This window comes from Arachis hypogaea, chromosome 10 (assembly GCF_003086295.3).
Source record: "Arachis hypogaea cultivar Tifrunner chromosome 10, arahy.Tifrunner.gnm2.J5K5, whole genome shotgun sequence".
In the NCBI taxonomy this organism is placed as follows: Eukaryota; Viridiplantae; Streptophyta; class Magnoliopsida; order Fabales; family Fabaceae; genus Arachis; species Arachis hypogaea.
Window position 1 is genome coordinate 12,314,001 of NC_092045.1, and position 70,410 is coordinate 12,384,410.

Here is a 70,410-nt window from a genome sequence, read left to right on the forward strand (position 1 = left end):
AAAATTAGGGGGTCATTGCCCCCTTTTGCTACAATGTAGCTCCACCCCTGGAGGTAATGGTAGTGATACTTAGAGTCAAAATTCAAGAAGATCCACAAATTTTGCTTCAATTCTAAACTTTACAAAATATTGAAAATTTGTTGGTTAATTATTATTATTATAAATGAATTGCTTCTTAAGCGTAATACGTGCAAACATCATAATAAATTTTTGTGTGTTTCATATGTTTGAGATAGATTATATAATTTTTCTTTTAATTTCACAAATCAATGAGATAAAATGAAATAGGAAACATTATACCTATGCATAACACAGGCTACTCCACTAGTACATTATATAAATAGATATACTTCGTATTAAAATAAAATTCCTTTTGTTTTAAATGAAATATTTAAAAAATTATATTAGAATATTAAGATTTAAAAAGTGATTCCATAAATCAGTTTTTCAATTATTGAGTTTTACTATATAAATTAAATAATAATAAAAATTATAATTTTAAAAAATTTAAAAGATTTAAAATTAAAATAATTACTATATTATTTGATAAAATTATTTAAATAAAAAAAATTCACATAAAATATTACAATTTAAAAATGTAAAATTTTAAAATACAAATGACAAAATAACTTTATAAAAATTTAATTATTTTTATTATTTTATGTAAAGGGAATTTTGTTTATTAAGGTTTAAAAAATAATATAAAAAGTAGTAGTATAAAAAAAATTATAAATTTAATATTATAAAAAAATTATATAAGGACTAGTTTGACTAATTTTTAAGATTTGAGGGATGAAAATGACTTATGTCTGGACTTTCAAGGACTATTTTGACTAATAGAAAACTTTTTTATATGTCAAGTAACACGTGACATGCCACGTGGCACTTAACGCGACAAGTCATCATCCAATTGACGGAAGGACTAATTTAACTAACAGTTTATCTTTCAGGGACTAATTTAATTAAAAAAAATTATTCGGGGACGAAAATGAAAATTGCATGATCTTTCAAGGACGAATTTGAACATTAACCCATATATATATATATATATATATATATATATATATATATATATATATATATAATAAAATTGATATTTACTAATATTCTGATAAAAAAAATTTATATTATGTAGTAATATTTTTAATAAAATGGTACTAACTTAGATTAGTTGCTCATTTGCTTAAACAAATATGGAGAATTTGAACTCCACTTTATGTATGTAATAATCCATTTTTTTTCCATAAAGATAGTGCATGTAATGCACACGAAATTATTTGAGCCTAATTTTTTTTTAAACGCACTACAATTTCACTTTTGGATCCATCTTTTTTGAATTTGGATTTTCTAAATTTTGAATTTCACTTTAAAAAGTAAAGTGTTATCTCTTACCATTTATTTCATAGGTAAGACCAAGAAAAAATATACGAGAGAAATTATTCAAAAATAAAATATCACACTTTACTCTCTAAAATTAAAATTCAAAATTTAGATAATCCAAATTCATTTTTTTTTACTTTGTATAACGCGTTTAGGTAGGCGGGATAAGTAAAAATGGAAAATGGTCCATAGGGAATGAGGACCAATTCCATGATTCATCAATGATGAAAATTAAAACTACGATTTGTCTCACATCCATACTTAATAGTTGGAAAGTCCTCTGAAACCTACTAACAAACAACAATGCTTCATGATCAAAACACACTGACCCTTCTAACAGAAAAACCTGAGTTAAGATACAGAAATATTTCTACAACACCTACATCAAATTAATATCTTCTAAAAATTTTAGATCAAGGCAATGCTGCTCTCTCCACCAGGAGGTTTGCGTGCACCACGAACAGGGTCTTTGATTTCTGCTTTTCCAGCAGCAAATATGTCACTGCCAGTGATTTCTCTGAGTTTAGCTCTGCTCAGATGCTTTTCTGCTGATCCTGGAGGAATATCTCCTTGGAAGATGTTATTGCCTGAGAGCTCCGCAAACTTCTGATCATGTATCTTCTTTGCTGTCTTCTTAACCGGCGCTTCGCCAAATAAGATGTTACTTTGGCCACCCGCAGGCTACAGAAAAAGAGCAATGAAAAAGGATGTTAAAAAGATGCAGTCATGCTCATAACTATGGTCCATAGAGCAATATGAGTTGATGAAAAGCACATTAAGTAAGCTCAAATCACTCCCACAAAAAGAAAGGAACGTGTAAAACTGACTACAAGTTATGTCAGAATACATATTCTAGAAACAGTAATTGAATTATGGAAACTTGCACGACAATAAGACAAACTGATTGAAGTCCGAATGTTTAATGCATGTTCAATCTGACTCCAACCCAATTTAATAGTTCAATAAGTTGTATTTCTAATGAGCTACAACTGCATTATGATTATCAATCACAATCCTTGAGTAAAATCTAAACTGAAATTCTTGCCAAAATTAGATTATAGAAGTGATCATCAATTGAATTTTGCATTTCTGGAAAGCAAAAAGCAAAAAGTTGGTGCACCTTGAAAGGCTAAAATTAATCTCTGCATGAGAAGCCTAGTCCATTCCACATTGATGACCATTTTGTAATAAGGGATTAAACTTTTTATCACGATTCTTTAGATTTCAATTTTACCCAATATAAAATCATGCATTACTATTCTTTTCATTTTCATAAGCAAAAAACACTTACATTGGAAACTTTAACTGATGTTCGGACATTTCTTGGAAGAGGCTCTCCCATGTCTTTACTTTCTTTTGATTCTAAAGTACGTGCAGCCACCACTTTGCGAGGCACAATTTCAGGAGGAGGGCCAAATATGTCATTTCCACTGAGCTCCTTGGTCTTGGCATTTGATATTTGCTTCTTAATCTTAGAGTCCGATTCACTTTGCAATGTCCCACTCAGCTCCCGTTGCTTTGCAACCTCATGTATAGCGGTAGGCTTCTTGGGTGAAATGCTTTCTTCGGTGCTGAATGATATCTGACTAACTCCATTAAGTGCTTGCTTAATAACATAAGAACACTCTTGTCACTATGGAATTCGATGCGAAAAAAATTGTGGCACAGGCCAAGGAAATTATATAAGCATACCTGATATATGCGAATGCTTGTTTTGTTATTCAAATTTGCAGAACTGGCTTCTGAAGCCGAATCTCTGGCATTTCCCGAAAAAATACCACTTCCAGTCATCTCTTTCATTTTATACCCTGAGCATGGTTTGCTGAGAGATGAACAATGTGATGTCAGTTTTGAGTTTTGACAACAGGGTTTAGATTTAGTCATAATCTGAATAGCTAAGGGGACCCTTTATTTTCTCTTTCCTTTTCATTCTAAATTAAGGAAAATTGCTACTTTGTTTTCCCTTTTTTAAAGTTAAATGGTAAAAACATGGGAGGGAAAAAAGTTGTTTAAAGTAATTTCCTTTCATAAAGCTTTCAAACTAGTAAATAAAATGAAAAAAGAAAACGTAAATCCAGCAAAACAGTTTGCAGTTCCTGAATTACATACTGCAGTACACATGCACAAGGAATTAAAAAACCTTTCGGTGTTCTATCATGGCTAAACCCTGAAAACACCAACGTATATAGAGAAAAAAAAAAGAAGATAAGTTTAATTTATTAAAAATATTAAGGTTCCCTTAACCAAAGCTTTAAGATAATAAACAAACAATTTTGCAAGGCATTAATTTATCTCTTCATCGTCTTCGTCACACAAAAATTCAGGCTAAAAAGCAACGCATTTTTTTGTTTTAAAAAAAAATCCTGGCTTAGCTCCAATGAGTTTTCACTTTTCATTTAATTTTTTTCTGTTTCCAAAAACAGATCGGTGCAGCAAAACCAACATATACAGAATCAGATCAGAGAACGAAGAAATCAAAAACAGAGAACAAAACAAAACTGAAAACAGATCTGATTTGAGAGAAAGAGCGTTTTTATTTACCTCTTTGAAAGAGCCTGAGCTTCTTCCTCCGTGAGCTGGCCTCCATGGAGCACCTTGCTTATTCTATCCGAAGGCTGCAAACAAATAAATAAAGAACAATGCAAACGACGAAAAGCCATAATTAGAAAAAGAATTCGAAAAGTCAAAGAGAGAGAGAGAGAGAGAGAGAGAATAGTGGATGAATGTGTGAACCTGGCCGGAGCGGGTGGAGGAGGCGGGAGGTGAGGCGGCGGTTTCCGTGGGAGGAGTTTCGGACCATGTTAGGAGATCGGAGGTGGAAGAGTGTGGTTTTCTCACCGGCGTGTTTCTCTGCATTCTCTTGTTTCTGTGTGACTCTCAGTGAATGTGAATGTTAATGTTAAGAGGTGGGAGATTGATATTACTTACTCATAAATATTTGAATTTAAAATCTAATCATGTTCGATCCGTTCTCCTCTACCTATAAATTACTAATCAAAATGTTATTACTGCTTTACTCCTCTGTTCGGATAATATTTAATTAATTAATTAGTATTAGATTAAATTTTATTTTAAATAGAACTAATAATTTTTTACTTTTCATTTTTGAAAATTATGTTAAGAGATAGATTATTAAAATTTATTATTTTTTAACTATCACTTAATCATTAATTTAATTTTTTTTAGTTTAGTTTCTTTAATTTAGTAATCTAATAAATAATAACATACTTTATTCTATACCTTTAAACATTAATAATTAATTAAAAGTTAAAAATAATAAATTCTAATGACTTTTTAACATTTCTCATATGATAAAATAATAATAAGATGTTAATTATTTATTTTGATTTTTTATATTAAAAAAATATATTTTTTTTAGTAATTTTATATTTTAAGTTATTTTAAATAATATTATTTAAATAATATTTATTTTTTTAAAAAAACTTACATTTGACAAAAAAAGTATTCAAATATAAATTGCATTATCAATAATTTAATTTTAATCAAAATTAATTTTATAAAAATATATTTATATTAACATCTATTTGTAAAAGTTAATCCAAATACAGTACTGGTCCTTCTCCATATCCAATTCATTTTGGATGTTGCATGGACACTTTAAATTTTTTACCCCTTATATGCCTGACACGTGTACATAAATTGCCTGTAAAGACCTTGTTATAAAAAAATTGAGAAATGTTCATAAGCTAACAACTAGCAAGCTAGCTATGAATTTTTGTTTTTTCCTATTGGATTCTTAAGAGTGAATTCTTCAAAAATATTTAAACTAAATGTTAAACACTATTCTAGGTCTTTACAAAAATGTCATTGTCTTTTCACAATTAAAATAATATCTTTTTTACAAAAAAAAAAACAATGATATTTTGTTGTTTTATTATTAAAAAAATATTTTTATTACAAAACGTCAATAATATTTTATACTATCATTATAATAATATAAAATATTAAAATAATTAAATATTTTCGTAGTTTATATTAAAATTATCTATATGCAAAAATTTTAGCCAACAAACTATCGATCAATATATATAAGTGATTAATAAATTTAAAATTTTAAAAATATAACTATTTTAATTTAATTAAGTTGATTTTATTATGTTGTAAAACATATTTATTACAATTCTTTTTTTGTCTCTAACAAATTAGACCTCAAAATATTAATCCTTTATAAAAAAAAAATTCACAGATGAATAGTCAAAAAAATTAATTAACATACAAAAATGTTAACAAAACCAGAAAATTATTCATGCAGTCAAGCACATCTAAAAACTAAGTCCTAGAAAAAAAAACGAATGAGAGAAAAGAATGGGGAGTGTAGCACATTCAAAATGATTAATATGAAATCAGAAAATTCACGTACATCTCAAAGTCATGAACGAAATTAAGGGGGCAAAAAAATTAAAAACAGTGAAGAAAAAGAAGAGTGTGAATTCTTTATTTTGTTTTGAAAGTGAGTTGAATACTTAAATGTGATGAGAATTTTGAGTATTATTAAAAAAATTAATTGAAAATTTTAAAAATAATAAGTGAAAGGAGTATCTAATAAATTTAAATGTTTATGATTTTAAATAGATGAGATCTTAAATTTAAATGCATATATTTATTTTACTGTAATTATTCCAATAATTATTAACGGAACAATACTTGAATAGTATTTGTTATCTAGTAGCACCTTAAAAAATTTATAATACTGATAGCATTTAATTGCTCTTGTTTGAGTCTATTGATTTACTTTTTTGCTATCGGCAATAAAAAAATATTTAGAAGATAATATAAAATGAGTTTAAATAGACTAAATTTATTTTATTTTTTAATTGTATCTTTTTTATTTTGTATTTTTTAATTATCATCAAAATAATTGAATAATATCAAATGTAATAAATATATAATAATAAATGTTTATATACATATAATTATAGATATTATATTAAATAAAATAACTTTAGATTATTATCTCCCTATTATTATTAGAGTATAAAATTCATATTATGCGTGAGTTTTTCGTTAATGTTTTAATAATTAATAAGTTAAAATAAGTGAAAATTAAAGTTAATTATTTAATATTCGGTTCAAAATTCACCAATAAAAGTTGGCGTGAATGAATGTATTCGGATCATCACCAATAAAAGTTGAATTTTTGGTAGAGATCTTTGCTTCTAAAATTGTTATCAGTTATCACAATAATTTGCTATAAACTAAGAGTTATTTGCTGCGTGTTTGGAATTTCCAAGGGTTTTTTTTTTCTCTCTATATATGGTAAGTCAAAGTGTGGAGTTTGGTGAAGTGATCGAATAATGATCGAAAATTTTCCTATATTGAAGATGAAGATTAAGCTCCTTATTATAGTAAAGTTTCAAGATTAGATGCATGCATACATGGAGAGGTTGATAAATGAATTCATATTGCTTGTCAACAGCGACATTTTACCTTACAACAACATTTAAATGATAGGTAATATAAGTAACAAATATAAGACAGATGAGGTAGTTTAGAAGTGCATTTCATATTATATTTCGATCCTGCCACATATATCCCTTTTCTCCATATTTAGTTCCTCCCATCCCAGGCATTGATCTCGCAACGGCCCTCCAGCATGTCCTCATACCGCGTCCGTCACCACAGCTGCACATCACACGCCTTTTTTTGTCCTCTCTGAGAAGTAATATAAATGGTTAGATATTAGGACATTATAAAAAAATTTTTCTTAGACATTATATACGAATTTTCATTTAAAATGGACCCTACTACTTCATTTCTTCTTTTCTGAAGTCTAAATTGATAGATAGTTTCGACCTCGCATCTAAATTATCAGTACAACGAACAATGTCATTGTTGTCGCTCATATGAAAACTAAAGTAATTACTGAATATTGGTTTGGAGAAAAAGCTGAAGAAAGCGATCGGGATAGTGGACAATGTGGTCATAGAGATAATAGGACAGAGGAGGAGGGAGATGGCGATAACGACGACGAGTCTTAACAAATCAGATTTGCTGTCTAGATTCATGGGATCCATCGAAGACGAAAAGTACTTGGGAGACATGGTTATTAATTTTCTGAGTATGAATTAGTTAAAAACAAGTTGAAAATTTTTCTTCTTGTGAATATTAAAGTTATAGAGTGTGCATTGCATAGCTTGAAGTTACAGTGTTAGATTGTTAGTGTTATGCGAGATATAATAGAAATTGGGAGAGAACAGTATTGTTTCTGAACAGAAGAGGTCAGGGACTATTTTATCCCATGTTAAAGTTGTCAGGGACTATTTTGTCTTTTATTAGAGTTGACGGAACAAATGACCTAAGTGACTGACGGAATTAATTGTTAGGGACCAATCAAGTAATTAATTTTAGTTAGAAACTAAAGTGTTTGGTCCGAAATTTTTTGAAAACCAAAATAAATAAATATTCTAATAATAATTATTGAATCCAAGAACAGCGAAAAAATAACCGGAATGAATTCAATCATCTGTGTGTGTGTGTGTGAGACTAACATCCCTCCTCAAGTTGGAGCATACAAATTGTATGTTCCTAACTTGGACATAAGAAAGTGAAATTGAGGCAAATGGAGAGCTTTAGTTAGAATATCAGCTAGTTGATGTTTAGTAAGTACATGAATCAATCTGATGGTGCCAGCTTCAATCTTCTCACGGATGAAGTGGCAGTCAATTTCAACATGTTTGGATCTCTCATGAAAGGTGGGGTTCGATGCCAATTGAAGAGCAGAGATGTTTTCACAAAATAACTTGGCCGAATCGACTTGGACTCGAAAATACTAAAGTAAGCCAATTAACCAAATAACCTCACAGCTAGCATGAGCCATGGACCTATATTTAGCTTCGGCGGAGCTTCTGGAAACTACTGTCTGCTTCTTGTTCTTCCAAGTAATGAGAGAGTCACCTAGAAAGGCACAGTAGCTTGTAGTTGATCGCCTTGTGTCGAGGTAACTACCCCAATCAGCATCAGAATATATGGACAGGGTGAGTTGGGAAGCAGCTGAAAACAGAATCCCTTAACCTGGTGCATTCTTAAGGTACCTTAATACTTGGTGAGCATCTTGTAAATAAGGCATCCGCAGATCAAACATGAATTAGGCCAGTTTAGTGACAACAAAGGTGATGTCTAGCCGGGAGATAGTGAGGTACATTAGGCGACCAATGAGCCTCCTATACGCAGAAGCATCAGGGATCAGGTCACCTTCTTTAACTCTTAATTTGAGATTGGCATCCATAAGAACTGTTGCCGGCTTGCAGTCTAAGAGGTTGGTGTCGTCAAGCAAAGAGAGTGTATACTTGCGCTGTGTGAGTGAAATTTCTTAAGAAGATTTGGTGAGTTCCAGGCCTAAAAAGAATTTCAAGTCCCCTAATATTTTGAGTTTAAAAATGGATTGCAACTTTAATTGAACTTTGGTCACCATATCAAGATTAGATCCCGCAATTATGATGTTGTCTACGTATACTAATAGAAAAGTTTCAGAATCACCAGAACCTGTTGAGAACAAGGAATAGTCACTCTTGCATTGAGTGAAACCATTTTGCTTAAAAGTTGAGCAGAATTTGTGGAACCATTGTCTCGAAGCCTGTCGGAGCCCATAAAGTGACTTTGTAAGCGTACATACAAGGCCTTTCTTGCGTTTGGGATGCCCCATTAGAACTTCCATATATACCTCTTCATCCAAATCCCCATTGAGAAACGCATTGTTAATGTCCAATTGGATTAAATGCCATTTACGCACTGCTGCAATGCCTAACAGAACTCGTACAGTGGTGACTTTAGCCACAGGGCTAAAGGTATCTTTAAAATCGATTCCTGCTTGCTGTGTGTATCCCTTGACTACTAACCTTGCTTTGTACCTTTCTAAACTGCCATCAGCTTTTAGTTTGGCCTTGTAAACCCATCTACATCCTATGGCAATTTTGGTGTGTAGTAAAGGAACCAATTTTCAAATGTTGTTAGCTTCCAAAGCTTCAAGTTCTTCTTTCATTGTAGTCCTTCATTTCTCATGTTTAACTGCTTGATAGTAAAATCATGGTTCAGATATAAGATTGGCTTGGTAAATGAAATTATGATAAGTGTGGCTCAATCTATGGTTGCTGATGAAGTTTTGAAATTGGGTAAGGAGATTTAATATGACAAATGTAGTCATGAAGGTAGGAAGGAGTACATTTAGTCCTGGTCGATCTTCTAGGTTGGATGGAAGTAAAAGGTGTGATTGTTTTCTATAAGAGGGAGAATTTAGGATTGATTATTGGTTGTGGTTGATGGTTGAGGTATCTCATGTACGGTTGGAATCATTAGAACATTAGGCAACGGTTCAGAATCTAATGTTGGATTGGGGAGGACAAAGTCAAAGAAGATGTCATTGTTGAGTTGAGTATGAGGGCTTTGAGCAAAAGGCATGGTGTCCCCATGAAATATCACATCCCTTGATATGAAGAATTATTTGGTTCGTAGATTGTAAAGTTTATAACCTTTGTAGCCAAGTGGATAACCCAAGAACACGGCTGGATCTGATCTAGGGTCAAACTTTGATCTAGAACTGGTAATGGTATTGGTGGCAGCATAGGCAGGTCATCCAAAAATCTTCATTGCCTTGTAGTTTGGGGACTTTTCAAATAACAACTCAAATGGAGATTTCATCTTGAGGAGTGGACTCGATGTTTTGTTGATTAGAAAGGCTGTAGTGGACCCACATTCTCCCCAAAAGGTAATTGAAACTTGTGATTGGAAATATAAAGCTCGGGCAACGTTGAGTAGGTGTTGGTGTTTTTTTTCTACCACCGCATTTTGTTGTGGTCGGTATGGATAGAAGAATTGATGTAACACTCTTTTTCTGCAGAAAATCAGTTACTGCCAACTCCTTTGCATTATCGGACCTGAAGCATTTGATCTTCTTGCTAAATTGAGTTTCTATCATTGCAGAAAATGCTTTTATACAACCTGCAGTTTCAGATTTATGTTGTAACAAGTATAACCAGCAAAATCTTGTAGCATCATCAACTAAGCTTAAGAAATATCTCTTTCCATTATATGTAGAAACATGATATGGTCCCCAAACACAATGTACAAGGTCAAAAGAATTTGGTGACAAATTATTATTTGATTCAAAAGAAAGCTTTCTAAACTTTGCAAGAGGACATATGTGACAACCTACAGAGTTAGACTCTTCTAGAAAATTTATTTGTGACAAATTGAAAGAAGAAGTTACATGTTTGGTGATTTTATTTGAAGCGTGACCCAGTCGTGCATGCCAAAGCTTGGAATTACACAAATTGATAGAGTGCGATTCGAATTTCAATTGATTAGAGGGAGTTGTTGCTCTGAGGATGTAGAGTCCCTCATGCAGCTCACCCTTCCCAATCTTCTTTAACATCTTGGTGTCCTGGATTGTAAAATTAGATGAGCTAATAGTGATGTCAAGAGTAGTGTTTGAAAGGAAGGCCGAGACAGACAAAAGGTTGACACAAAAATCAGGTACATATAATACATTTTTCAATGTGATATTTGAACTAACAACTACTATTCCTATGAAATTAGCTTGAAACTGTTCATTGTTTGGAAGAGAAATTGAATAGTTTTGGGAGGTGTGAATAGTTTGAAAGAGAGACAAATCATATGCAATATGGATTGTGGCACCACTATCTAGAATCCAATCTTGTTTTGATAATGTTGAACTTGTAAGTAAGGCATTGAGAACGATACCTGCTAGTGTGACTACCTGTGTAGTTGCATTTGAAGTGATTTCTTGAAGCTTTTGACTATTAAGTAACTGCATCAGTTGCTGCACCTGAGATGCATTTAAGGTCAAATTTGAAGATGAATCTTGAGGTAATTGAGACTCTCCTCCAATGACATTGTGGGCTGCTTGCTTCAGACCATGCATGGATGGACTTCTGCCTCTATTATAGTTAGATGGAAAACCATGAAGCTTGAAGTGCTTATCAATTGTGTGACTGAGAATACCACAATGAGAACAGAGAGGCATGTCCTTTTTCGCATTTCCTCTTCCTCTTCCAGACTGTGGAGGCACATGTTGATTTCTTGCAAAGAAAGCGAGTTGAGTTGGGGGTGAGGGAGCGCCAATCGGCTTGTGCTTTTCTTCTTGGACCACTAGGGATAGGACCTTGTTGATTGATGGTAGAGGCTCAATCAATAGAATCTGTCCTCGAATTTGAGCATAGGAATCATCTAAGTCCATTAGGAAACAGTGTACGTACTCGTTTTGGAGAAAAGCTTGCATCGGCCGCGAATCAGCACAATTGCAAGGGATTGGACGATATGAGTTGAGTTCTTCCCAAAGAACTTTTATTTTTGTGAAGTATTGTGAAACCGTCATCGAACCTTGACACAAGTTCACTAAGTCTTGCTTGAGTTCGAAAATTCTTGGACTATTGCCATGTTGAAACCTTTCTTTGAGATTATTCCACAACTCTTCAGCAGAATCAGTATAAACCAGGGATGTTGCAATTTCTTTGGACACTGAATTAAGAATCCAAGTGCTAACTATGTCATTCACACATTGCCAAGTCTCGAATTGCTCGGCATCAAGTTCAGGATCTGGACGCGATACCGAACCATTGATGAATCCAAGCTTACGCTTAGTGTTGAGGGCCTTTTTCATGGTTCTGCTCCATGAGTTATAATTCTCTTCGGTGAGTTGTTGAGTAACCAGAGTGAGTCCTGGTTGGTCCGTAGAGGACAAGAAAAATAGATCTGCCATGGATAAACTTATTCTTGAGTAAAGAATGGTCTCTCACACTCGATCTCGTGATCGGAACCTTAACTTCTTCAAATAATGAAGTTTGATATGGAAAAATTAGGCTTTCATCTGATCTATTGGGAGAGTTTTGAGTGTGAGAAAGAAAAGAAATGGAAGAAGAAGAGAAAGAATTAGAGAAAATGAAGAAAAATGAAAGAAAATTGAAGGAGGAAAAAAGCGGAAGGTGAGAGAAAAATGATAGCGTCTGATACCATATTGAATCCAAGAACAGCGAAAATAATTGGAATGAATTCAATCTTCTATTATTATACTGTATATGTAATATATATATATATATATATAAGGGTGTGATTGCTGGTGTATTTGCTAGTCTAGACAATACTATAATACAAGAGATTTTATTCACTTGTGAACTATATAAATAACAATTTGACACTAACAATAATGATGGAAAAAAAAGAAAAAAATTTAAATAGAAAAATAAAAAAAAAGAAAAAGATGCATATCCTATCATAATTTTATTGGACTTTATTCCGTACAAAATTTGGTTGCTTAGTATTTTTAATTATCTTTATAGATTTTGACACAAATCATAATAACCTGTTAAAAAAAGTTTTGTTTTATCTACAGCTGTCCTAGCAATTACATTGTTCTTTTTTAGCTGTCTTTTGTGTGCTTTTAGGTTTGATTTAAGTTTTAATTAGATAGAATTATTTTTTTGGAGAATTAAATTAAAAATATTACAATTATTCATAAATTTTGAAAAGATTGGTAGGTAAAAGCCAAATTTCTGTACCAAATGAATTGAAGGTGGGGATGATATGCAAAAGGTTATTATCGTATGAGCAATTGAATATTCATGTTTTGGTTTTGGTCTTTGAATAACACTTGGCCTCTTGTATCTTTCTTCTCTAGCAATGATATATAATGGATAACCTTTTTTCTTTTAGAACCCTTCCTTTCTTGATGATAGCGGTATTTAACAATAAAAATCAATCAATAATTATTTAATATAGATTTTAGATATGTAACTGTTGAATTTTTTTAACAAAAATATTATATATATAAAAAAAATCATCTATCAAATTAATTATTATATATTTGTGTACAAATAATACATATATTATTTAACTTATTTTTAATATATATTTTATATTTTAATATATATTCAATTCAAATGACTATTTAGTAGTTAATTTTTATTATATACGTAGCATAATTAATTTTTAATATACGAATATTTTTTATTAGCTGATAATTTATGTTGTTTTAAGAGCAAAACTAATATAGTAATATTAATTATTAAACTTTCCATAGACAGGGAAATTTAACATTTGTGACAGAATTCTATTAGTATTATTTTATACAAATAAAACAACAAATTCATGACTTCCAAAGAAAAAAGGCATCTGCCTCCGCAATAATATAAATTAAATAAAAACAAATACAGAAAAAAAAAAAAACTAGTGCACTATGCACCAATTGAATTTGAGTCCAAAATCAAAAAGCCTCCAAAGCCAACCCTAGTGCAAATACATCATAATCATCTGCACTAAACCATGCATTATGATCATGATCATGGCCATTTTTGCATCCACACTCATCCCAATTGAAATTGAAGCTCTTGTTATTATTCTCCTTCTCCTCTTCCCTCTTAGCCACTTGTATTTTAATCTCAACTTCAACTTCTGGTGCTTCTTCTTTGCATGGAACCATCTTCACCCACTCTTTGTACACCATGTTTGGTGATGATTCAAGAACTTCCTTCCATGGAATCTCACCTTTTCCCACAAGATTTGACCCCAAAATCTTCTTGCTTTGCCTCAACTCCAAAACAAGGCTTTCATGCTTGAGTCTGTCCAAGAATTCTTGGGGGCAAGAACAATCAAGAGTGAAGGACTCATTCCAAAAGGGAAAGGATTTGGAATGAACCTTCTTAGTGTTAAGTTGGATCCTTTTGTTGTTGTTCCCTGAAGGAAGATAGAATCTTGCAAATAAATTCCCCTTGGACTTTATGGAATCAACATTTTGGACTTGTATTATTCTTATTTCACATTTAAATAAGGAACAAAAATTTTTGGACATACCCATGTTAAGAAATTTAATGTGTGTGTGTTTTAAACTAGAAAATAGCCAGAGAATGAGGTTTACTTTGTTTGGATTGGATTTCAATTGTTGTGTGGATTTGGACATAGATGGGTATGACATGATACATATATATAGTGATTACATCAAATAATTAAAAACTTAAAGTAATTAGACAAAATAACTAAAAAGATGTTGGGGATGCCATTATTATGCCACCGATCTTATCTAAACACTTTAATTAGAGTAGTTATATAATTAATGACTGGCCAATATCTCAGTTGTGAATATAGTAACCAAGGACTAGGATCTTGAATCATGCATGTGATTTTGCCAAAGATTTTATTGTATTAAATAAAAGGCCCTTGAGAATCTCCAAAAGCTAGATTTGCCTCAACCCTCGAGTGACTCTTGCAAGTTGCGAGTTGGGACAATGGGACGGTACGGTAATATTATTATTGGGTTAGAATTTATTAGCACTCATATTACCATATCTTAATAATATATTCCACTTGTGTTTCAAAAGGTGCAACTGTGCAAGAGATCTATATAAAACAATGTTAATAAGTGTTCTAAAGAGATGAATAATAATGCTGGATTCCACTGCCGTCTAAAAAGGATGCTTCTAGGAAAGATACGATTATCCAGTAAGTTTAGTTATACATAGGTAGTAGTACAGATAGATAGCTTATATTGACCAAAAGAAACCAAAGAATTTAAAATAAAAGATATTATATGTACATAAAAATATTTTTTTTTCCCCAATGGTTGGTAAAATTCTCGACCCGAACCAGAAGAAAAAGTTAGCATTCCGTGCTAATAAAACCATAAATAAAAGTTCACAACAACTCAAAATCAAAAAATGACAAACAATAAAAAACACAAATTACCCTAAACACAAATTATTAAAGATTCCTATATTCTTATTAGCCACTATACCTAAGCAAAATACCACAAAAACATCAACGAAGTAATTTAATATCACTTATAAAAAAATTTTACTATGCAAGATCTCTTCTTTTAATGTGAGAAAAAAGCTCTTGAAAGATGCCACATTTACTACCTACAGTTCGCCGTTTTTCTCTTTTTTACTCTTGTTATGATAAAATCTCATTTGTCTTCTTGGTTTCAGCTAGTTTCTTTCTGAGATATGATAATGCTGCTTCATCATTGCTGCAGGTCAACTTCAATTGAGTTTCCGCTCTCCAAGTTTTGAAAACTTCATCTTCAGACTCTACCTCCTCATCTTCACTATTAAGGTCTTGCACTAAACTAACCTCTTTTTTCTTTCTGGTGAACACTCTTCTAGCTTCTCTTTTTGCTGATTTTTCTTTTACGGGTCTCTTCTTGTTTCTAGAGCCATTCACCATCGTTTTCTTATCTTTAACACGTTTATTAGCCACAATATATGCTCTCAATCTTCTTCTAGATCTCGCTAGATCTCGCTGATATGCATTTTCTTTTCTCTCTGTTTATAGTTTTAGAATATATATCCACCCTACTCTTTTTGACTTTGTTGTCATTACTTTATCTATTAGGGATGCTTCTAGGGTTAAGTACGATTTTGGTCCTTAAAGTATATGTCAAAAATTTTATTTGTTTCCAACCTTTTTTTGCATACAAAATCATCCTTAAGGTTCAGCTTAGTTTTAAAATCGTCATTTCTCTAATTTTTGGACAAAAATTACCCTTCCGCAATTTTACACACATTGACTCCCACTCTCTCAGATCCACCATTGTTGAAGGATAATCAAGTTCTCATACTCAGCAACCCCAATTTTCACAATTTCTCACATATACTCCAAAAATTCAAGAATCAGCAACACCAATTTTTCACACAAATGTCACAATTTTTTAAAGACCGAACTAGAAAAAAGAGAAGGATGAACAAAGAGAATCAACAAAAACAAGAACAAAACACTAACAGAGACTGAAGAAGAAAAAACAACAACAAATAACAACAAAAATCATCACCAAATACTCAAAAAATTATGTGATGAAAGGCTGAAGAATAGAACTTGAGTGAGTACGAATGGGGCTGACCATCGCAATGAGAAGAAGACGACTCAGACCACCGCGAGCATATGTGCCTGCCCACGTCATTACCGCGAGAGTCTGTGCCCACCCAAGTCGCTACTGCTTGCATCCGTGCCCGCCCGCATTGTTGCTGCCTGCATCTTTTCCCACCCGCGTCACTGCCGTTTGCGTGGCTGTTGCATGCTTCTCTTCCCGTCTGGTTCGCTGCCGCCAGCGTGTCTTTCCGCCCGCGTTGCTACCACCTGCGTCTTTATCCACCTGCATCTCTGCTCACCTACGTTGCTACTGCTAGTATCTTTATCTCTCTACCCTCCTTTCGTTGCAGTGAAGGAAGAAGATGATGGATTGGGATAAATTGGGAAAGAAGGGTATTTTTTGCCAAAAGGACGATTTTAAAATCAAGCTGAACCTTAGGGACGATTTTGTATGAAAAAAAAGTTAGGGACAAATAAAATTTTTGGCCTATACCTTAGGGACCAAAATCGTACTTAACCCATGCTTCTATTTATAATAGCTTCTTCAAAATTCGTTGGATATAGAGGGAAAATATAGACTCCTCATCATCCACTATATGAGCTGTAATATCCTGTTTCACTTTATTTTGGACCACTTTTTGACTTGGGCCACCAATCAAGTCCAATTCGGTTTCTTGTATCACTTCATCTGTATATTTGCCCTTCTCAAAGTATTTAGTTGAGATAGAACTATCAATACTATTTCTGAGTTCTAAATCTTGCATATCTAGAAGATTACCCCTATCATTCTCCATGATTTCACTCCAAGACAAAATTACTAACATATCATCAACTGCACCCACCTCATAAATAATGTTGTCCCCCTTTTTTCTCGCCACATCCTCATCTTTATTTCTTCCACATTTGTTGGTCTGACTATTCTTTATCTCCGCTTTGTTATTCACAGGTTTTCATAATCAAAACTATTTGCCCTTCTTCTAAACCTAACTCTCCTACTATTGTCATCATCAATCAAGGAATCGTCACATCTCTCTTTGACAAAAAATCTGGTATTTTGCTTTATATACTTTTAATTGAAGTATATCTTGTATTATCAGCTCCCATAAAGTTTTCACCATGACACTTATCGGATTGAAACTTTGATCTTGAAACAAGTTTTTGTCCCTTTTTATAACATATTTCTATACCTCTAGAATTTTACAAAAGTTTTTCTCACTCCATGCATGTATATAAAAAATAAGGCAAAACGCGCATATAAAGCAATTGGATAAACATTTTACACAATTCTACCAAAGAGGAAAACGTGACAAAGATATATTAGGAGGACGTTTCTATGTAGTTCGAATTAGACCAATTCGAATTAGACCAATCAATAGTAATTCAAATCACCTCACTTCGAATTAGACGTGAACATAGTAATTCGAATTGGTGCAACTCAAACTAGGCATGCATGAAAGCATCATAGTAATTCGAATAACCCTTATTCGAATTGCACACACGAACAAACCCATACTAGTTCAAATTGGAGTGAATCGAACTAGCACCCGATTTCTTGGCCCATAGTAATTCAAAGCATACTGATTCAAATTACTAACAAATTAGCAACCCATGGTATTTCAAATTGCCCCAATTCGAATTACAAGTATTTTGCCTATAAATAGCGTTCGAATTAACCTCATTCGAACCACTATTCCGAACCCATGCCCCACCAAATTCCAGAGAAAAGGACCCTGTACGACTCCAACAACGGCTTGAGCAGAATATTTAGTCGATGGGGGATAATCCGGACCGACTTTATCGTTTGGATGGAGTAGCCCATATAGCTGGTGTTATCAATGAAGAGGTTAGTGCGAACTTGTTCTTTTAAAATAGGAAGAATAAGTTATTTTTTTATATATTTGTACCTTTGGTTTGTTAGAATAGTAGTCGTTATATACCGTCACTAAGCTAGATAGAATTGCCATACAAGTGGTTTTGTTAGTGGTTTTGTTAGTGGTTTTATTAGTGGTTTTGATAGTGAATGATGTTAGTGGTTTTGTTAGTGGTTTTTTTAGTGAATGATGTTAGTGGTTTTGTTACTGGTTTTGATAGTGAATGATGTTAGGGATTTTGTTAGTAGTTTTGTTAGTGATTTTGTTAGTGGTATTGTTAGTGAATGATGTTAGTGATTTTTATTAGTGGATTTGTTAGTGGTTTTGTTAGTGAATAATGTTAGTGATTTTTATATTTTGGCACATTCTGTTTGCAGCCCCAGCGATGTATTTCGAGCATGCGACGACAGCAGGATATGCGTCTAGACGAGAGGTACGTTTCGTACTTGTAGATGGCCGGCTTATACCATCTTGCAAGGCTGAATGAGAGATGGTTCAGATTGGATGAGCCCTTGATCAGTGCGTTCATTGAGCGCTGGCGTCCGAAGACACACACATTTCATATGTCGTTCGAAGAGTGTACTATTACACTGCAGAACGTGGCGTACCAGTTAGGACTGTCGATCGATGAACATTATGTTAGTGGTTGCCTGAAAGATTTTCAAACGTATATCCAGAGTGGTCGGCCAGCTTGGGTGTGGTTCTAAGAGTTGCTTGGGTCTGGTTCCAGCTTGGTCGTCCTTCACGATCTCTAAGTACTAAGATCGGAATGCAATAGAATAACTTTTGAACCTGTTTCACGCCTTGCAGCCCAAGTTTTTGTATTATAGAATTCAACAAGTCATCGAATCTCGTCGTAGGTCTCATAAAAATACTCAGAGGATCTTTATCAGTGAACTTCATACCAGAGTGTGTTTTTCTCTTAATCGACCCTATATAATGTACCTACACTACAAAACTCTCCTCACTAGCCATTTTGTCTCACTCAAATGAACTCAATTCATGTTCACACCATATTTATACACGTCTGGGGCTTCCTAATTCGAAACAGCCAATTTCGAATTATATATGCATAATTCGAATCAGTTAGATTCGAACTGCCTTTCGATTTGCTCACCATATAATTCGAACCAGATTGATTCGAACTGCTCATTAGTAATTTGAATCAGGGTGATTCGAACTACCCATTGTATAATTCGAATCAGAGTGATTCGAACTGTCCCTTATAATTCAAATAGCATTTATTTGAATTACTACTGTTTCCAATTCGAGTTAGATTGATTCGAATTACATAGAGACATGCTTTTGGTTGATCCATGTCTCATTTTTCGGTTTGGTTGAATTATGTAATATCTCATCCGAACTGGCTTATAACTGCGATTTACCCTAAAAAATAATTATTAAATAATTATAATATATTGTATAAATATAATTATTTATTTTATTTTAATATATATTTTATATTTAAACATATATTTTACGTAAATAATTAATTTAATGGTTACTTTTTTATATATATGTAATATCATTCTTTAAAATAAAGACAATATAATTATTAAAAAGAAGAACAGATTCTTCCCTCCCTCTAGTGCAGGTACTTGTTTCTCATAATATAATAGATGTTAAAACAATTATTATTTTTATTTATAAAAATTTAAAATGTTATGAAATTTATTTATAAATGGATATAATTGGTTTATACTCATAAAATTATGATAAAAATATCCAAACATTCTATTTTCTCTAATAGATAAATTTGTAAATATTTTAAAATTTTATAGAATAAAAATAGCAATTTATAATTTGTTTTGTTCCATGTTATGTCACAAATCCTAAATTTTTAATGACAATAAAATCAAATATATAAATTATCTTACAAAATATCGAAATGTCATATTTACTTTTTTTTTTACTTAAAAAGATATAACCTATATTTATGGATCAATCTATCTCTTATATGTAATATTTACATTTACTGAATTATGATATTCAAGTTTTATATTTTATTGATGGATCTCAAATATTTTCTTATTATAAGTGATTATGAAATTTTAGATTTAAACTTTATTATTATTGAAAGTGTGATGAGAGTAGCTAGAGTGTGTGCAGATTAGAAAGAAGCAGAAAAGAGAAAGAGAGAAAATGATTTTAATGTAGTGAATGGCAAAACTCAATTAACTACAAGGCTCATTATGCCTTAACTTATATACAATTACAAATATAAGTGCTATTAGCTCTGCTAGCTCTAACTGATATGGTTAGGATAACATCCATACTCTCTATTGTACCATGCACATATATAACAGCCAATGACTATCTACTCTAACTACCTTGAGATAAATATCTACAATTAGAAATTGATCTAGCTTCCTAACTACCTAACGATTACTAGTTTTTGAGTCTCATCTCACAAGTTAGGTAACCCCTTTCCTTAAGTTAGGAGTACAAATATCTAGTAGTCCTAACTTATTTTAAAGTGTAAAAAATATTCTTGAAGCTAATACTTTTGTCAATAGATCAGCTACCTACTTATGAGTTTCTCCCGCACCTTGTTTCTTACTACATGATAATCAACCTCTATATATTTTATTCGCTCATGAAATACTGGATTGTGAGCAATATTAATGGCTGCTTGGCTGTAACAATAAATACTGATAGGTTTCTCGAGCTCTATGTCTAAATCCTTTTAAATCTTTATCCAAATTGCCTCTCTAGTAGTTGATGCCAGTGTTTGATATTCTGCCTCAGCAGAAGATCATGCCACTGTCATTTGCTTCTTATTTTTTCATGAGACAATTAATTTCCCAATGTAAAAATAATATGCATATGTGGACTTTTGTGAATCTAGGCATACTGTCCAATAAGAGTCACTGAACCCCGATACAAGTAGATCATAATTGGACAGGAAGAACACACCAGTTGCAAACACATTCTTGATGTATCACAGAACTCTATATGCTGCCTTGAGGTGCAGGTTAGTTAGTTTTTCAAGAAATTGGCTCAGCTTGTCAATGCCATAACTAATATCTGGTCTTGTGTTAGCTAAATAGAGAAGCTTACCAGTCAACTTTTGATACTCGCTATTGTCAGGCAACAAATCCCCCCATCTTTTGTCAACTTAGCACTCTAGTCCATGGGAGCGGAAGCTGGCTTGCACTCTTCAAGTCCTAAAATTTCAACATATCCAAGACATACTTGCATTAGTAAAGTGCAACACCTTTTTGCTTCGTGCCACCTCCATCTCTAAGAAAAATTTTAAGTTGCCAATGTCCTTGATGCGAAATTTCTCATGCAACAGGGCCTTGATCGAGTTGATTTCACTCATATCATTATCTACCAAAACAACATCATCTACATATATCAATAAAGCTGTGAAACCACTCATCTTTGATTTGGCAAACAAACTATGATCAGACTTTAATTGGGTATACCCATCTTCTAACAAAACTGACTTTAACTCGTTATTCTATTGCACACTCGCTTTCTTGAGACCATAGAGGGACTTTCTTAGCTTGCAAACATGATTGGGGATGCATCAAACCTAGGGAAAACTTGCATGTAAACTCCTTCATCTAATTCTCCATGAAGAAAAGTTGTGTTGCCATCAATTTATTTAAGAAAACAACCTTTAACCATAGCCAATGTAAGCACAATTCAAAGAGTGCTAAGTTATAAAACATGACTAACGGTGTTAAGATAATCAATACCATGAACCTGAGTAAACTCTTTTTGCAACTAACCTTGCCTTATATCGTTCAATGCTACCATCTAGGTTGTATTTGAGCTTAAACAGCCACTTACAGTCTATGGCTTTTTTGTCAGAAAGTAGAGCTTTGATCTCCCAAATCTGTAAGTACTGTTGCGTATTAAGTTCTTCTTTGATAGCATCCCTCTAACAACCATGAGCTACAGCTTTCTCATAGGACCTTGGCTCTTTATCAGTGGAGATGGCTAGTGAAAAGGCTCTATGATTTGTGAAAGTGCATTGTATGATATAAAATGTGTGACAAGATATTTGTTTGGTGACGTTGTAAAGATATTCATACACTAGAAATCTTGTAAGTATGTGGGTTGCCTTTGATTCCTTGTTGATCTTCTCAAGGAAATTGGTTGTGGTGTTGATTTAATAATAGTTGTGTTTATAGATGCATGAGGGGTGAAATTCTCATGTGTCTCATGATTGATGCAACGATCATTTGTGTGTAAGGTGCTTTATATACTAGAATCCAAAGAGACTTGTGGGGAGGGAGTTCAATCATGTGCAACAATATGTTGTTCATTGTGAAAATCATGCACATGTGTATCATAAATGAAGGCATGAGGAATTAGGCCTATTGTCACTTTTGATTTTCTTCACATTTTTATTAAATTGTGTTTTGGCAAAGTTGACAAAAGAGTTTAATAAATTTAAACCGTTGAATTATTTTTCATAAAATTCAGCCAAGTATATCTTGATTTGTGTCATCCACAATGCTCAAAAAATATTTGTGGCCAGCTGTAGAGGCAATTGATAATAGACATCATATATCCACATGTATTAATTTTAAGAATTGTGATGTAATTTTATTGCTTGCTGCAAAAGGCAACTTTCTTTGCTTTGCCAGGTGACAAGCATTGCACGGTAACATATCAGTAATGTCACAAAATGTGAAATTGTGAAACTTTTGTATTGATGTTAAACTATTTAATGATGGATGTCCTAATTTACAATGCCAAAGGCTTCTATCTTGAGTGTCTTGAATGGCCATTATACATGATTCAGATGTTGTGACCAGCAAGGGTTGTTTATCTAACAACCTCAGTTTTACCAATCATCCTTGAGGAGCTGCAGTCCTGTATCTCACATGAGTTTTCAGAGAAATTTATAGTGCAATGCAATATGGCCGTAAGTTTGGAGACCGAGATCAATTTGAATTTAAACGAAGGAATGTATAATGAATTTTTCAAAAGCAATTTTTCTGAAAAGACTATAGTTCCAATTATACAGCTAGTAATGCAAGAACCATTTGGCAATCTTACAATAATTAGATCTATTTGATGATAACTTTGAAAATCACCTAAGGAATATGATACGTGATCTGTTGCACCCATATTAATACCCAGGATATGCACTTTCTTGTTGAAATGGTTAAGGCTTCAACACTTATTTTAAAATGTAAAACATATAGCAAATTACCTTGATGAGGTGGTGACTGTTGTGAAGTCACAATTTGGATAGCACTGTGAATATTCCTTATCTCATGCGTGTGGAACAATATCGACAAAACTTGGAAATATTACTCTCCCAATTGCATATTGAGTTCTTCATTTGTATCCTCAGTGTCTGCTGTGGCCATGACGTTTACAACAACTTCTCCACCACTTTCTTTCCTTAGATGTGGTGGTAGGTCGTGCTTCTTATAGCATATTCCTATGGTGTGTCATAACTTTCCACAACATAAACAATGTAGCTTGTCTTGTTGTCTTCCTCTACCACCTCTTCCTCCAGCCTATTGCCTACCTCCTCTACCTCTTTCTCTCCCTCTATTTTGATCAGAGTCCATAGTGTTTGAGAAATTTGTAGAGTATACTATGAGTCTATCAATTGAGATAGGTTCTAGGTTGTGCTGCTATCTTTCTTATTGTTCAAGCAATGAGAAAATTGTGTTGATTCTAGGGAAAGGATCCATGAGCATAATCTGTGATCGCACACCAGAGTATTGATCGTTCAGTCCTCTCAAGAACCATGTCACTTGATCTTCATCTTTGTATTTTCTAACCATGTCGAAGCCACATGAACACTCCGGTCCACACTTACAAATTGGAGTTGTCCTGAAATTCTCAATATCTTCCCAAATCGATTTCAATTTAGTGAAGTATTATGTAATATGCATGTCTCCTTATCTAATTGCATAAAGTTCTTCATGCAATTTTGATATCCTAGATCTATCCCAGTGATAATACCCATGTTTCAAGTCATTCCACAAATCACTAGTAACATTCATCCACATCACAAATTATGAGATACTCACATTCTGATTAATAACATAAGTGTTACATCTCTCCCAAGTTTCGAACATATTATTATTCTGATCTGGCTTTGGTAAACTACCATCTATAAACTTCAATTTATTCTTAGATTGCAATGCTAATAACATCGACCCTACTCCATGAGCTATAATTCTTTCCATCTAAAATAACAGTGGTGAGAGGAATACCAAGATTCTCTTAAGGATAAAGGAAGTAAGGATTCGTTGGATCTTGGCTCGAATTTGTACTATTTTGAATTAACTGAGCTTGAATTGAAGCAATTTGGTTTAGATTTTCAGTGATTTGTCGTAAATCAATTTATGAAGAGGATGAACATAAGTTCACGGTGAATGGTTCATCCATTTTTGTTCGATCCCGCTAATGTCAAGATCTGGACTCTGTGCTCTTCAATTGATGTGTTGGGGCATAGAGATTAAGTATCTTCTTCCTTAATTCTCTGCTTGATGCATATTCTACTCTCTTTGGGTTTACGTTCACCGCACTATGTCAGAGGTGTGATGAGAGTAGCTAGAGTGTGTGCAGATTAGAGAAAAGCAGAGAAGAGGAAAAGAGAAAATAAACTTCATGCAGCGAATGGTAAAACTCAATTAACTACAAGGTTCATTGTGTCTTATTACAAGTACAAATACAAGTGCTATTAGCTATGCTAACTCTAGCTAATATAGTTAGGATCACGTCCATACTTTCTAAAATGCACATGTATAAAAGCTAATGACTATTTATTCTAAGTGCCTTGGTATAAATATCTATAATTAGTAATTGATCTAACTTCTTAACTACCTAATGGTTAGTAATTTTTGAGTCTCAGCTCACAAGTTAGACAACAATTACCACTAAGTTTAATAAATAATATATTTTTATGTAAAAAATTTATTGAATCATAAAGTAGTATAGCTTGAAAAAGTAAACAATATAATTCCTTTACGATATCAATTTTCCCCCTTTTTTTTCTTGATTTTGGGTCATATTCATGTTTTATTAATTCTTTCATAGGGTTCTTTTACATAAATAAATAAACCAAAATAAATACTCAATTATGGTTCTATTCCGGGGCTTACCTAGAACTGGATGATTGGGCATGTTTGTGAGGCCCAAGCGTTCAAGGAAGGTGGTCACCAACTTGTCTTGCGTCAGGGAGTCGCCGTCCGAGTTGTATGTTTTGAGGAATGGGGGGTAGTACCTGCAAAGACACTCCAATGCCTAAGTCAGCAAGGGGTTAAGCAGGTTTAATGTATTGGAACTTAGGTTTACCTGAGTGAGACAGTGTATTTATAGAGAGTATCCAATAACCACCGTTGAAGTAGTTCCACTTTTGATGGTGGATAGCCATCCCTTTATCTTAGGGTTGTTGGGATCTCTCTTCTAAAAGTGGGTGAGAGATTCAAGAAGGCAGTTACTCACTTGGAAAAGTGTTGACTGCTTTGTTGGTGTTGACTCCGACTTCTTAGTGGAGGTCGGAAAATAAGTGAAGGCCATCCTTTTGGATTGGGCCTCTTGTCTTGATTTGGGCCTGGCTTACATTCTGGGTTAGGGTATAAACAGTGCCTCTACTCGAGTCTGATATCTTAGCTATGAGTCGGATTTGAGTATTAATTAGACTCGGGGATGCTTAAGTCGATTTCTTCTTTTAAGTCGGGAAACCGACGTGGTTTCTAGTTTTTGAAACCGACGTGATTTTGAATTTTCAAACGTCGCGTCTTATCAAACGTCGCATCCTTTTGGCTTCTGCATTTACACATGGGCGGGCGATTACATTGGTAACAATACATTCTTTTAATGTTGGAACCATTTTTACGATTATGCCCCTAGCGCATTATAAATGTCTTTCCCTCTTTTTTCTTTACTTTCTTTCGTTTGCTTTCTGAGAACTGTTTTTCTCCTTCGCTCTTTTCCTCACTCACAAGATCCTCAGGCTTTCTCTCTTTCGTTGTAGTATTTTTCTTTCTATCTTCTTCTTCACAAAAGGTTAGTTTTTTGTATCTCCTTTTTGCTTTTTTATTTGATATGCAGCATGTTTTTTAGAGCAAGATTCTTTGGTGTGGTATTTTTTATTGTTCGAATAGTAACATTTTTGGAATTTTGCATTTTCCCTTTTGCGAGGATCTCTTTTACTATGACTGTTATTTGCTTTTGCCTTCTGTTTGAAAAGAGCTTCTTCGTTATGGACTGGTTTTTTGATGACTTCTTTTTCTACACAATGTAGGTATTATCATTTTCACACATATTTTTTTCTTTTTATGAAATGTCTTCCCAAATTCTTGAGGCCCTCTTGAGATGGGTAGATACTACCGTCCTTTTTGAGAACCCTTTAGTGGATACCGTCTTCATAACCGTACTCAGGAAGCATCATAAGGTTTGCAGCCTTGATGGTGACAAACCCAAATATGAGTTGGTAGCCCCTAATCCTAAGGACCGAGTTTTTTGTGGGAGGAATGACGATGCTGACCCCCACTTTATTTTCATGTATGACTGTCTTTTTACCCGTTTAGGGGTTACCTTGCCTTTTTCTGATTTTGAAGTGGAAGTTTTGTCCCACTATAGGGTAGCTCTTTCTTAACTTCACCCCAATTCCTAGGATTTTCTGAAAATTTACCAGCTTGTCAGTTGAGAGCTTGACCTCCTGATCTCTTTAAAAATCTTTTTCTATCTTTTCCATTTGAGCAAACCTTTCAGTAAACAAAACAAACAACAATGGGTGTCTTTCCGAGCCATTCAAGGCCGGAAAGTCTTTTCCATCTTTGATGAATCCTTCCACGACTTTAAAATTTTCTTTTTCAAAGTCCAAGCTGTTGAAGGCCATCACCCTTTCTTCCTAGATGAGGATAATAAGCCCCGGTTTTCTTTGTACTGGATAGAAGCCTCTCCCGTAGAAAAATATAGCTTAGCAGACTTGGATGGGGTAGAGGAGGCTGTTGTTGAGTTCTTTCGAGAGGCTTGGGGAGGGGCTCTAAACCTGGACACCAAGAAATTTCTTCTTGGATCTCCGAGTTCTGTCAGGGCCGAGCTAGGTAGTCCTTCATTTCTTTCTCTTATAGCCACACTTGTCTTCTCTGACTTGTATTAATTTATTCCCGACTTGTGTGCTAATCAATTTTGTTTTTCTTTTCAGAAATGGTGAAAAGCGGGTCGAGAGCAGCTTACCAGAAGGTTCAAGAGGCGAAGAGGAATGTTCGCGCCTGGGCTGCTGCACAGGAAGGCGGAGCTTCTACTACTCCTCCTCTTCATGGGTTTGGTCAGGGGACCTCTTCCTCTCGGCCAATCTTGGTAAATCCTATTCCTACTTCTCCTCCTCTTGCTCCCCTTGTTCAATCCTCCCGAAACCCGAGAAGAAAAATGCAAGACCATGGAAAGCCGGCTCCTCTATTGTTGGGGATGTCGGTTTTGAAGGTCCGAAGTTTACTAGTATAGTTTGGATCTTGAACATTTACTTGTATATAAATGGTGGTAGGATGTTGGAATTATGTGCAATTGCTAAAATCCAACGTCTTATAATGATTTTATGATAAAATACCAAAATTGAACGCTTTGTAGCGATTTATATAAATAATAAAATAACTCATATATATGACCAAAATTGATTTGGAACATGATAGTCTAGAATTTTTTTATTATTTATGATAGAATTTTTTTGCCACCTTGCGCCGGAAGAATGTCACTGCAGTCTGCAGTGGCATCCATCAAAGCGCCACTGTTGGCAATGGTTTACATTAATGAAATTGCAACTTCTGAAGTAAATGGCAAAATGTAGGTAATAATGTTCATGCACTCCAATATTGTGTCATTTCATCAAATGAGTAGGTTCTGCTAATTAACGCGATGCTTAAAGTTTCCAATGGTACTAAAAGAGTTTTAATAACTTCAATTAATTTTTTTCTACAACAAAAAACTTACATTTTAACTAGGGGTGTAAGTTGCCGAACCAAACCGAAATTTATCACAAAACCGAACCAAAATTTAAACAACCGAATAAAAATCGAAAAAAATTGGTTTTTTTTTTCGATGTAAACCGATCGGTTCGGTTCGGTTTTCGGTTGGCTCGACAGAAATCGAACCGAACCGCAGAAGTGGTTTAGTAATACATTGAAATGAAAATTTTAGACTTAACAAATGTGTTTGTTTTATGTTTTGTTGTTGGAATGAGTTGAAATTGTGTTGAATTTGAATGTAATGTAATATTATTTCAATTTATTGATTATTTTGAATATCATTTTACTAAAATTAATTTTCTATTAGTTAGGATTTAAAAACGAAAAAAATCAACCAAACCAAACCGCTTTTGGTTTGGTTCGGTTCGGTTCGGTTATTACGCAGACAGCAAACCGATTGGTTGGTATTATATAAAAACCGAACAGATCGATTCGGTTGGTTTTTGATCCAAAACCAAACTAAACCGAACCGATAACACCCCTAATTTTAACGAGTAATACGTCAAATAAGTCTATAAAATTTTTAGTCAAACACTTTAGTTTTCAACAAATTTTAACATCAAATCAATTATCACATTTTTATTTTGTTAAACAATTCAGTCACATATCAAATTCATCTATATGAAAGAACTTATGTGAAAATTTTAAAAATTCTCAATGATTCTCTCTATTAATTAATGACAAAAATTGATTTATCTAATCTTTTACCAAAATTTGATATCAAAATTAATTTATCTAACAAAATAAAAAATTAAAAACTAATTTAGTGATTAAAATTTATCAAAAAGATTAAAATATCCGATTTTTTTTTTTATTGATTTGGAATATTACTCTGTGTAACTTTAAAGGAAACCAACCAAAAAAGGCCTAGACCCCATATGGCATACAAGACAAAGTATATTCGACTTTGCAAGTGGCTTCATATTTTATCCTTTATCCATTGTCATATATCAATTATCATACCCGTCCCTAGTATATTCTTGAGAGATTCCACCTACCAGAACAAAGTAAAGGAAGTATGTAAAGCTTCCTTTTATTTTCCCCAAACGAAAAGAGAACGAAATATGACTCTAGTTTAGACAGTGACGCTTCTAGTGCCGAGAGTTCTGAAGTAATCACAAGAGAATAATTGATGTAATTATGCTTCGGATTTCCACGCTAGATGCTGCTCAATAAAACTTGTAACTAAAGATTTAAAAGTAACGATGTATACTTGGAAGACCCAACACAAGATTAGAACCCTAAAGTTCAACTCTGTTCTTCAAAATTTTACTTTATAAATTTGAATCAAGGTACCAACAATTAAAGTAACTAGTTTCATATTACAGCAAGATAACATAGCTACAGGTACATTGAAGCTAACAGAATGGGGATAGACTGAAGCATCTCAGCTGGCACAGGAATAATGGCCATGAAGAAAAAAACAATCTGAAGATTACAACTGTTCCAACTGTTTATTAATATAACAATATAAATCATTACATCTAATAGCTACAAAATGTAAATAAATATCACCTACCTAAGAATAGAGGGAAAATCCTGTACACATTGATTTCTATATGCTGCAAACATTTTGACATGGTTTTGTTGTGCTCCAACGTACCATCAAACCATTTTGGTCGGTTCTTTGGTTTGTTTGTTTTGGCACCACAAAGTCTTTGGAGCAAAAAAATAAAGCTTGGACAATGTGGTAAACCCAAAATCAGAGAAAATATGAACGACTGTTGTTGGGAAATATAATTTCCACTTGCAATTGGACAGTATGTTCAAGTTCAAGACCCAGCAACATGTCACATAACAACAATGTAATGAACAGCAACAATACCATAAGTAACATCATTGCTTGATCAAACGAAGCTCCCAGTTGCCCTCGCCATCAATCAGTCGTAGTTCCAAGGAATGGAAGGGTATTAATGCAGGACGCTAGGGGCACGAGAAAATACAATTAGTTTGATCCGATTTTGAATGAATAATGACTTAATGTCCATGTTAAGTTCAGAGAAGGTAATAACTGGTCCAATTAACCAAAGTTACTTTATTTAGTTTAACATTTATAATTTCATATATGCAACATCCATTTACAGTTACTACATCTAATATTACTCAATTATTCTAGCAGTAATTAAGAAATGCAAAATAAGGTAAACGGTAATTAAGGAATGCAAAATAAGGTAATTTTGGACTGCATTAAGCTTATTTTTTATTGTCTCTCAAAGATTTTTGTAACTGGTCCATAGAGGACAAAAACAAAAGTAAATATCCCAGCATGGATCTGTAAATCAATTAAGGAATCCCGTAGCAAACAAGGCAAGTTTGAATGCTTGTAACTAATCATGACGAAGCATAATTTTAGAATTTTAGGTAGTCTTACTTGCGAAGAAGTAACAAATGTGATTCCCATCTCCTTTGCAAGCCCATATAAGTGTTCTTCAACATCAACACTAGTGGCACTGTCATGATTTTTTTTTTCCCGACAATATGAAACATGGTTAATGAACAGAAAATACAACCAGAAAAAAAAAAATATTACTCGAGAGATGGCAAAAGAAAGCCCAGGAAATCATACATACTTGGTGCACTCGTCAAGGATGCCAAATTTAGGCTTATGGAAGAACAACCGTGCCTTAAAGACAGAAGGTAAATGTCAGAGACCAAGCAAGAAAAGAATAGTATATGTAAATCATGATGTCATCCTCAAATTATGGATCAAGGTTTAAGACTTGCAAATGAAAATTATTGAAGCAATTTAACAAGCTCATACAGAACAGATATATATACATACCATGCCTAGCCTCTGTTGTTCTCCGAGAGAGAGAATATCTTCCCAGTTTAAAGTTGCATCCCAGCCACTCTTCTCCCTCTCTAGAAGATAATTCAACCGAACATTCTCTAGGATAACTTGTAAGTGTGAATCCAACACATGTCTGGCAAGTTGACTATTACCTGAATTTGCAAGATTACAATTATCAGAGTTAAATGGCAAAACAAAATGAGTGTAATATAATTCAACATTTCGAACCATTAGAAGAGATCAACCAGTTATTACTGGTTTGCAAAAGGAAACTGACCAGAGTAATTCAGCAGAGCTAGTTTTAAAGAAAGGAGATCTTTATTTTAATGAAAAAGAGATTTTTGTGTCTGTGTAAAAAAAAGGGATATTTCCAACATGATCGACACCAAGATACCTTTTCCGTAGATCTTCAATGCTTTAACTTCTGCTTCCTCACGGGACAGGGGATATATAATTTGATCACGCAGGGTTCCCAGGCAAGTATAGGGACGCTGAGGAACATAGAAAATGCCACAACCTGATCCAGCCTCTTGATCCTCACCTTCAGATGGTCTAGATAGTCTTCCACTTGCAATTGGCCAAAGTCCTCTAAGAACTCTGAAAATGGAACTTTTCCCACTACCATTTGGACCTTTAAAATTATGACACACATAAGATATAAATTCTAATGGCAAGTAAATTCCCTCATGTAAAATGGAAAATATAATAAAACAACAATTATACAAACCAGTAACGAGCAGACTTCCGCCAAGCGCAATGTCACATGTCAACTCTCTGGCCAACATCTTTTGAGTAGGAGTGACAATATCAACTTTTGAAAAGGAAATAACATCTTTAGAATGAGAATCTCTAACTGGATACGTATCAGCATCAATCATATTCCCTGTATCATCAAATATAATATTAGCTCATGATGACTGTTGTGAAGAATTACTGCTACACAAGGAGCAAGAAACTGTTTGGTATATGCAAAACTAATGATGATCAAATACCAGACTGTGCTGCCTCCAATAGTTCTTCAAGCTCAAAAATCCGATTAATACCACCAGAGAGCTCTACAAACTTTCTATTCAGTTCAAGGATGTCACCGAAAGCTAAAAAGCTTTGAGAAACAACAGATGCTAAGAACCTCAATGCATGTGCCAGCTCACCTGTTAAATATAATATTGTATATGTTAGCAACCTAGCAGGGCACAAGGGGGAAATAAAAACTGTAAATGACAACAGTCCAAACGATCTTACCCTGAGTATTTATTGATGCACGGTCTCCCTTATGTTCCATGGCATACAACAAGCTCAGCAACCAAGTGACATTATGAGGGAGTTGCTTGGTGATAAAATCATCCAGTATACCAAACAACCACTTCTTTTTTAGAAGGTACTTGGAGTGGGTGAGAAGCTCTTTGAACCTTGATTCAACCATCTTCACAATTTTAAAGGGAACAATTTAGGGAAAGACAAGGATCATAGTGTATGAGGTGCAAGAAAAAGAAAAATATATAAGATGAACTGCTCTCTTCAAACCCAAGACGACTGATCGCACTCCCCATAATCCACCCTAACATAAAATCAAATTTTACAAGAACACAACAAATCCCTGCAAGATTAAGTTGTGCGTCTAGGGTGTTTCTTGCTCCAGAAGGTTGCAAATGAAGGTAGTAAAGAAAAGGAGTGGAACAGAGTTTTATTTTTTGTCCCTTAAATCTTAATAGAGTCATGCAACAACATGTCCAAAATTTGAGCAGTAGAATGTAAATGAGTTGATAACTTTCAACAATCCCATATTTTAGCTGTGCCAAGCTAATGATTTTCATTCTAAACTTTTAACCTTACTAAATAATAAAATAAGCATACAATAAAAAATACAAGAATATTATAGAGTTGAGATACTCACAGCCTTTTCTCGGGCACCACCTCCAAAGAAAGCAACAGATTCAGCATGAGTACAGAGTCTTTCATGCATGAACCTAGCAAAAATACAAAGTTTAAGAACCCAGAATAATCTATAAGGTACTTTCACACCATGTGAGAAGCAATGGATACTAGCATGGGTTTACCTGAAGGTTCCTTCAAGTTGTTGTTCTTGGCTTATCAAATCACCAAAATCAGGAGTAACAGTTCTTAGAAATCCTAGACCAAGTAACATATAAGCATAGAGTATTGCAACTCCCCTCTGACCAGTTAACAGCTTCATTCTCCATGTGAACCTTACGAAAAACAAATGTACTTATTTAAGTCAAGAAGAAAACAACAGGAGCCAGATACCTTAATCCAAGCGCAGGTGAATAAATGCTAATTTCAATAGCTCAATTTGTTGAGAAAGGATAACTTATATAAGTTAAACTCCCATCTTACATTACCAAATAACTTTTTATCGAAAAAACTTTTCACTATATTATGGATTATGCCCATATATTGATCATATAATATTATATAAAACATCACATTAAACATTTTGTGAATGAAATTACTTACCACAAGATATCCACAGATGGTTTTACCAATCCAGTGACCAGTCCAGACAAGTCTGTTGTTAACTTCTCCAAGTCATGAGTTATCCTCTGATCTGCGTCAATGTTTTTGCTTGCCATGTGGAAGACCTAAATGAAGGATGCAACAAAACTTCAAAACCAAGTTCTAACATCTCCCTAAAGAACTTCAAATCCAAATAGATATATTCTTACTTTTCATAATGACAAAAAGAACAAAATCATATTTTGTCCTAAAAAATTCAATGCCATTCTCAAACAATTGCATAGTGGCCATTGGATGGCATTTCAAGACAGCATGCCCAATGGTTTTTCAGTGTGATTCGTAGAAGTCATTCACTTGAGCATACTTGTATTACTATTTCCATTTTCTAATAGGGCTGCTTCAGGAAATTGAACGATGTCATAAATCTAAAAGCTGTGCATGGGACTTCCCATTTATATATTGCAATGTACAGTGGAAGAACAAAACATTTCTATATTTGACAAAAGCCAACAGTTAACAGACACGCTGGAGCACTACGTGTCAAGGAAAAACAGACTGAAAAGTGAATTGTATTTGAAGAAGAAAAAGGAATAAGTTTTTTTAAGAAACAAGTTCAGCATTAAATAATAAATAGTACAAACAGCGTAGTTGGTGTATTTGGAATTGAGTTTTCCATAACAGAAACTTCTACAGTACTTAACTGTGATTCATTGAATTACAATCAATCATTTAAACATCACTGCAAGCATGTTTACAATCTCCAAAAATATGAGAAGAAAATGAACTAGCAAATAGTTCATAATCCAATTACCTTGTAGAATGCATTGTTTCTCAAGTAGTTCTTGAGTAGATGCTGTGTCAAACGAATCCGCCACCCAAGAGCTAGCCTAGCTGTCAAGTGTCTGAAGAACAAAATATTGTTTACTAAATTTTGGTGTGTAAAAGACTTGTGAAGTTTGATCATTTACTCTTTCACTAAATAAGAATCAACTTACACAGAATAAATTAAATCCATATCTTATAACGAAAAAAATATGTAAAATATACATTTTCATTTTAGTGGTAAAAGTCAGAATAAACACAGATCCCAGATGCATTTGCATAATTACCTTATAGAAGGTGCAATGAAAGATGATGCAGCACTTTGTAGAACACTTAAACCAATCAACCGAATAAAGGCAGCTTTATCCTGCTCCAAAACAAACTTCACAGTGGTACCTGAGAACATAAAATTTCCTTTAATATTTTGAAGCATGGCCTTTATGGGAAGAAGAAAAGTTAAGATAAGAAAATACCATTCAACGATGCAATACGGTCTGAAACCCATGTTCTTGAAATAACAAGAAAAGCTACAGCAAGCAGTTGTGCACCTTGTTTATCAAACACGGTGGGTACCTGAAAGCAAGCAGTTGGCATAAAAAACATGTGCTCAAAATACATTGTTGTTGTATAACTATTATTTATGGTACATACATTGCACATCTTTAACAAAAATAACTAGTTTATAGCAGCTCATCAAGGAGAAAATGCACAAACAGCCACACACTTGCATTCATTTCATTCAAATAATGGCATGCATAGTTGTCGAACTGTAAATTGTTTGACCAATTTTTTAATTATGAAAAGAACATATGCTTGGAGAGGAGGAAACGTCACACATGTAGAGACAGAGGGAGAGGAATGTGAAAGGCTCCAACTTGATTCTTTTGCATTTTCCTAATTTTAATTAATATCTCACTAATTGTCTAATTTGAACCTTGGGCTTTTGGTTTGGTCCAGTTATGAAGGGTAAAAACCAAATAAACCGGGAAAAAAAAAAGGAACACACCAAACACAAATGTTAGCTGTGAATTGTTGGTATAATTCGATTCGGATCTTGTGTCGGAATTCGACTAATTTTGGCATCACAGGCACGACTCAGTGACATTGCCAATTCACCCCTATTCTTGTTTCGTTCAATGGCTGAATTTGATTGAACTGTACGGTTGTAACAACTATGATGGTCTGTATCATTTAAAGATAAGCTTGAATAAGAGAAATCTTAACAAAATGCACATACGGTAATGCTGAAGTAGGTCTTACTGTAATTTATCAGGAGATGTAGTGCAGCTTAGCCATATTTAAAGCTCTAAGATTTTAACATGACTGTTTAATAGATTATTTTTCAAGATAAAATTAGATCACTGTTTCCCTTTCCTAAAAAAGCTGATTAACCCAAAACATGTTGATCCAAATTTACCAGATTAATAAATAACAAACAGAAAAAGGCAATAAAATCTATTGAAGACCAAATGAAGTTATTCCTAGCCAACCAAAAGGTAAAGGTGTGTTTGGTGTAGCTTATTTCATTCGTGTCAAAACGACTCATAATCAAAATATTTCTGAGGGATTATGAAAATATATTCCAGACAAAACAATTGACAACGAACATGCATAAAACCAAAATATAAGTTAGCAACCCAACAACTGTACCCTGAAGACTGACCAACATACAAGAATTACAGGTTGCAGGGATGAACTTGAATAATTTAAGTTGACTAAAGAGTAGATACTAATCATCGGGCTTATAATTCCCACAAACAAATATCAAGACCTAGGATTTTAATAAATATTAACAAACAAGCATCTAGAATTAAGCAAATCATTGAAGAACTCTAAAGAGTACATCTTCAGAACTCACCAATACTTTGCACATTGCAGCTATCCTCAATGGTAATACCCTTGTATTACCACGAAGTTGGGGCACAGCAGAGGGTGAAACAGCATTATTTTTAGACGGAGATGATGCTATCACTTTTGCAATATATGACTGAGCCTTTGAATTTGAGAATGCATAATCCTACATTAAAAAATGGTGTGGAATTCTTCATAAGCATTAACCAGCGTAAAATAATGAACAAAGAAGACGCAGAATGAACCAGATCAGAAAAATACAAACCTTCTTGCTCATGGAAAATGCACGTTGAACTGCTTTTGCATCACTCCGTCGTTTTGTCTCAGATGCCTTCATTGTATTGACCCCCACTTCAGTCGAAGAGTCCTCCCTGGGGTTTATATCTAAATCTTATAAACAATAACATCAAAAGTAGAAAATTGATATAAACATCACCATAAAGTACCAACCTTTTGTAATGAACACTCCACCCTCCCTCACCATCCAATGACAAAACCACATCGTGGAATGCAACTAAAGCCGGACGATGTGATATGGTAATGCATGATGTTCCCATTGCCCGTACTTTAGCACAAAACCGTTCTTCCATATCAGTAGTGACAGCACTAGTGCACTCATCAAGAATTGCAAATTTTGGCTTATGGTAGAAAAGTCTAGCCATGCCCAATCTCTGCTGTTCACCCAATGAAAGTTCGTCGCCCCAGTTTACCTCTTTTTCAGGTGGGTAACGGTCCAACAGGTATTCAAGGTCAACCTTTAATGCATATATATGCAATTCCCGTTAAAATTAATACAAACAAAAATTTATTTTTATAAACATTAATTAAAATTTTAAACAAAGAAAAAAAGAACATATATAAGGGAATGCTAAACCTTCAGCTCTATACGGTAAAGGTTAGCAACCCCTCAGAGAGGATGCTAACCTTCACTCCTATAGGGTGAATGTTAGCAACCTTCATGGAGTGAAGGTTTGCATTCCCATATACATTCATATGTATACGGACATATTTGTGTGACACTAACAAAGATATGGATCAGATTTGAACTTTACATTTTTCAATAGCTCCACCATACCACTTTCTGTGAGTGGTTCAACCTCTTGATCTGCAGTGAGAGGATAAATTAATTGATCACGAAGTGTTCCCACAGCAGTGTACGGCCTTTGTGGCACATAGAATATCTCCTTGTTGAGATCAGCACCAATGCCTGGTTTTACAATATGTCCAGATATCAACGGCCAAAGACCGCCTAGAACACGGAAAAGCGAGCTCTTTCCACTGCCATTTGGACCTTCAGCCAAAGAAACATAATAACATGTCAAAGGTTAAATCAACCACAAGAAAAAACAAATAATAATAATAATAATCTTTTAAAAAAAAAAGAATCATCAAAAACAGAGTTCTGATAACTACCTGTAATCAAAAGATTAGATCCTGACTCAACCCTAAGGGTCAGATCGTCCACCAAGACATTACCAGTGGGGGTGACAACCTGAATTCAGATGCATCATCACTATTAAAACATCATAACAAACACTATCTTAAATCAGCACTGAGAGAGAGTTGAGCAGACTTTACTTGCCTTGACACCAGAAAATTCAATATAGTTAGCTTCACTTAAGAAATTTTTGCTTCCTTTCCTTTGCAGTGAAGATTTCTCATCAACCATGCTTAGGTCCCTTGATACAGCCATCAACTCATAAATGCGATCAGCATACCCACTGCAAAACAATTAGGGAAGTCATGACAACTATGCAGGCAAAATGAATCTTATGGAGGAATTGTAAGTACATACCTAGTGACCAAAGAAAGTCTCTAATATCAACTTCTAAATATGACTGAAATGAATTATCAAGTACCTGAGACGATTAAGCCGTCTTGCACTGATAGAAAGAGTTCCTAGAGACTGAAACAGAGAAATTATGACACTTGTATGATATCTTAGATTGCTTAACATCTCTGCACGCCCTAGAGTTGAACTGTCAGGCCTTAGATGACCAGAAAAGAAAGGTTCTATGATCAATATAACGGCAACAGTAGCACCAAGGTACTTCAACAAAAAGTCCTGAATCATGCCAAACCACCAATGGTCATGTAGCACAACATTCATGTGTCTAACCAAGTTCTTAAACTTCTGTTGAATATGAGATTCTTCCCTCTTCTCTCCCCCATAAAATGCTATACTTTCTGAGTGAGTCCTTAATCGTGAGTGAAGCTGTCGATATTCTCCCTCCAATTGCTGCTCTTTAGACATAAGTTTCCCAAATGAAGGGGAGAAGTTTCTGATTGCAGCACCAGCTCCAAGTACATAGGCCTGAAGAGCCAGAACACTAATATTAAGAGGCAAGTGCTGGTTCTAATACAGCTCAAGAGGATGAGCAGTAGTCTGCTACTAATAAGGAATCTACAAAACAATACAGTTCAACTACGGAGTTACCAATATCCAGAAGACATATTTTGGGCTAGCATATGAACACAGCCTCCATGTGTATAGAAGTCCATCAGCAACTGCCGTTAGATCATCCTGTACAATTTCACTCAATTCTGAACAGAACCTTGGCACATCACTGGCAATTCTTTGCTCTGGGTTATTTATCCGACCATCTACATGTGATATTTTGTAATACACCATGTTCTGAAAGAAAAACAAATGATAAGAAAGCCAAATTATCGTACCACATTGTTTAGGCTTCATTCAGGCAACGGACACTACTCTTCTTAAACAACCAAAAAGATGAGCGAAGCCAATTCAACAATTTATACCTCAAAATAGTGGGAATGGATTAGCTTCGTCAATATTTTTCTGAAATGCAGGCTCAAAGTCCCTGTTATGTACTTTGATGTAGAGTGCATGGTTGATAAGAGGAAGCACAAAAGAATATTTTCTGAAATAAGCTGAAAAAACAATGGCACTCGTCGAAGAAATGCAGCACGAAATAGGAAGCCTTGCACTTTTGCTAGCCTGTTGCTCAAAGCAGTTCGAAACACCTGAAAATATTTGAAACTTTAAGTACCACTTATTTAACCTCTTTATTGTTTCTTTCTTGGGGAGTCAATCCATCTCTATTTTAGTATTTTTCCTGCCAAGTCATTTACTTGCACAAGCATGTTATTCACATGTTCATCTTCTTCTTAGCACTTGAATTCCTACAGGTAGGTAAGTGCAAATGGCTCCTTGTGCAATCCACGTAAAGTATTATGTTTAAATAGAGCGTAAAAAGCAATAAAGCTACACATACAGTCATATTTATAGTCAGAGGCAAGACCAAATAACATTTCCAAAACTTCAAACAAAAAAGAGTTGTTACTTTTTCCAAAGATGAGTATTCAGGTTTTCATTAAAGACCATATGGAGTATGGAAAAGGTGGAAAGAAAATAGGAGCTTTTTCATCCTACATGCATAAGAAAATATGCTGAAAGGGATAGTGGTTATTTTCGGCAAGTAGGTATGTCCAATATATTTCAAAGTCACTATTCCTCCTTTGTTTTCACTTGATAAGGGCTATTTTCATATTTGAAGAAATATGAATCTCATTTCCAACTACCTTTTTTCAACATACACTGGTTAAGTGGGCATCACTTTCCACTAACTCTAATCTTCTATGAGACACTCCATTCTAAAATACAAAAAAAAAAAAAAGAGATAAATAATAACACCACATATATCTTCAACTCTAACATTGCACCATGTTCCTCTTGATGATAAATACCAGCAGGAGATGAAAACAATTATATCCACCCAGTTAAGGTGCTCAAAGTATATTCCAAATTTTTACCAAAAAATGAATGACATGGTTACTAATTTACCTGACTTTGATAAAGATTGATATTTAGCATTCAAGATATAACTCCAAGAAGTGGGGGCATTCACAAAGTCAGGAATTTTTCTCATAACCCCTAAGGATTATTTGATGAAATTAAATAAGATGAATATCTAAATACAAATTAAATTATGGTTTCATTCTACACTAACATTGAAGGCAAACACCAAGCATAATCATCCACAATAAAATTGGCTTACCACTATGCCAACTAAAGCTAAAAGGTCCCTTGCACCTAATTTGCCCATCTCAGATAGAAGAATTGCAGCAAGGACTTGAAGAGACTTCAACCCCCCTTTCTTTTGTTTATTTTTTGATGCTGTAGAACCCTTCACAACCTCCTCTGTTGTGACTTGGTTATCATCATTGTGCCCGTTACAATGACCTAAATCACGTCTATTAAACCTTGACCTTGATTGCATATATGCAGCTGTTCCACCAGCAACGAAGATACCAGTTGCAAACAGTAACGTTTTCCTGACATTAACCACAAGGAGAGAATGAAAAATGGTATAACATACAATGAAATTATTTCAACAATCTAATGAGTTTATTAATACCAGTCCTTTAAGGTGATGATGAGTAAAATATACTATTGCAAATAAAAAAAAAACAAGATAACAGATAACTATATAATGAAACATATACTAGTGTCTAGTGTTGAGTACCACTGCTATTTACTACATAGGTCTCATGACTTTTACCATATTGTTTCACATTTTGAAAGATAACACATCCTATTTTCAGAACTTATTTAGCTACTGATAAGCAAATAACTCATGCAATCATATATTTGACATAGTTGGTCAAAAGAATAAGCAAACAGTCCGACATTCGATATTGAAATGAAATCGAATATCACCAAAGAAACTCCGTACCTCCTTGAAGCCAGAAAATTCTGGCCATGCTTAGTTAGTTGCAACAGTTGAAGTGAAGACATAGTGGAAGATTAACCTCTCCCTTATCAAAGAATAGAAGCGTTATGTTTGCTCCTCCTGCATCACGAGATTGAAAATCTAACAGACATTAAATTCCACACCAAAAAAACTGATACATCAGCAGCAGGAACTGCAGGAATTATAAATCTCCAGGAACAGTAAGCAGGCTTTATATGCACCAAGCTCCTAAATTTCATTCTCAATTTTCAATTTGTTCATCATCTGAACCACAACTTTCATAAACTAAAAGAAATAATTTCTCTTTAACCATTCATCACAATAGAGATGAGACTGTTCAGCACAATATCTTCTAGAAACCGTACAATTCTAGTAGACAGTAGACATTAGCAGTAGCAGTAGCTTGTACGAAACGAAACGACACAATAATAAATAATTAATAAGAAACTAACCTTGTAAGGTAGAGAGTGTTAACCATACTACGCCACCTCAAAGTTTCTAGCTCAGAAGTAGCATGGACCAACAAAAACGCTGATTGGTGTTAGAAATAGTCCTCCTCGGCAACGATCAGAATCAGGACTCAGAAAATCGGTGTAATTCGAATAAAACAGAGAAGAAAAAGAAGAAAAAGATAGGATAGGAAAACAGCTGAGGTTTTCAGAATGAAGAAGGAATAGGTGGAAGGAAGAAGGAAACGGTGTCGTAAGGGGCTGGGATACCTAAGTGGGTATAGATGATTGTTGGAGAGAGAGAGAGAGGATTCAGCCTTGGGAGAACAAAAACCAAGAATAAAATAAAGAAAGAAATGTGAAGGGATTGATTTGGGGGAAGAAAGAAGAATGGGTTGTTGTCGTGTGAGAAGTGAGATCAATGCGAGGACAAGAAAGAGGTAGCAGAGAGCAGTGGGTGTTCGTCAATCTTTAGGTCGGGTTCCTGGTAAGTGCTAATGCCTAATGGGTCGAATCCCACACCAACCAACCACTACTGGTTTTTCATTAATAATAATTATTCAGCATTAATAGAGGATCATTAAAATTTATTATTTTAATTATTAATTAATTATTAATATTTAAAATTATAAACTAAAATATGTTATTAAATTAAAAATTGAATTAATAATTAAAATAATAGTAAGAATAATAAATTTTGACGATAATATAACATTTCTCATAATGATAATAAAAATTTGTAGGAGCAAGTAAATGTTCAATTTGGCTCTCTTTCTATCAACAGGAATGCTTTGAATTTGTTAACTAAATTTTAACCCAATCACATTGTAAATCTAAGACTAATTTTATTTATTTAAAATTTAAGAAACTAGTTTAATTCGAGTAAAAAATTTGAAGTATGAACTTGAATATTTATTTTTAAATAGGTAATAATAATATAACTTATATAACAACATTGTAAAAATCAAATCGGTATTTAAACTAATGGAGTTAGAAGTTTTGTAATTTTTCAAAGAATTGATTTTTTGTGATTTATTATTTGAAATCATTGACAGTTAAAAAATTGCATCAAATCAATCGGTTAATATTTTTTAATTTTTTATTAATTTACTGAATTACTGTCAAACAATTTTTAGCTTAAACCGAATTGATTTAATAACTTGCTCTGGCTATCAGATAGAATCAACAAAAAAAAACTAATTTGCAGCAAAAAAAAATCCTAATATGATAAGATTTTTGGAGTTATGCCTCAACATGGAATTAGAAGGTGTTATGTCTGGTTGTAGTAGGATCAAGCTTTTTGGTCAACTCCAAGAAGGATAAATATAATTGTTTAAAAATTATATTCAAAATATATCGTTTATAGCCGGATGATGATTTAAAAAAGGGCAAAAAATTATTATAAGCCAATGCCATGTAGAATTTACGTGTATAAGCCAAACCGAAAATGGTTTCAGTAATGCGCCAGATCATATATTAATATAATTCGAACCAATATGGTTTGAACTGCATGTGGTAGTAATTCGAACCAGAGCAGTTCGAATTACAAGTTATGTGTTGTTAATAAATCGAACCAACTTGGTTTGAACCCTGAATGCACGTAATTCGAACCTGAGTGGTTCGAATTATAGAGAGACAAGCCGGCCTTAGTAATTCGAACCAGGTTGGTTCGAATTAAGCAAACCATAATTTGAACCAGACCGGTTCGAATTAGTGGGAGAGAGAGCTCTATATAATCGTTCTAAACGTGAGTTGGTCTCATTAGAGGGAGTAAGATGGCTAGTGAGGAGAGTTTTGTTGTTCTAGTTCACCACAGAGGATCCATTAAGAGGAAAACTCGTTCTGGAGTGAAGTTCACAGATAAAGATCCTCTCTGTATTGTCGTAACTCCTCAGACGAGCTATGATGACCTTGTTAGATCTGTAGTGATGAAGCTCGGTCTCGAAGATGCGAAGCGGGTGAAGAAGTTTTTCTATCGCATTCCAGTCACGGTGCTCCAGGATACCGTGAAATATGATTGTTTCACGATTAGTAATGATGAGGACTTGCAGGTAATGTTTCTTTGTCGGCGGCAGTTTCCGGAGGTCAGGACCCCAGACTTGTTGGCAAAGCTGGTTGATGTGGTATCCAGCTCAGCGGGTTCGAACTGGAATACCACCACTTTAGCCACACCAGCCGGTTCTAGTTCCCGGCCTGCCGTTGCTTCTTCCTCCGTCCCTGTTTACCAGCCAGTGGTCCAAGCTGTCGCCTCCCCGTCTTTTGCTGTTGATCTCAACGGCAGCGTAGGTGAATACGTACGTTCAAGGGAAAATCTGCCGAACGATTTACTCGGCGTTGCACCGCTTGGCGTTGGAGACGGATTGTTGGGTGATGCAGATGAGGATGACGTCGAGCCGGATATGATTGACGATGACAGCGGCGATGATATTGGAGCGAGTGAGCCTGCATTGGCGGCGGGTGGTTCTAGCACTGGCACACAGCAGTATCCACCACATTTTTTCTCTTTGGACTTGGATGCCATGAGGCAGGAGGGGGTTTCTGGGCACTCTGTTGGATTCGGAGCTAGAGATGCGGAAGTGACTGCTGGTCTGACAGAGTTCCAAGTTGGTCAGCAATTTCAGGATAAAGATGAGGCCCTTCTAAGTGTGAAGACTTACAACATCCGGCGAGGGGTACAGTACAAGGTAGTGGAGTCCGATCATCGCCGGTATGTGGGCAAGTGTTCCGAGTTTGGGAATGGGTGCACATGGTTGATTCGGCTGAGTCTCCGGAAGCGCAAGGGCATTTGGGAGGTCAAACGGTACAATGGACCTCACACTTGCCTGGCCACATCCATCTCGAGTGACCACAGGAGTTTGGATTATCATGTGATTTCGGCGTTCATTATGCCAATGGTTAGGGCTGATGCATCCGTCAGCATAAAGGTGCTCCTGAACGCCACGGCAGCACACTTTGGGTTTAGGCCGACTTACAGGAGGGTCTGGATGGCAAAGCAGAAGGCTATTGCCCTCATCTACGGTGACTGGGATGAATCATACAACGAGATACCTAGGTGGGTGTTGGGTGTCCAACTGATGATGCCTGGTACTGTTGCAGTGCTAAGGACGAGCCCCGTTCGAGTTGGAGGACAGGTGGACGAGTCTCAAGCGTATTTTCACAGACTTTTCTGGACTTTTCCTTCGTGCATCGAGGCATTCCGTTATTGCAAGCCGCTAGTCAGCATTGACGGCACACATCTGTATGGGAAGTATGGGGGAACGTTGCTCATCGCAATTGCACAGGACGGGAACTCCAACATTCTACCTGTTGCATTCGCACTAGTAGAGGGTGAGAATGCAGAGTCCTGGACATTCTTTCTCTCGCACCTTCGACAGCACATGACACCCCAGCCGGGTCTGCTGGTTATATCGGACAGGCATAACGGCATCAAGGCTGCGCTTGAGGCCCTTGACGGAGGTTGGTTACCTCCATCTGCGTACCGTGCATTCTGCATTCGACACGTAGCGGCTAATTTTGCCCTTACCTTCAAGGGCAAAGACGCACGGAGGCTTCTAGTGAATGCGGCATATGCGAAGACCGAGGTTGAATTTGATTACAGGTTTGATATTCTGCGGTCTGAAGACCCGGCCATGTGTGAGTGGGCGAACCGGATTGATTATTCCTTGTGGACTCAGCATCGTGATGAGAGGCGGAGGTTCGGTCACATGACGACGAACATCTCCGAGTGTGTGAACTCAATCCTCAAGGGGGTCAGAAATCTCCCAGTAGCGTCCCTGGTGAAGGCTACATATGGTAGGCTTGCGGAACTCTTTGTTTGCAAGGGGAGAGAGGCTAAGGCCCAGATGGGAACCGGACAACAATTCAGTCAGCATTTGGTGAAGTCTATTGAGGCCAACTTGAAGACGGCCAGGTGCTTCACGTTGACCTTGTATGACCGGGATAACTCCGAGTTCACCGTAGCAGAGACTACTCCGACTGGTTCTTTCTCCTTGGGTACTTACAGAGTGTCACTTGCCTCTCGGACATGTGACTGCGGGTACTTCCAGGCACTTCATTTCCCGTGTCAGCACGCACTTGCATGCTGTGCCTACTCACGGGTTACCTGGACCTCTTACGTTCACAGCGTATATCAGATTACTTCGGTGTTCAGTGTGTATCGGATGGGATTCACACCTCCGATCCCGGAGGGCTTCTGGCCACCTTACGACGGGCCCACGGTGATTCTGGACCCTGACAAGAGGCGTGCAAGAGAGGGTCGTCCTAGATCCACTAGGATACGGACGAATATGGACGAGGCAGATCCGAACCGGCCAAAGAGGTGTGGCCTATGTCACCAACCCGGACACACACGACGTAGTTGCCCACAGCTTGGAGGATCGTCTCAGACAGGGGGCCATTAGTTGCCATGTTGTTAGTGTTAGTAGTAGTTATATTATGTATTTTCCTGTTACATGTTATGTTTGAGCATTAATGTAACTGGTTGATCTTTCTACATTGTACTGTGATTGTTGCGAGTAATAATGAATATGTTATGTTTCACTTTGAGTATTGCTACAAGTCCCGTAAATGCAAAATAAACTGTTACATGATTCAATGATTATAAATAGTCACTGTCCCACTAAATAAATTCCAGGTATGAAAGTACGTTACCATGAACAAATAACATAGCAAAACAGACTCTAACATAACAATAATAGTACATATGGCTATCATACATGATTGAACCTTAAGAAACAAAATACATGAAACGTGAATCATCTAAAACAGATGCGAGCCAGTACCACAGCGACGGGCTACCCGTGCCCTCTGACCTCTGCGGATAAACGGCTCCTCGTCCTCGATGTCATCCCCATCCTCATGCGGGGCAAGCTGTGCCGGTGGCGCAACATGGAGGGGTGCTGCAGACGGCCCAGCCACAGACTCTGATGCAGCGGTGAAGGCGGACGGTGGGGTACCTCTGAGACCGAAATGGTCAGCAGCGGATGATGATGGAGGCTCGTTCAGATCAACATCCAACGGTGCCTGCGTGCCTGAGGTCTGGCCACCTCTGCAGGGAGTCACGTCCCCCTGCATGATGGCAGTAAGCTCCTCTAGGAAGTGTGGACTCCCGAAGTCCGCATCAAGTGTATCTGCCCCAAGGAAGTCTGACCACTGTGATCCCGGAATAACCCAAGGGGTACCCCCTGCTCAGGCTGGTCATCGGCTGGCACACCAACAAAGTAATGTCCAAGAGGGCCCGATCCAAGTCCAGCGTCACTTGTGTCAGCCCCGTCACCCATCTCTGTACCATACCACTCACCCCCATGACCGCCATGGTGTGTACTAGCACCAGTAGCTGCAATAGCCCTTGCACCACCACCGCCAGCGTGCCCATGCTGATCGTCGTCGTCGTCCCCACGGTCAGGACCAGGGTGGTCCGCCGCATCACGCCCCCTCGCCCTACCTCCCTGGCCTCGTCGTCCGCCTCTAACGGGTCCGGCGTCGTAATCATCGTCCATAGCATGATCAGGCCACCTCCACTCATGCTGGCTCCGCCGTGTCCCCACACCCATTCTCCTCTCAACCCTACGCCTGTCCGGCACGTTCTCAGGATGATCCATGTCAGGAACTCGCCCCGGACCCCGCTGTGAGGCCTCAACTGGAATCGGAACTGCTCTCGGATCCCCCAGGTGCATCTCTGGAGATAAGAACCTCTTCTCATGCTGACTCCACCACTCTATGAACTCATGCGACGGTCTGGGGTCGGCAACAACGTCGAACCTCAGCACACTCTCCGCACGAGAGTCCCAAAGGAGATGCCACTTTTGTAAATAATACGGGAACCATCGATCACCGCCTCTCCCATCCTTGGACATCAGAAAGTCGATGTTCAGGGCGGGATGCGGACGGGGCTGCACCCCTCCGAACTACGGAAGAACCCGATCTATCTGATGCCACTCAATGACGGCAAAGTAGATCAGCGCGGTCACAGAGCGCCACAACGCCATATGTCGGGGCTCTAAAACCTCTGGATGCACAACTTGAAGTACGTCGGGGCTACTGTACGGCATCCATATAAACTGCACAAAGATCTCTCCATTGTCAGGGCAGCTGTTGGAACCAACTCGAAAAGTTTGATTATAAAAAGAAACTTATTAACTAGCATACTCACCTCCCTGTCCTGTAACCGGTCTATCCTGAGCCTCCACATCTGCACTCTAGGACCCTTCTCGCTCCGGAAGGGTTGTAACCTGGCCATCTGCACCATACACATGTGTTACATCTACTGAAATATGTGTTTAGAGTATGTGATAGACTATTAAAGAATACGGAGTTATGTATATTAAATTGAAATAAGGAAGGCTTAGTAGAGTACCTCGAGGCCAATGGCCATCTGAACGTCTCATACCCTGCAGGCCTAAACCGAGGAAAGCGCCAAAAGATCCAAGACTGAAGTAGCTAAAGTGGGCCCGCTAACTTGACGACATGTCTGTTCGCCACTCGGCACATGCACCGGTACAACCATGCCAGTGCTGCAGAACCCCAACTGTAGGTACCCATCTCCTCCAGCCTAGCTACGTACGGAAGCCATCTAATGTGAATGCGGTTCCCGGACTTGTCCGCAAACAGCTGCGTGTCCAACAACATCATGATGTACGCACGGGCATATCGGCGCACAGTCTCCTCATCGGCCCCCTCAGGGCACTCACCAAAAGTCTCCTGAAACCAGCTGCAATTCACTGCGTACTTCTGAACCTGACTAGGAGGAGGTATCACTCCGAGCAACTCCTGGAACCAGACCCAGGCTGGACGGCCACCCTGGATGTATATATGGAACTCTGATAGGCACCCGCTCACGTAACGACCGTCGACTGGCAAACCCAGCTGGTATGCCACGTCCTGGAGTGTGATCGTGCACTCTCCGAACGGCATGTGAAACGTGTGCGTTTCCGGACGCCATCGCTCCACGAATGCACTGACAAGGGTCTCGTCTAACTGGAACCATCTGTCGTTCAGCTTTGCAAGATGATATAGACCGGCCATCTGCAAGTACGGAACGTATCTGTCATCGAGTCGCATGCCCTGCTGCCGCCGCATGCTCCTGATGCATCGCTGGGGCTGTCCATGAAATGCACTGCATAGTTAGAACCAACTTAATAACCAACGACAAGCGTAACCAGCACGATAACACATGAACAAAACAATGGACTAAATAAAACCGCATAAAATTACATGAAAGATAACCGCATGTAAAACAAACCCATAGACCGCACAACTAAACCGCTAAGATAAAACAGCTTCAGGAGAACCACTAACATAAAACAGCTTACCTAAAACGGTTAACATAAAACAGCTAGCATAAAACAACTAACACAAACCATCAACATAAAACCACTAACGAAAACCACTTACATATACCACTAACATAAACCGCTTGCATAAACCACTCACAAAAACCGCTAACATAAACCACCAACATAAACCACTAACACAAACCATTAACTTAAACCACTAACATAAACCACTAACATAAACCAACAACCTAAACCAGTAACATAAACAACTAACTTAAACCACTAACTAAAACAACTAACATAAACCAACAACATAAACCACTCACATAAACCACCTACATAAACCACTAACATAAACCACCATCTAACCCACATGCAAAATCGCTATCTCGCAAATACCGCTAGAATCAGAAATATTTTTGTGCTAACCTTGTCGTTGATGACCCCGGCTATATGAGCAACTCCGTCCAAGCGATACAAACGTTCCGGATCGTCTCCCATCTGCAGAGTATTCTGTTCAGGTCTTCCTCGGAGAGAATCTGGGTCGTTTTCTCTGAGATTTGGTGGGGTAGGGGGAAGGAAGAATAGTTCGAATGAGGGTGATTCGAACTCCTTATATAGCCGAATCACCACTAATTCGAACCAGGTTGGTTCGAATTATGAAGGAGCACGCCAAGGGTAATTCGAACCAGGTTGGTTCGAATTACATGCTTTGATTTCGAATGCATAATTCGAACTACCCCAGTTCGAATTACATTGATTTCGAGTTCGAACCACCATGGTTTGAATTACGTTCAACGTTTCTCTCCGCCTAATTCGAACCACCCTGGTTCGATTTACTAACGTTTATAGTTCGAACCACCCTGGTTCGAATTACATTAAGATAGCGTTTGGCTTATTGCTGAAACGATTTTCGGATTGGCGTATTTACGTTACATGATTCTTGCCTTGGCTTATTAGGGTTTTTTACCCTTTAAAAAAATTTAACATTCTAACAATGTTCCTGACTAAGAGCGAGATGGAATTTTTAAAAAACAAAATGTAAATAATTAATTACGAGAAGCTTAAAAAAAATTTTAATACTGGAAAGTGGGTTATGCATCTAAAGCTTATCTCATCTAGGGATGGCAGTAGTATCCGTACCCGTGGATATCCGCTCCACTCCTACCTGGTTGGGCCTGAAATGTGGCGGGTTAATGTGAGGGGCGGGGCAGAATGGGGTCGGGTTCAGGCTAAACCCGATATCTATATATTATATACTTCTTACCGCACTCCCATTTAGTTCTCAACCCTCTTTGTCACTTCTCCAGCTCTTTTTCAAAGTCCATAGCCTCAGTTCAGCTACACTAGACCACCAGTCAGTCGCCGACTCGCCGTCACAGTTTGTTCTGTCGCAGTAAGCCGGTGGGCATTGTCACAACCGCCGTTGCTCACTAACCTAAGGAATTAAGGCTCAGATCCTCACCAGATCCCCACGTCGGCGTCGCTCCCGCTTCTCGCCATTACTGTCCTTGCCGACTCGCCTCTCCGATCTGTGGTATCTGGTCTTTATCGTCCCTCCTCCATCCCTCATTGTCTCTCTGGTGATTGGTAAGCACTAAGCACTCCTCGCTCACTACTTACTGCTTCTGTGCTTCTTCAATTTTTCTTTTTAAGTTAATTTTTATGATTTAAGTTTTATGTTAAAATAGTTAATCCAAAACTAAAATTAATTTTGATGCTCAAAAAATCCTTTAAAATTCAGTGCATGGAATCTTTTGACTGGACAGATTCCTGCTTTAATTTGGAAATTATGTGATAGAGTTGTTTCTCTTAGGGTTCATAGAAACTCCTTCTATGAGCATGTTTCAGAACCTGCATTGCCTAACTCTTCTTTTTGTAAGAGTCTTAGTTTCTTGATTTGGGTGATAACAGAATCTTTGGAGAGTTTCCTGAGTTTGTTACTAAATTTGGTGGGTTGAAACAGCTTGATTCAGAGAATAATATGTTTATTGGTTCAATTTCTCATACTTCGTTGGAATAAAGCTTGAAAAATTGAAGTTGTTTTGGCTTCTTTGTTGATTGGTTATATACAGAAGTTATTTTGGCTTCTTTATCATTCTTATGCATTCTGAATTTTGATTTTATTCTGATTTTACAATTGTCATTGAGTACTGAATGGACCCTTCAAGATCAGAATGATTTGGTTTATGAAAGGAAATATGCTCATGATGTTCTAATTATGGAGAGAATCACAAACTGTTCTGTTTCCTTTGTTAAGAATAAAGACCACAGCAATAATTTTCTGTTCTATTCTATATATCTTCTTATGTCCTAATTAAATTCCTTAATCCTAATCTGTATATAACTATATCATTGTATAATTCATTATTTTGATAAACAACTTTAACTTTTATCTACATTTCTGAATAATTATCGAGGACATATAATATAAATAAATAATTATTGTGCATTTCAGTATGAACTATGAAGAACCTTAGAAAATAATTCTCTCTCTATTTTTCATATATTTAGCTGAAAAAGGAATTAAGATCCCTAACTAGCTACTTGGGTGTCCTTTTACTAAGTGATAATTGATAATATACTAATGAAAAGACATCACAAATAGTGATGTGTATGTTCATAATATGAAAATTTTGTTGATTCAAAAATTTAAATTGTGGGGTAAATGGAAGGTATGTATGTGAGGATGAGAACAAAAAAAATGAAATGCTGAGATAAGAAGATATGGAACTAAATAGTGGGCAGTTATGATGTGATGTTATAAAAGAGAAAATGGATCAAAATTCTTAAAAAGATAGTAACATGGGAATTAATTATTTTGATCGTGCAAAAGCCATGAAGTAACAGGAGGTTGGTGCGTGAGCTTATTATATTAGGAACAAAAAAATATTAAAAAATCAGCAGATGTATTTATTATTTTGTGCATTTATGCTTTGAATTATCATTTTTATGCATTTTTATTTTGATTTTATTCTGATTTTTATGCATTTATAATATGATTTAGGTTAATTTTATATCCTCATTAATTTTAATTTTATTGATATAGGTGTTTTCAAATTACTTCACGACTAGTAGTGCTAGAGAAGACACGCAAAGCAACAGTGTTGCTCCTAATGATAATGAAATTGAAGTTTAAAGTAATGCTAATCCAACTTCAGAAACTCCACCAGTAACGGATAATGTCTCAACTCCAGAAGGATCAACCAAGACATAATTCTATATAGTTTGAATTACCATAATTCGAACTTCATTCTCAATGTAATTCAAATCACACTGATTCGAATTACAGATATACGCACACACCCACTAATTCAAATCAACCTGATTCGAATTATACACACGCAATCCAAAATATAATTCAGGTTCAGTGCTATATTTGACTGCTGAGTTTGATTATTTGTGTTTGTTGAATTTGATTATGCTCAAGTTCAGTGCTATATTTGTCTACTATTGTATTTGATTATAAATTGAGTTTGATTATACATGTTTATCAAGTTTGATTATACTCAAGTTAGGTGCTATATTTAATTCCTGAGTTTGATTATAGGTGTTTGCTGAGTTTGCTGAGTCAAGTAAAACTGTATTTGAGAGTAATATTAATATTTGAAAGTAATCTATAAAACTGTATTTGTTTATAAAGATAAGATACTAAAATAAAAATATATAAATACAAAATTTTGTTTAACAAATAAAACATAAACAAACATATATTCTGAGACATTAAATTAATATATTAAAAAAACACAAAAACAATATTTCATTTTTTTCTTTTATTATTAATATCAGTTTTTTATAATTATATTTTATTTTTATTCTACTTTTCTTTTCAAATTTGGTATAAAAAAGTAAATCAAAATTTTCATTATTTAATCTATTTTATATTTAATTTATCATTAAATAAAATATAAAAATATTAATTTTTTTTGTTTTTATCATTCGTGTTTTACTTGTCCTTGTCAAAACCAAACACAAGCCTTTTAAGTGTTGGGCTATGTGTTGTGTAAAATGATAGTAAATCCTTGATTTAGCCTTTGTAATATTAAGGGTAAAAAACACAAATAAACTAATGGAAAATAGTTGTTACATGAATAAGCCAATTTAAAGATTGATTCACGAATGAGGCAAAGCATACTTATATGTAATTCGAACCTATTTGGTTCGAACTCCAATTGCATATAAATCGAACCTATTTGGTTTGAACTAGACACACATAATTCGAACCTAACACGAATTGGGCTATCTCATAATTCGAACCTATTTGGTTCGAATTACATATAAGTATGTTTTGGCTCATTCGTAAATCAATTTTCAATTTGGCTTATTCACGTAACAACTATCCTCCATTGGTTTATTTGTGTTTTTTATCCTAATATTAAGCTTATTCACTAAATAGAAATTTAAAATATTTTGTTTATTAAGGTAATTAAATTTCTTCCTATGGGAAATATATAATATAATAAATATATGTTCTATCAAGTGTTATTAATCTGTTTTCTTATGAGTTAACTTATGCAAGATTAAAACTCTTCTAATAATATTAATTTCTTGTTATTTATTAAAAATGCTTAATCTTAAATGGTATCGATAAAAGCTAGGCATTGAACTAACCAAACGAGTTTTATCTTCAATATTCATAACCAGCATTAACTTGTCTTCTATGAAAATGGATCTTTTTTCCTGTTAAAAAATTAAATAAAAGTATGTTAAAATTTTAAACAATAAAATTACATTTTTCACATAAAATATTTCTTTTACAGTATTTTTAATTGAAAGAATTTATATATTTAATTCCATTTACATATATTTATATATTAATATAAATATGTTAATCTATGTAGCAAGTATGCTATTTTTCAAATACTTCCTTAAAAATAAAATCTTTTGTAGATAATGTTATAACCTTTTATGAATTATGTTCCTAGGATAATATAAATATATTAATATCAAATTAAATTAAATACAACAAATAAAGTTGGAAAAGAAACATATTGGCCTTTTTTTGTTCTTTTCTTCGCTTTCGGTGAAAATTGAAAGAATAAATCACAAAAAATGCAGTCCAATAATTTTGTCGTTGATAAAAATATATTAAAATTTTGTTATCAACAAAAATACTCTTAAATAATTTTAAAATGCGGTAAAAATATCCAACATAAATTAAATATATATTCTCAAAAAATATTTTAGAAATTAAATTTTACTGTGATTTTTTACAGGTATGATTAGAAAAATAAGATATTTTTATCCTTAAAATTTGATGATTTTTCGTTAAGAATATATTTTTTTTGTGATTTTTTTGTAAACAATCAATAATATTTTTAAAAAATCACAAAAAATAAATACTTAATAAAAAATCACTAAATTTTCAGAATAATAATATCTTATTTTTAAAATTATATTTGTAAAAAATCACATCAAAATTTAATCTTTAAAGTATTTTTTAAAAAATACATATTTAATATTAAATATTTTATCGTATTTATAAACTATTTAAAAATATTTTTGTCAATGACAAAATTTAAATATATTTTTATTAATGTCAAAATTATTTAAATACATTTTTTATCATTTATCCAAATTGAAAAAAAAAAGAAAAAATACTACAACCCAGCCAGCAAGTTGTTGTTGTTTGTGGTGATTTGGAACTTGGGAGTAGTGGGACTCCACTTTAATTCTTACCAATGCCATGACATGATGAGATGTGTGCCAAATCAGTCGGTTCATTTCATTTTAATATTTATTATATATTTTTCTTAATTTTATAGTACATTTAAAAATTATATCAAAGAAGAATTTATCTTTTACCAAAATATTTGAATAAGGAAGTATGTTAGAAAGGTTATCAAACCCATATTTAAATTAATATATCTGATTTTGGGTATTTCACAATTTTCATTTCACCAAAATACATCATATTGTTGATAAATTGATTATATTCTCATAGTATGGGTTTTTTTTTCCCACGAGAAGCAACTTTTTTTTTCCCAAAAAAATCCACTTTGAATTTGCAAATATTTTTTTAGTTTACTTCTTTTTTTACTTTGTAATCTTTTACAGATCTTTTAGTTTTTTTCCTATGATAAAAAAATATTTTGGATTAAATTCATAAATTTAGTTAGGTCAAATATACTTTATGTTTTTAGTATTTTTAAAAAATTTTAAAAATATCTTTAAGATTTAATTTTTTAATTTTATTCTTAATATTTTCGACAAATATAATTTTATTGTTATTTGTAATTTTTTTAAGTCAAAATATAGTCAACATTATTTTAGATAATTTACTTATTTAATCTAAATAAGTAACAAATCTACTAGATTATCTTAAAATTTAATTTTCTACCATTTTATTCTCTCACCTTTTATATGAATTATGTCTTTTTGTTAAGTTTTAAATTATAATATAAAACAAATGAAAATACCACAGCTTATGTGTGGAAAAGAATTAATAAATCGTCAGTTAGATAGGTGCATCATAAAGTTTAGAAATCTGAACATAAAATGTAGGATCCAAATCTTGGTTTTCAGAACCTTCCTCTCCAGTAGCAGCACATTACTGCGGGAAAAAAAATCACAAAATAACAGCACAAGTGAGCACAAACCATTCAATAGAGCACAATAAACGGTAAAAAAATCTTGATTTTTGAACATTCAATAAAAACAAAGAACAAGTAGACATGGGAGACATAACTAAAAACTAAAACACTAGGAATTTAGAATAATCAATCAAAAATTACATATTCATAAATGTTTTATATATACAATTTAACAAACTTGGTAGGTTGATCCATTCAAATGATCCCACCTATTAGGACATGACTCGACTCAACCGTTGTTGTTACAACTGTGAATGGAATAGCCAGCCAATTGCACGACAAAATATAAATATGTTTGAATGGAATTGATTCTACCCAAGTAACAATGTAACATTATATTTGAATCTTACAAGTTAAAATTTGATTCTACCTTTTAAAATTGATTATGAAAGAAGTAAATTCCTATTACTTCCATAAAAAATCACTTTCGGAACTACAAAAACAAAGAACAATTAACTTGTCACTGACCTTTGATCGCATAGCAGGATGAATAGCGACAGATGAAGCCGGCTAGACAAAGACAACAGACGCCGAGTTCGAGGAAGAATCTACGCGCCTGCGACTGGTGATAGTGAATTGGGGTTGGAGTTGGAGAACGCCTCTGACTGTGACGAATGATGACTCGAAGAGACAAGCCCCAAACTGTGATGGATGGTGGCAAACACAGCTCCGTCTTGTGGCGGTGGTGGGTGCTAGAATTTTTCTCTTAGTTGAGGTTAAGGGCTTGTTCTTGTTGGGCCAACCGTGGGGAGCTCTCGACAATCGGGGAGACTTCAGGGAGGAATCAAGTAAGAGAACATAAGATGAGAAGACACCACATCCAACTCAAAACCTTAAGGTGTCAAGTTAATGGGTCTCTCATCTTATAAACTCCTCACTCTTTCATGCTTTCTTAGATGTGGGACTAACTTCAACACTCCTCACACTTGCAACACTAACAATCTCCCCCTCAAGTGTGAGCCTTCACATCAAGCATCAACTCCCCTCTAGCTCCTCCACCACCACGAGTATTCGTCCATCACACCGCCGCAAAACACCGCGGGACACGCCGCCCGGACCACCTTTGCCGGGAAGACTTTCGATGCTTCACCTTGAATACCCTTAAAACCACCAGACCGATTAACCATCGGCTCTGATACCACTTTGTTGGGCCAACCGTGGGGAGCTCTCGACAATCGGAGAGACTTCGGGGAGGAATCAAGTAAGAGAACATAAGATGAGAAGACACCACATCCAACTCAAAACCTTAAGGTGTCAAGTTAATGGGTCTCTCATCTTATAAACTCCTCACTCTTCCATGCTTTCTTAGATGTGAGACTAACTTCAACACTCCTCACACTTGCAACACTAACAGTTCTCTCTCTGAACTCTAAAGGAAGGAGATTGGGAAAGGGGCTGGGGGGGCACACATGCTTTATGATTCCTTTTTTTTCCCTTAATGCGAAACGACGTTGTTTCATTCAAATTGAACGATTCTCGGTCTGGTTCCCAATCCAGTGTTGGGTTTTTTTTCTCTCCTTTGTGAAGCCCAAGCCCAACATTTTGGGGGTGTATTCTTGCACCCTATTGTCACAACCCTAATTCAATTTTTTGAGGTCTTTTGAGAGAAAGAGAGAATAGCCACCAAGTAAGAGAGAAGAGGGAAAAACAGAATTCCCGTTTTTGCCCAAAGCAGTAAATTTCAAATGGCAGTTTCTCAGTTGTTCACCGTTGGATCGGCTTGAAATTTAAACTGCGTGTTTTTATCATCTTGTTCTTCATTCTGATCGGTGGAGATGTTGATTGGATGTTTGCAGTAGGAGAAATTGGTTTCGCAAGAGAGAAATTAGGTTTCCCATTTTTACACAGAGCAGAAATTTTGGAACGGCAGTTTCTCATTCTTTCACCGTTGGATCGACGTGAAATTTGAACTGTAGATTTTTCACATCTTGTTCTTCATTGTGAACGGTGGAGATTTTAATTGGAGGTCTGAAGAGGGAGAAATTGGCTTCGACATCAGCTCTGTTTTTTGGGTATATTTCATCTTCTTGCCTATTATTTGTGAGCTTTGGTGCATTGATGTTTTGGCTGGTTATATGCACGTTTTTTGTGCTTTGTTTGAGACTCTCTTGTACCTCATTTGATTATAGTGGAGCTATTTCATTGGTCTGAACGACCCGTGGTTTTTACCTCTCACATTGAGGGGGTTTTTCACGTTAAAATCTTGGTGTGTTCTTGTTATTGCTTTACTTGCTATATTTGCTTGTTATAGTTGCTGCCATATTGTGTTGTGAGTGCTTCCATATTGTTCTTGTGTTGGACATTTGTGTCGTTTTCGCTGCTAGGCTCTTTCATACTGGCATCAGAGCTTGTTGGTATTTTTCTGGGCTTGTGATTCTGTGAACAATGGAAGCTAATACTAATACTAGTAGGATGATCACTCTTAATGGTCCTAATTATGATTTGTGGAAGTCAAAGATGGAAGATTTGCTTTATGTCAAAAATTTTCATCAACCAGTTTTTGGTATAGAGAAGCCTAATGATAAGTCTGATGATGATTGGACTTTGTTGCATAGACAAGTTTGTGGATATATTAGGCAGTGGGTTGACGATAATGTGTTGAACCATATTATTGGAGAGACACATGCTCGGACCCTTTGGATTAAGCTTGAACAGTTGTATGCTCGGAAAACTGGGAATAACAAGATGTTTTTGATCAAGCAGTTGTTGGCTTTGAAGTATACAGATGGGACATCAATGACAGATCACTTGAATAATTTCCAAGGAATTATGAATCAGTTATCTTCCATGGGCATCAAGTTTGATGAAGAGGTTCAAGGATTGTTACTTCTTGGCTCCTTACCAGACTCGTGGGAAATTCTCAGAATGTCATTGTCCAATTCTGCTCCTGATGGTGTAATCTCTATGGATCTTGCCAAGAGTAGTGTTTTGAATGAAGAGATGAGAAGAAAGTCACAAGGTACATCGACTACACATTCAGATGTTCTTGTTTCTGAGTCTAGGGGGAGAAGCAAAAGTCGAGGTCCTAAAGGTAGAGATCAAAGCAGAAGCAAGTCTCGAGGAAAGTATAAGAATATTGAGTGTCATCATTGTGGTCAAAAGGGACATGTGAAGAAATTTTGTTGGCAGCTAAAGAATGAGAAAGCCAAGGCAAATAAAGACAAGAGCACAAATAAAGATGATGGTAACAAGGAAGACAAGGTTAATGTAACTCATGATGATTTTCTTGTTGTTGAGGAGTTTGAATCTGTTAACCTTGTTGATAATAGCACTAGTTGGGTGATTGATAGCGGTGCTTCTATTCATGTTACATCTATGAGGGATTTGTTTACGTCCTATACTCCTGGTGATTTTGGTGACGTGAAAATGGCTCATCAAGGTGTTGCAAAATGTGCTGGTGTTGGACAGGTTTGCTTAGAAACCTCCAACGGTACCAAGTTGACTTTGAAGCGTGTGAAGCATGTTCCGGATATTCGGTTGAACTTACTTTCTGTTGGTAAGTTGTGTGATGAAGACTTGGATAGCTCATTTTCTCGTGATAGCTAGAAGCTCACCAAGGGTTCCATGGTTGTTGCTAGAGGTACAAGACACTCTACTCTTTATTTAACTCAAGCAAAGATTGTGAAAGATGTTGTTAATGCTGCTGAGTTTGTTGATGAAACTGATTTATGGCATAAGAGATTATGTCATATGAGTGAGAAGGGTATGAATATGTTATCCAAGAGGAATTTTTTATCTGGTTGTAAGGTTGCTTTGCAAAAGTGCAATCATTATTTTGCTGGAAAACAAAACAGGGTCTCTTTTAAGAGCCATCCACCTTCAAGGAAGCCGGAGATACTTGACTTGGTGCATTCTGATGTATGTGGGCCGATGAAGACAAGAACACTTGGAGGGTCTATCTATTTTGTAACCTTTATTGATGATCATTCTAGAAAATTATGGGTTTACACTTTGAAGACCAAAGATCAAGTTTTGAATGTGTTCAAGCAATTTCAAGCTTCTGTTGAAAGAGAAACTGGGAAGAAGTTGAAATGCATTCGTACTGACAATGGTGGTGAGTACTCAGGTCCATTTGATGCTTATTGTAAAGAGCATGGTATAAGACATCAGAAGACTCCTCCAAAGACTCCTCAGTTGAATGGCTTGGCTGAAAGGATGAACAGAACACTGGTTGAAAGAGTTAGGTGCTTGTTGTCACAATCTGGATTGGCAAAATCCTTTTGGGGTGAAGCTTTGAGCACTGTTGTTCATGTCTTGAACCGGACACCATGTGTTCCCTTGCAATTTGAAGTGCTAGAGAAGGTATGGTCAGGTAATGATGTTTCATATGATCATTTAAGAGTCTTTGGATGTAAAGCTTTTGTTCATATTCCTAAAGATGAGAGATCTAAACTTGATGTAAAGACTAGGCAGTGTATTTTTATTGGCTATGGCATGGATGAGTTTGGTTACAGGTTTTATGATCCTGTTAACAAGAAGGTGATTCGAAGTAGAGATGTTGTCTTTGTTGAAGACCAAACATTGAAGGATGTTGATCATGCGGAGAAGCCAATGGTTTAGCCTAGTGATGATTTTTCTGACTTGGATATTACTCCCTCTATGCCTTTAGTAGAAGATGGTAGAGTTGAAGCTCAAAATAATGAGCATGATACAGGTGCAGGTGAAGATGGAACAGTTGATCCGATACTTGATGAAGTTGGTGATGATGATCAAGATGAAGAACCAACTTTGGAAATTCCTGCAAATGCTCTCAGAAGGTCTACAAGAGAGAGGAAGCCTTCGTCAAGGTATTCTCCACATGAGTTTGTTTTGTTGACTGATGGGGGAGAACCTGAATGCTTTGGAGAGGCTGTTGAAGATGAAAGCAAAGCTCAATGGCTTGAAGCTATGCAAGAAGAAATGAAGTCATTGCTTGAGAATGATACCTATGAGTTGGTGAAGCTACCGAAGGGTATGCGAGTTTTGAAGAACAAATGGGTATTCAGAATCAAGAATGAAGAACACAATTCTAAGCCTCGGTATAAGGCTAGATTGGTTGTTAGAGGTTTTAGCCAGAGAAAAGGTGTTGATTATGAGGAGATCTTTTCTCCTGTTGTGAGGATGTCATCCATTCGTGCTGTGCTTGGATTAGCAGCGTCTCTTGATTTAGAGATTGAGCAAATGGATGTGAAGACAGCTTTTCTTCATGGTGATTTAGATAAGGAGATCTACATGGAGCAACCGGAGGGCTTTGTTGTTAAAGGAAAGGAAGATTTTGTGTGCAAGCTTAAGAAGAGTCTTTATGGGTTGAAGCAAGCTCCAAGACAGTGGTACAAGAAGTTTGAATCTGTTATGGGGAAGCATGGTTACCGTAAGACAACTTCAGATCATTGTGTATTTGTGCAAAAATTTTCTGATGATGATAGTATCATTCTTTTGCTTTATGTGGATGATATTTTGATTGTGGGCAAGAATGCTTTGAGGATTAATGAGTTGAAGAAACAGTTGAGCAGGTTCTTTGCTATGAAGGACTTGGGTCCTGCCAAACGGATTTTGGGCATAACTATTACTCGTTATAGAGATTCCAAGAAGCTTTATTTGTCACAGGAGAAGTACATAAAGAAGGTGCTTCAAAGGTTTGGCATGAATGATGCCAAATGTGTTGCTAGTTCTTTTGCTCCTCATTTTAAGTTGAGTACCAAGCAGTGTCCAACCACTGATGAGGAGAAACAAGCAATGGATGAAATTCCTTATGCCTCAGCTGTTGGAAGCTTGATGTATGCTATGGTGTGTACTAGACCAGACATTGCTCATGCGGTTGGTACTGTGAGTCGTTTTCTCTCTAATCCAGGTAAAGACCATTGGAATGCTGTTAAATGGATTATGAGATATCTCAAAGGTACAACTAACTTGAGTTTGAGTTTTGGTGGTGAGAAACCTTTGCTAGTTGGCTTTACTGATGCAGACATGGCAGGAGATATTGATTCTCGAAAGTCCACTTCAGGTTATTTGGTCAAGTTTGCAGGGGGAGCTATTTCATGGCAGTCAAGGCTACAAAAGTGTGTTGCACTTTCTACCACAGAGGCAGAGTTTATTGCAGCAACTGAAGCATGTAAAGAGTTGTTGTGGATGAAGAAGTTTCTTGCAGCACTTGGTTTTAAGCAAGACCGTTATGTCTTGTTGTGTGATAGCCAAAGTGCTATTCATCTTGCCAAGAATTCTACTTTTCATCCAAGATCTAAACATATCGATGTTAGGTATCACTGGATACGGGATGTGTTAGATTCCAAGTTGTTGGAATTTGAGAAAGTTGACACTGATGACAATGGTGCTGATATGATGACAAAAGCATTGTCAAGAGAAAAGTTTGAAACATGTTGTTTGATCGCCGGAATGGCGAGGGCCTCCACCTAGTCGAGAAGGGGGAGATTTGTTGGGTTTTTTTTTCTCTCCTTTGTGAAGCCCAAGCCCAACATTTTGGGGGTGTATTCTTGCACCCTAGTGTCACAACCCTAATTCAGTTTTTTGAGGTCTTTTGAGAGAAAGAGAGAATAGTCACCAAGTAAGAGAGAAGAGGGAAAAACAGAATTCCCGTTTTTGCCCAAAGCAGTAAATTTCAAATGGCAGTTTTTCAGTTGTTCACCGTTGGATCGGCTTGAAATTTAAACTTCATGTTCTTATCATCTTGTTCTTCATTCTGATCGGTGGAGATGTTGATTGGATATTTGCAGTAGGAGAAATTGGTTTCGCAAGAGAGAAATTAGGTTTCCCATTTTTACACAGAGCAGAAATTTTGGAACGGCAGTTTCTCATTCTTTCACCGTTGGATCGACGTGAAATTTGAACTGTAGATTTTTCACATCTTGTTCTTCATTGTGAACGGTGGAGATTTTAATTGGAGGTCTGCAGAGGGAGAAATTGGCTTCGACATCAGCTCTGTTTTTTGGGTATATTTCATCTTCTTGCCTATTATTTGTGAGCTTTGGTGCATTGATGTTTTGGCTGGTTATATGCATATTTTTTGTGCTTTGTTTGAGACTCTCTTGTACCTCATTTGATTATAGTGGAGCTATTTCATTGGTCTGGACGACCCGTGGTTTTTACCTCTCACATTGAAGGGGTTTTCCACGTTAAAATCTTGGTGTGTTCTTGTTATTGCTTTACTTGCTATATTTGCTTGTTATAGTTGCTGCCATATTGTGTTGTGAGTGCTTCCATATTGTTCTTGTGTTGGACATTTGTGTCGTTTTCGCTGCTAGGCTCTTTCATCCAGTTCTCGACCGGTTCATCAACTCACATCCGATTTTTAAATTAGCAGTACTAGTTGTGTTCCTTTTCTTTTCTGTAATGGGCTTGATATCAATTGCTATCATACAATCAAAAACACAAAAAAGTCTATTATCAATGCATAATTAACATCATCATAATTACTAATTATGGTTACACATTACTTATCACATTAGGATAATTCAAATATGCCGTGAAGGTTACGTAGAACATCGTTGCAACATCCTGCAACTCCTATAAAAAATTTTTCATTCCATCAACACTTGTCGCATTGAGGTGCTGCCAACGCTCATCTACACATGTATATGGAATCCTATATCTACATCAGAGAGCTTGCCAAAATATCATACTCATATGAACAACAAAAAAGATGACCTTATTTAGTCCCAATAAAAACTCCATGAATCGCAACCCATTAATTCCAAAATTTTACCTCTCTGCAATTAATTGACTTAACATTAATTAGTTGGTTAATCACAAAAGACACGAAAGAGACAAACATTCAGAGACAGAAACATGGAGACATGGGTGAGAGAGTGACATGTAACAATGTATACTGTAAGTATTTTTACTAACTTAGGTAGCATTTGGTTACTGAGACATAGACATTGAGACATAGACACAGTGGTACACGGTGACACATGTCTGCTGTTTGGTTTGGTGAGATACAGATTTTCGAAGGACACGGGAGGACACGGATGGACACGGAGACACTAAATTTGTGTACCTCCAATTTGGTGAGACACTGAGACACAACTTGTGAGACACTAATTTTTTACTCTTTTACCCTTATTGAGTTTTTAAAATTTGTCTTCTTATCTTCCCAAATCTTTTTTTTTTCTCTTTCTCTTTTAGATTCTACAACTAAATTTACTTTTCTATTTTTTTCAAAAAAAATTGTACATTTAATTTTTTTATTTATTTAAATTTTGATTAATCTTTGATAAATTCTGAATTTTAATTTTCTATTTTTTTTCAAGAATAATTATATATTTAATATTTAAATGATAATTTAAGATGGTATTAGAAGAAATAAAAAATTATTAGAAGAAATAAAAATTTATTGGTGATGGCATGCATTGTTTGGATGTATAGGTGTATTGTAATGGTGGTAAAACTTGTGGTTGAATAAAGGGTAATTCAGTCTTTTTTAAATATATGTGTCTTGTTTTTTATTTTTACCAAATACAATACATAGACACAAATATTTTATGTCCATATCTTTAATGTCTGTGTTTCTGTATCTATGTCTCATCAAATACATCAACCAAACGGAGCCTTATGTCACCATATTCACATGCATCACCTATATATCGTGAGAACACATAGTCATTACTAAAAGACACTTTCATGTCATTACCATAGAATTTTTCACATTTAAAATACAAAAGTATTTTTCACTTTTATCACTCTCCCTTGACTAGATGGCTCAAAGAACGTACTTTGTCTAGTTGTAACAAGTTTTCGGTTTGGTAAGGTCTAGCCAAATGATGTCTACAAAAAGATTGGTGTCTTCCTCGAAAAAATAATTAAAATTAAGGAATAAACTAGATCCTTTGAAATAGGAATGACCTGGTTATTAGAAAATGGAGTGTGCGAGTGGAAGTGCGAAATTTATAATTGACAAAAAAATACTAAATATTTTACAAAAGAAATATGATATAACAAAGTTACAAAATTAGATGACTACTATATCCTAACTAAATCTTTAACAATATGCAAAGTGGTAATTTGTGACGCTCCACCCAAAACCAGGTCCTAATAACACCCGAAATACCAAACTAAAAAGTGTAAACACTCAATCTAAATACAAAGAGAAGATACAAAAGAACAAAACCAATCTTCTCTAACCAAAAGAGTGACTAATAACTTGATATACAAAACAAATGTGAAGACACAATATACAAAGAAAAACCCAATAATTTTCTCTCTAGCGCTCACTAATTATGACTCATAACTTTTAACAAAATTTGTGCACATTTATTTCTAACACATTGACATATTAAAATTGTGTTTGACTTCTTCACATAGGTGAAATTTTTTACTTCATTAAATCATAAGTCAACAAAAGGCATTAGACTGGAGTGTGACAAACCCCAATTTGACGGTTTATCTTGTATTGATTTTAGGGGATTTTATAACCTTTTACCCATATTTATTCAATGAAATAGCATGGTTTTGTATATTCTCCTTTAATTGTGCTTGAGAGTGAAAACATGCTTTTTAGGTCTTAAAATAGCTAAATCTAATTCACCTTGATTCCATTAGATGCCTTGATATGTTTGTTAAGTGATTTAAGGTTTAGGAGGCAAAGATTGGATCAAGGGAATGAAGAAAGAAGCATGAAAAGTTGGAGAACTCATGAAGAAATGAAAGAACCGGAAAGCTGTCAAGCCGACCTCTTCGCACTTAAACGACCATAACTTGAGCTACAGAGATTCAAATGATGCGGTTCCAGTTGGGTTGGAAAGCTAACATCCGGGGCTTCGAAACGATATAAGATTTGCCATAGTTGCTACAAGTATGGTGGCGCGCACGCGCAAAGTACGCGCACGCGCCGTTGCTGCCACCTGGTTCACTTAAAGCAAAACGTGGCTAGCGAATTCTAAAGTCTTGTGGGCTCAATCCAACTCATTTCTAATGCTATTTAAGCCAAGGATTGAAGGGGAATCAACATACTCTCATACTTTTACCATAATCTAGTTACCATTAGTTTAGTTTAGTTTTTAGAATTAGTTTCTAGAGAGAGAAGCTCTCACTTCTCTCTAGAATTAGGATTAGGATTAGGATTAGTTCTTAGATCTAGGTTTTAATCTTTGCTTTCTTCTACTTCTACATTTCAATTCTTTGTTGTTACATTCATCTTCTTCCATTCCTTTATTGTAATTTCCTTTATGTTGTTCTTATGCTTTGTTGTAGATCTACTATTGTTCTTTCCATTTTCTTCCAATTCAATAAGAGGTAATTCATAATAATTGTTCTTCTTTGCTTTTCTATTGTTGATCTCTTGCCTTTGTAGTTAGATCTCTCTTTAATTCTTGCAATTTATGTTGTTTACTTTTATTGCCTTTTATGTGTTTGTTGAAATGCCTCTTCTAGATATAGTATAGATTTTGTTCCTCTTGGCCTAGGTAGAGTAATTAGTGACACTTGAGTTATCTAATTCCTTTGTTGATTGATAATTGGAGAGATTGCTAATTGGTTTGGAGTGCACTAAAGCTAGTCTTTCCTTGGGAGTTGGCTAGGACTTGTGGCTCAAGTCAATTCATCCACTTGACTTTCCTTTCTTTAGTAAGGGTTAACTAAGTGGTAGCAATGAACAATACTCATCACAATTGAGAAGGATAACTAGGATAGAACTTCTAGTTCTCATATCTTGCCAAGAGCTTTGTTAGTTGTTAGTTTATTTTCATTGCCATTTACTTTTCATGCTTCTTATCCAAAACCCCAAAACACATCACAACCAATAACAAGACACTTTATTGTAATTCCTAGGGAGAACGACCCGAGGTTTGAATACTTCGGTTTATAAAATTAGGGGTTTGTTACTTGTGACAAACAATCTTTTGTATGAAAGGATTAGTGATTGGTTTAGAAACTATACTTGCAATGAGAATTCATTTGTGAAATTCTAAACCATCAAAAATCCGTTCGTCAGAGTGCTCTTTTGTGAGTGTATGAAGTGAATTTTTCAACTTTTATTCATTCTATCTTTTTTCAATCCATGAAAAATAATGCAGAAAAGGCATGAATTCCACTAGTATCATAGAGCAAATTTCAAGCAATAAGTAGTTTTGAGAGATCTGAAAAACTTTAAATGATTTACTCGAGAAACATATTAGCTTTTGAGATAGTTAAATATAAAGTTTAGGAGTTTTGTTCTGCTGATTAATAGATGAAACTCTTTTTCATGGTCTCACTCTATAACCTTCACCAGCCAATCTCAGAAGTATTGAGCAATTTGTTGTTGAGTACTTATGATTAAATTGACATATACCTATTTGAACAACTCTAGTTAATCTAATAGAAAAAAGAATTAGTTTTTATTTTTATATTTTTGTGCTTTTTCAATTTTTAAAAATGTTGGATAACTTTTGTAAATAATGATATTTTTGGATAATTATGCAGATGGCAGAACTAGGGATGATAACACAATTCATACTTGCAGGCATTTAACTTGCACTTATCCAATCGGAGTGGATAATTATTTGACTGCATCTAACTTGCACCTATCTGATCGGAGTGGGTAATTATTTGACTCAGGGCGAGCGGATTTTGAGTTGAGCATATTTCTGTTTGTGGCGAGGCAACAGGGCGAAAACTTGTCCTTGTGCACCACGAATGTAAACTTCATTAAAGTATTTGTCACTGATGAATGAATTGCTGCATACACAAAGTGTGATTCAAACCTGCTACACTTAACCAGATAAGTGAATTGATCACTGGATCAATCCAAGTTGGTTGGTAGATCTATGCATTATTGAACAATTAAAAATAATTCAGTGCGAAAACTAGGCTGTATTTGTTTCCGAGAATATGACAAGATAAGACACTGAGAACAAGACATAAAGGACAAAGACACAAAATTTTGTGTTCTTATATCTTGTTTGGTGATAAACTAGAACAAATTATGAAAATCTAATTTATTCTCATTTTTTTCATTCAAAAAATTTGAGACTAAAAATATAATAATAAAAAATATAATTATAAAAAATTAACAAGAATAATGAAAGAAAAAATAAAAAATAAGTTGTGTCTATTGTTAGTGTCTCCGTGTCATTTCTGTTAGGATGGACATAAAATACACTAATTTAATGTTCTTGGACATATTATTTCTATCTATGTCTTTTTTGCTAAATATAATTTTGTGTCTCTGTGTCCTATTTTAGTGTCCTATCTCTGTAAACAAATGCAGCCTTAAGTACTTTGTGGACACACACTAACAAACGGTCTTAAGTCACTTAACGTATGGGCTCTAATTATGGGCCTAAGTTTAAAATTAGCCTCAACATAACAGGATTCACCATGGGAAGCCTATGGGCCACAAGCCTCAGAAAGTCTATGGGCCACGTCCCAAAAACTATCAAACCATGTTTGCTAATGAAACAAAGTAATGGGGTTAGTTGATTGCTGAATTAGTGAATTTGTCATCTCTTGTAAGAGAAAGTTATCTCTTTCATCCAACAACAAAACAAAGGTGCCATGTCCTTTTACCCTGAAAAATAAAGTAGGTTAGTCCTTCAAATTAAATTTCGTTTAGCCGGTTTAATTTTAAATGTTTATTTACTATTTAATTTCTTTTTAGTTTTTGTAAGCTTTTAATTTAAGCAAATTATGTTTGATTGTGTAAAGAGTAATACAAAGCAATAAATTATAATTAAAAATAAAAGAAATTTTAAACTGATTTTTTTAAATAAAAAAAGCAATAAAGAAAGAACGGACTAACCAAAGTAACCTATTTAAGTTGACAGATAGATTTTTGTTAAGAAATTTAGATTCATAAAATGAAATACAAACAAATTCTATCTATTTAACCTACAAATTTTAAACAAGCCGAATCTAAATGGGTTATAGTTATACTACTCAGTTTGGTGTCCCTAATGCAGAATTTTAAATGTATTTTGCATTCTCGTTAAATTTTGAAATATGTTTATACAATTAATATGTTATATACTCCGGAATCAAGACTCACTTGCTGCTATCTGTTTCCCGAATTCAATTCTTTCCCTGGTCAAATTGTCATTAACACGAGACACTGAGATAAAGATACAGAAATATAAAATTATATTTGACAGATGAGATATCGATAGAGATATTATATTCAACAAAATTAAATTAGTATATTTTATATTCATTCTAATAGGAAGGACACAGAAACACTAATAAAAGACACAGATTATTTTTTATTTTTTTATAATTCTTGCTAATTTTTTATAATTATATTTTTTATTATTATATTTTTTTCTCAAATTTTTTAGTGAAAAAAAAATAAAAATAAATTAAATTTTTATAATTTATTTTAATTTATTATCAAATAAAATATAAAAACACAAAATTTTATATTTCTATTTTTTGTGTCTTATTTTTAATATCTTATCTTATCCTATTCTCATAAACAAACATAACCTAATTTATTTTATATGTTTTGAGCTTTGCTTAACCACTATGTATAAGGATAGTGCTAAATCTAATCACCTGAAGTTTGCGGGTGGAAAATAACTAAATTGAAGTTACAGGTAAAGTAGTATTCCAATATTAATTATTCAAAGTAATTAGCAGCTGAACCAAATTAATTAGGCAAATAGGGAGTGTATAGACTTAACTAATTTATTGAAGAAAATAGCAGTAATTCTCGAGAATTTGACATGGAATGGAGTGTAATGTTTGTGTGCCTACATACACTCTTGTTTACCCGTATGATAGTGACCACAACTCTACAACAATCACTTCTAGAAAGCGACTTTTATCTAATTAGATGGTGAAATTCCTATAATAGCTTTGGCATGTGTAAGTGTTTTATGACCTTTATCTTTTCTTTTCTTTTCTTCCTTTCAAAATTTCCCCAATTGAACCATTACCGTTGAGATTTGTTGTTACTGTTAAGAGCATAGTCATTTCTTTCAACCTGATTGAAAGTCCCATAAAAAATAAGGATCTAGGTTAGGACTATTTAGAGTATAAATTTTAACTCTGTTCTTCTCAGAAAATCTATTATCAAAGCATTAATTTTTTTAATAAAATCTTTTTATATTAAAATTTTTAACAAAAAAAGTTTACAATGGAAATTAGATTTTTTTTGGATCAATAGATTGGACAACTCTTAATTTTAAGTATCCACACAAATTAGACAATTTTTAATCTTAAGTACACAACACACACTTATACACTCTTTATATATTTATCAAATTTTCTTCTCAATTATAATGAATAAAATTTGAACTTGAGACCTTTAAAGTGGGAAGAAAGAGATATACCATATGAATTAGTTAGATATTTCAAATGTTAAAAATTGTTCCTCCGTAAACCCATTTACATGACTAGAATATTTAGCCGAATAGGTCGTTGTACTCGAATGGATCTAAGCTTGGATTCCATGACTCGAGCCTGATTCGACTTCGAGAAAAAAGTAAATTTCTTTTTTCTACTTTGATTATTTGTATTATAGTCGTTAAAACTGAACTGGTAATTAAATCAATTAGGTTACCAATAACTAAGTTATTAATTTAATCGGTGGGTTACTGATTGACTTGTTTTATATAAATAAAAAATAAAAAATAATCAAAATTTTAAAATTAAAATTTAAAATATATATTTTTATTAATATTTTAGGAATATCTAATTATTCTAAAATAATTAAAATATAAACAATAAATATTTTGTTAATTTTACTCTATTAAAAATATTTTTATTTTGTTTTTATATTAAGATAATTGTTATTTTTAAATTTTATACTATTATATACTACAAATATTTATTAAAAAATAATATTAATAAATATTATATAATTATAAAAAAATAAATAAATTTATTTTTATTATTAAATAAAAATATAATTAATTTAAAAATAAATAAATTTATAATTAAAATTAAAATAAATTAAATAAAAATAAATTATTTGATGAAAGATATTTATATATATTATAATTTATATATATAATATTAAAAAACATAACTTCTTAGTGGTGAAGAAGGATATGTGTATTAGTGTTGCTGGTTTAGGAACAAATAAATTTTAAAATACGAAAAAAGTTTTATTAAAATTTTTATATAAAAATATATTTTTAAATAAGTTTCTATTCTACAAATATATTTGATCCAATACTAAAAAATACAGATATTATATCCTATCTAATAAAAATTATAGAAAATATTTTAAGTACATTAAAAATACTAATACACTAATTATTTTAACTGTTGATCTGAATTATAAAAAATATATATAATTGTTACGGCCTGGCCTAAAGAGAACTTGGGCCGACCCGACCCATTGACCACCCGACCTGAACGGTCGAATGATACACTCATATCCGGCCCAAGCACGCGTCCAGGACAGCTGGCCGTCACAGCTGTACAAGGAAACTTCGAGGAAGGTGGGTTCTGCCCTCGTGGGACCCACATCTGACATAGTATAT

General features: G+C 34.8%; 4 protein-coding genes across 4 annotated transcripts; all 4 read right to left on the bottom strand.

Annotated features, from left to right (window-relative positions):
• Positions 1 to 1,547: 1,547 nt before the first annotated feature.
• Positions 1,548 to 4,358, bottom strand: LOC112715180 (uncharacterized). The gene is made up of 5 exons (XM_025766949.3): positions 4,114 to 4,358; positions 3,922 to 3,995; positions 3,073 to 3,202; positions 2,672 to 2,986; positions 1,548 to 2,061 (listed from the first exon to the last, which is right to left on the bottom strand). Exons 1-5 carry the CDS (start codon positions 4,234 to 4,236, stop codon positions 1,789 to 1,791), a joined length of 915 nt encoding a protein of 304 aa, XP_025622734.1. The 5' UTR covers positions 4,237 to 4,358; the 3' UTR covers positions 1,548 to 1,788.
• Positions 4,359 to 8,170: 3,812 nt separating this feature from the next.
• On the bottom strand, positions 8,171 to 12,115 carry LOC140175584 (uncharacterized). The gene is made up of 5 exons (XM_072204099.1): positions 10,747 to 12,115; positions 10,174 to 10,335; positions 8,810 to 9,300; positions 8,541 to 8,692; positions 8,171 to 8,342 (listed from the first exon to the last, which is right to left on the bottom strand). Exons 1-5 carry the CDS (start codon positions 12,113 to 12,115, stop codon positions 8,171 to 8,173), a joined length of 2,346 nt encoding a protein of 781 aa, XP_072060200.1.
• Positions 12,116 to 13,441: 1,326 nt separating this feature from the next.
• LOC112715181 (uncharacterized) lies at positions 13,442 to 14,315 on the bottom strand. Its single transcript, XM_025766950.3, has one exon. It carries the CDS (start codon positions 14,306 to 14,308, stop codon positions 13,616 to 13,618), a length of 693 nt encoding a protein of 230 aa, XP_025622735.2. The 5' UTR covers positions 14,309 to 14,315; the 3' UTR covers positions 13,442 to 13,615.
• Positions 14,316 to 29,294: 14,979 nt separating this feature from the next.
• Positions 29,295 to 41,690, bottom strand: LOC112715182 (ABC transporter D family member 1). The gene is made up of 26 exons (XM_025766951.3): positions 41,149 to 41,690; positions 40,679 to 40,795; positions 40,001 to 40,277; positions 38,742 to 38,966; positions 38,416 to 38,613; positions 37,838 to 38,292; positions 37,561 to 37,699; positions 37,392 to 37,470; positions 37,031 to 37,269; positions 36,429 to 36,733; positions 36,244 to 36,349; positions 35,986 to 36,144; positions 34,601 to 34,700; positions 34,415 to 34,523; positions 34,117 to 34,207; positions 33,306 to 33,430; positions 32,888 to 33,037; positions 32,725 to 32,797; positions 32,073 to 32,253; positions 31,823 to 31,981; positions 31,558 to 31,713; positions 31,225 to 31,461; positions 30,822 to 30,982; positions 30,610 to 30,662; positions 30,411 to 30,489; positions 29,295 to 29,962 (listed from the first exon to the last, which is right to left on the bottom strand). The coding sequence occupies exons 2-26, from the start codon at positions 40,738 to 40,740 to the stop codon at positions 29,876 to 29,878; spliced, it is 4,005 nt and encodes a 1,334-aa protein (XP_025622736.1). The 5' UTR covers positions 40,741 to 40,795; positions 41,149 to 41,690; the 3' UTR covers positions 29,295 to 29,875.
• Between the last annotated feature and the right edge of the window lie 28,720 nt (positions 41,691 to 70,410).

Bases quoted from the DNA above. Each gene is read 5' to 3' on its own strand.
- LOC112715180 (XM_025766949.3), bottom strand. From the start codon at position 4,236: ATGCAGAGAAACACGCCGGTGAGAAAACCACACTCTTCCACCTCCGAT. The intron at 2,987-3,072 runs GTATGCTTATAT...TATGTTATTAAG, and splicing joins CAAGCATTCGCATATATCAG to CAAGCACTTAATGGAGTTAG. The intron at 2,062-2,671 runs GTAAGTGTTTTT...CTTTTTCTGTAG, and splicing joins CATCAGTTAAAGTTTCCAAT to CCTGCGGGTGGCCAAAGTAA.
- LOC140175584 (XM_072204099.1), bottom strand. From the start codon at position 12,115: ATGGCAGATCTATTTTTCTTGTCCTCTACGGACCAACCAGGACTCACT. The intron at 10,336-10,746 runs GTGAGCTGCATG...CTGAAACTGCAG, and splicing joins GTTAAAGAAGATTGGGAAGG to GTTGTATAAAAGCATTTTCT. The intron at 8,343-8,540 runs GTACCTCACTAT...TGATTGGGGTAG, and splicing joins AGGCTCATTGGTCGCCTAAT to TTACCTCGACACAAGGCGAT.
- LOC112715181 (XM_025766950.3), bottom strand. From the start codon at position 14,308: ATGTCCAAATCCACACAACAATTGAAATCCAATCCAAACAAAGTAAAC.
- LOC112715182 (XM_025766951.3), bottom strand. From the start codon at position 40,740: ATGTCTTCACTTCAACTGTTGCAACTAACTAAGCATGGCCAGAATTTT. The intron at 36,350-36,428 runs GTTGGTACTTTA...TATAAACCCCAG, and splicing joins TGGAGTGTTCATTACAAAAG to GGAGGACTCTTCGACTGAAG. The intron at 32,254-32,724 runs GTGAGTATCTCA...AAAATTGTGAAG, and splicing joins GTGGTGCCCGAGAAAAGGCT to ATGGTTGAATCAAGGTTCAA.